The 72,089-nt window shown below is 46.0% G+C and overlaps 1 long non-coding RNA gene across 2 annotated transcripts; it reads left to right on the forward strand.

The window, feature by feature from the left end:
• Window positions 1-2,365: 2,365 nt before the first annotated feature.
• On the forward strand, window positions 2,366-35,790 carry LOC120398647. Of its 2 annotated transcripts, XR_005594600.1 has the most exons (4): window positions 2,405-2,492; window positions 21,363-21,646; window positions 23,848-24,106; window positions 35,269-35,790. It is a non-coding gene; the product is annotated as an uncharacterized LOC120398647 (long non-coding RNA). The 2 variants fall into 2 exon arrangements; XR_005594599.1 differs by lacking the exon at window positions 21,363-21,646 and having other exon boundaries at window positions 2,366-2,492.
• Window positions 35,791-72,089: the final 36,299 nt, after the last annotated feature.

Genomic DNA, 72,089 nt, shown 5'->3' on the forward strand with positions numbered 1-72,089 from the left:
ACAAGATTAAAATAAAGCACATGATTACATGCTTTGCTGAACTGAGACTGCAGAATATAAATTCTTCAAGGTAGATTTTGTCCCTCACTGTGTGCATGTACAGCACCTAACACACTGGAGCCTCTAGGAACCGCAGTAATATAATTAATAACTCACAGAACACAACTTTCATAGAGACGGAAAACATTAGTTAGGTCCGTCACATGCTGCTAACAAATTATTTTTCCCTATAGCATGTTCTCGGGTACTTCATCTTGGGCTAATTTTTAAGTTTCTCTGGACAATGGGGCAATTTCTCGCAAACTATGATATTAATACATACCTACATCGGATACAGTGTTCTTCAAATATGGATCTCAAAGCACTTTACCAAGGGGGCCAGTATCATTACTGTTATTTACAGATGGAGAATTTGGTGCACAGCGCAGGGAGGTGACTTCTGCAGGGTCACCCAACAGGCTACAGTAGCTGAGCTTAAAATCCAGATTTCCTGAGCTGCTGTCCTGCGTGCTATCTACTAGGCCATGCTGCCTCTCTTACAACTCTCACTCTAATAACTCAAACTATTTATTAAGTTATTAAAAATGAAACTTAAAATATTTTTTAAGTTTAATTTTTAAACTTAAAAATTAACCCAAGATGAAGTACCCGAGAACATGCTATAGGGAAAAATAATTTTAAGCTCAGCTACTAAAAGTCTTAATTTCCCCTTTGCCTAATTTCATCCTATTATTTATATCCCTTGATCCACTCTAAACAAATCTTCTCCCTCCATGGGGTTTTCAATACTCGTATTTGGGACACAGAGCCTAGATGCAGAGCAAATAATTTAGTCCAAGAACACTGATCATCCATAATGAAGGAACTTTACTGATAATTGATGGTCCGATAGCCATTGAAATTTGGGACTTGCTTAGCTCTGCTATTCTGCTGAACCTTTAATACAGTTATGAATGAGCAGACAGGTGTGGGGGTTTTCCTGGGTTTTGGCTTTCTTTTCCTGGAACCTTAGTAATGGTTTTTTGGAACCAAGTTTGATAAAAAACACCAGAGTCATTTTGGTTCATATCCCCTCCGGGAATACCCAGCTATCCGTGTTAGTTTCGCTTTGCTTACTCGTTCAGATCTTTGCACAGCGAGGGCTCCAGCTTTCATCTCAGCGGCTCCACTTCCTCATTAGAAAGGGATTAGTGGAGTCACAGCAGCACACGTACCTGCGTTGCTGCCCCTGAGCAGTGTGAAACCTTCCTGAGGAAGAATTTTAGGAGAAGACGGAAAGTCAGAAGACTTGCTTCTTCCTCAGCCATTAACTAGATCTGTGCGGAACTTGGCAAACTCAGCTCTCAGGGCATTTGTGTAATTTGTTTTTGGTTTTTTTTAATAACTATTTCTGATTCTGAAGCTTTATGCATTTGCACCAATTGAGTTTAGCTTTAAATAGCCAATGGACTTTTACAGGAGGGCTGGCCTCAGGACTACGGCACTGGACTCTGTCAGCTCTGCCACAGGAGGGGCTTAATCTCTGTGCCTCGATTCCCCTTCTGGAAAATGGGGATAATAATTCCCTCTTGCCATGTGAGACTGCAAGCTCCTTGAGGCAGGGAGCGTTCCTTACTGTGTGTCCATACAGCACTAACCCGTCGGGCATATCTACACTGCGATCAGAGGAGCAATTGCGGCTCATGCTGACACACCAGAGCTAGCTTTAATCTAGCTAGCACAGCTACCAATAGCAGTGAAGCTTCAGCAGCAACACAGGCTGTACAAGGACCTAGGGTATTGTGATGAAGTGGGAATGTTCTTAATGTTTTCTCAGAATACTGTGTGGGTGCCTCAGTTTCCTCTATTTCTTAAGTATCTAGGTGGTGGGATAAGGGTGTGTGATTGTTGCGGAGCCTTAGAGGGCCATTGTGATGCTGTCTGCACAGAGAATGGCCAACGCCCTGTCTCCTGGCAACTGATGGCCTGAGCCCCTCCCCTGCAAGTGCCATCTGAAGGAGTTGGAGAACAAAGAGATCAGGTGGCCTCCTGGCCCGGGAAAGAGACAAAGGCCAGAGGAGAGGCTGGATAGTTTCAGTTTGGAGCTGGCTGGGGAAAGGGAGGGAGGCCCAGACCCGGAGTCTGGCCTCCCTGCCCCCAAGATGGACCTCACTTAGGGGTCCTGTTTCTATATCTACAACCTCTGTTTCAGACTGTGTTCCTATCGTCTAATAAACCTGTTTTACTGGCTGGCTGAGAGTCAAGTCTGACTGCAGAATTGGGGTGCGGGGCCCTCTGACTTCCCCAGGAGCCCTGCCTGTGCAGACTCACTGTGGGAAGCACACGGTGTGAGAAGGGGATGCTGAATGCTCCGAGGTCAGACCCAGGAAGGTGAAAGCTGTGCAAGCTTCTTGCCCTGGAGACAGTCTGCTCGCAGAGAGGAGGCTCCCCCAGAGTCCTGACTGGCTTCATATGGAGTAGTTCCAGAGCACTGCCCGGTGACTCCGTGACAGGTATGTATTCAAGAAGCTTGGTCATTAGCGGGCAGGATCGAACCAGGGATCTCTGGAGCTTAGTGCATGAGCCGAAAGCCAACGGCCTGTTAGCTAAGGCTGTAGAGCAGACTCATTTAACTCTCTCTAAGTGGTCTCGGTGCCACTAGCTGGGACAGAACACCCCACCCAGGAGGTGTGTGGATTACACTAGCCCAAGCTGAAGTCTGTGCTGCTACAGCTTCAGTGCTATTGGTACCCAAGTAGCTAGATTAAAGCTAGCTCAGATATGTCTGCACATGCCACAGTCACCCCTCCAGTTGCAGTGTAAACACGCCCAATGAAACCTTGACCTCAGATGGTGCCTCTAGGTGAGACAAATAATAATATTTAAAGGCCACTCAAAATTTGCCCCAAACTCGCTTGAAATTTGACCCAAATCCTCTTGAAACGCCACGCTGAGTTTTGAGATTTTGTAATGGAACATGACACCAGGTGGGTCCTTTCATGGCAAATTTGAATTGAAACTTTGTTGCTAACCCCTGCAATGCCGGGAATGATTTTACGGGGCTGAGATAATGGGAATTAGAAGTAGGCAAACCCTTTCATATAAAAAAGTTCTAGCTCAAATCTCGCACTAAGCTCTAAATCTGTGGTTGTGGGTATTTTGGGGGAGGTTTGTCGGAAAGTTGAAAAATGTAAACCATGTACAAACACAGAGATTTCATATCCATTCCTGGCTGCAACCGGAAGAAGCAACATCATGTGCTAGGACAGTTTTTATGGTATTTCCATCGGGTCTGAAAGCAGATAACACTGAATAAATCGCACAGGATAGCTTGATCGTTCAAGACGTCCCATCACCAAATAGGTTTGAATCAACATCTTCTGTGGACCGAGATTCTCAGGTGATGTAAATCAACACAGCTTCTACTGGGCTGGAAGAGCTCTCGGGGTCCCTTCCAGTCCTACAATTCTATGATTCTGTTGAAACCGATGATAACTTACGCGAGTTCAGGATCTGGGTCCAAACTTTGCTACACTGTGTGAACAAAACCACTGAACTTCAGAGTTTGACCTATTGCTGTCCACCCCTATCGGCAGTAAAAGACAGAGGAAAGAAAACCAGGGACCAGCAACAAGCTGTTTTATTACTTTCAGAAAGCCTCCTGAGGCTTCTCTTGCTTGGAGAGCATCCAAAGGCTTTTCTGTAGCTCTAAAGGAGCTACAGCAAACAGCTAGCTGGAAAGTAAGAAGATTGGCGGAGGGTGAAAGGCTCGGATTTTTCCCACCTATAGGCCTGAGATGAGGTAACTCACCCCACTGAAAAACAACATTGGCTTTTCTAGGTGGCCTCTGTCAAAGGCGAGGCTCTCTCCTGGACCTCAGGCAGCGTTTTATGTCCAAAGAATTAGGGAGCCTGACTCATTCTGCCGAGTTGGCATTCCACACCATGCCTGAGAAGGACAATATCCCATCAGTGTGAAGCCCCAGGTGCTCATGGCCAGGCGCTCCTGACTGTCACGGCCCTGCTTGTGAGACCTCGTCTGTTCTTCTCGGAGACGTTGGGTGGCTTGCTGTTTGTTTTTTTTTTCCTTTTTCCCCTTCCCAACTCTGTTTTTAAATGACTCCTTCTTTAATGGAGAGAGAAAGAGAGAGAGGCTCTTGTTTAATGTTCTGACAGGCCCTGTGGGCTCTGCTAAGGCATTCAAAAGTGTCCCCACCTGGGTGGTCTTGAATCAAGTACCTGGCAATGCCAGGCAAGTGACATTAGCCGGCTTCCAACTAGGTACACAACCCCCCACCTTTTTCTTCATCTCTCACTCCCAGCCCTCTCACTCCCAGCCCCCGCCCCTTTCTTGCTGGCCCTAGATCTCGTAAAATTAAAGTTTTCTGCAGACCACACCTCTCAATGCATTCATGCTCTCTCTCTCTCTCATTCCGTCAGCCTCTCTCTACTGGCCACAGTTATAACCCTCTGGGTGGCAGTAGCAGGGCCGGCTCCAGGCCCCAGCATGCCAAGGGAGCGCTCTGCCGGTCGCCGGGAGGGCAGCAGGCAGCTCTGGTGGACCTCCCGCAGGCGTGCCTGCAGATGCTCCACCGGAGCCGCGGGACCAGCGGACCCTCCGCAGGCACATCTGCAGGAGGTCCACCGGAGCCGCGGGGCCGGCGACCACCAGAGGGCCCCCCGCGGCGTGCCGCCGTGCTTGGGGCGGCAAAATTGCTAGAGCCGCCCCTGGGCAGTAGGAGAGTATGTGGCTTCAGATTCTTTGGCTTGTTTTGTCTACTTCACCCTAAAAGCTTCATGCTGGTGCATCTGTGGTCTGTCCCATGCTGTAATCACAGTCCTGAAGACTAAAGCCCTCTGAATTGTATTAGCACAGCCAGAAGCAGTGTAAAAAAAAAACAAAACCACCTATCCCACAAGTGGGAACTCATTATCCATGGCCCACTTAGTCCTTGAGTTTGCTAACAAAAATCCTGAAAGGTCATCAAGTCCAGCCCCCTGCCAAGTACTGATTTTGCCCCAGATCCCTAAGTGGCCCCTCAAGGATTGAACTCACAACTGTGGTTTCAGCAGACTAATACTCAAGCCACTCAGCTCTCCCTCCCCCTAATAAGGGGGATTTGATAGCTGTTTTCAACTACCTGAAAGAAGGTTCCAAAGAGGATGGTTCTAGGCTGTGTTCAGTGGTGGCAGATGACAGAACAAGGAGCAATGGTCTCAAGTTGCAGTGGGGGAGGTCTAGGTTGGATATTAGGAAACACTATTTCACTAGGAGGGTGGTGAAGCACTGAAATGGGTTACCTAGGGAGGTGGTGGAATCTCCATCCTTAGAGGTTTTTAAGGCCCGGCTTGACAAAGCCCTGGCTGGGATGATTTAGTTGATGTTGGTCCTGCTTTGAGCAGGGGGTTGGACTAGATGGCCTCCTGAGGTTCCTTCCAACCCTGATATTCTTTTATTCTAATGGGCTTTCTTGGGATGTGCACCTCCATTGACTAGGAACTGACCAAAACCCACTAACACGTTCTCAGTTGGGCTAGCAAACAGAGTATCTACAGTCAGACGACAGCATAGTGTGAAGGGAAATTCTGTGCCATTTCTGGTAGTTTGGCATGTGCACATACACACGGGTCAATTTTCACTGTCAGAATGAATTCAGAGACAGGAACTGTCTCTCATTAACTGCATGTACAGCACCTAGCACACTGGGGCTCCAATTCCAGTTGGCTCCTCTAAGCACAGCTGTAATAAAATTAACAACAGCCAGAGGTAGCTCTATGCCTTTTACTGATAGACAGGAGACTCGCTGAGGTTCACCCCTTCAAGAAGGAGTGGAAATAACTCCCTTTAAAAGAAATTTGATTGTGTGTGCACACACCCCAGAGAGAGAGAGAGAGAAAGAGTAGAAGATCCTGGAAATGGTTGTCTCAATCTACACTAGAAGAATGTACATTAACCAGGTTAGCGTTCAAGCAAATGGACCTCATAGTCTGATATAAATGGAACCAGCAGAATAGTTCAATTTTACCTGCCTGTCCTCTCATGGATCAGTAACCAGTTAAAGACAGGAAACAAAGGGTAGAAATAAATGGTCAGTTTTCAGAATGGAGCAAGGTAAGCAGTGATGTCGCCCAGGGGTCTGTACTGAGACCAGTAGTAGTGAACATATTCATAAATGATCTGGAAAAAGGGGTAAACGGTGAGGTGACAAAATTTGCAGATGCTATTAAATTACTCGAGATAGTTAAATCCAAAGCAGAATGCAAAGAGTTACAAAGGGATCTCACAAAACTGGGTGACTGGACAACAAAATGGTAGGTGACATTTAATGCCGATAAATGCAAAGTAATGCACATTGGAAAACATCATCCCAAATGTACATGTAAAATGATGGGGTCTAAATTAGCTGTTAACTCTTAGGAAAAAGATCTTGGAATCATTGTGGATACTTCTCTGAAAACATTTGCTCAATGTGCATTGGCAGTCAAAAAATGTTGGGACTCATTAGGAAAGAGATAGATAAAAAGACAGAAAATGTCATATTGCCTCTATATAAATTCATGGTATGTCCACATCTTGAATACTGCATGCAGATCTCATCGCCCCATCTCAAAAAGATATATTGGTGACAGAAGAGGGTGACAAAAATTATTAGGGGTATGGAATGGCTTCCATATGAGAAGAGATTAATAAGACTGGGACTTTTCAGCTTGAAAAAAAGATGACTAAGGGAGGATATGACAGAGGTCTATAAAATCATGACTGGTGTGGAGAAAGTAAATAAGGAAGTGTTATTTACTCCTCATAACACAAGAACTAGAGGTCACCAAATGAAATTAATAGGCAGCAGATTTAAAACAAACAAAAGGAAGTATTTCTTCACACAACGGAAGAACTCTTTGCCAGAGGATGTTGTGAAGGCCAAGACTATAGCAATTTTCAAAAAAAGAACAAGAGGATAGGTCCTTCAGTGGCTATTAACCAGGATGGGCAAAGATGCAAAACCATGCTCTAAATTGTCCTTAGCCTCTGTTTGCCAGAAGCTGGGAATGGGCGACAGGGGATGGATCACTTGATGATTCCCTGTTCTGTTCATTCCCTCTGAGGCACTTGCATTGGCCACAGTCAAAAGACAGGATACTGGGCTAGACAGACCTTTGGTCTGACCCAATGTGGCTCTTCTTATGTGCATTCTATCACTGGGTTGATCTCCCTCTTTCCCAGTGCAATGGACATAGGTCCAGTGTATTCAGACCCAGAACTCTGCTATCTCAAAGTGTCGACAGTTCATCACAAAGCCAGCCTTCACAACTGGAAATGCATTGTGCCTGTGCTTTCATTGTCAACATGGAGATCAAGAACAACAGGGAGTCCAGTGGGACCTTAAAGACTAACAGATTTATTTGGGCATAAGCTTTTGTGAGTAAAAAACCTCACTTCTTCCGATGCATGGAGAAAGTTACAGATGCAGGCATTATATAAGGACACATGAAGAGAAGAGAGTTACCTCACAAGTGGAGAACCAGTGTCAACAGGGCCAATTCAGTCAGGGTGGATGTGGTCCAGTCCCAATAATAGATGAGGAGGTGTCAATTCCAGGGGAGGCAAAGCTGCTTTTGTAATGAACCAGCCACTCCCAGTCCCTATTCAAGCCCAAATTAACGGTGTTAAATTTGAAATTAATTTTAGTTCTGCTGTTTCTCTTTGAAGTCTGTTTCTGAAGATTTTTTGTTCAAGAACAGTTACTTTTAAATCTGTTATAGAATGTCCAGGAAGATTGAAGTGTTCACCTACTGGCTTTTGTATGTTACCATTCCTGATGTCCGATTTGTGTCCATTTATTCTTTTACGTAGGGATTGTCAGGTTAAGAGATGAGCACAGAGGAGGCTGAAATCCCTTCTCAGAGAAAAGCAGTTCTCTCCATAGTTGACGTGTGGGGAACATTTGCAGTGATTTTGCTTGTGCTGTGCCTTTTCTGTTCAGCAGAAGTCTCCAGCCATTAATTTTAACCTGGAACTTATTCTGGTACCTGACATTGTATAAAATTAATTCATTAATTAATTAATTATTGAAAAATTGGGATGTTTTTAAGAATTCCTTGTCCTGTCACCGAGATGGGTTATTGTTCTCATCATGTCCAGACCCAGTCTCCAGGGTATAGTCTCCTCCATATCGCCACTCCCAATACTTCATGATTGCTTAGTACTGCCCCATAGCAGGTGCCAGAATACACAGAGTCATTTAAATACCTGTTCATCAGAGTCTTCCTAAGTCTATGACTTGAGAATCTTTAAAAATAAAATGTAACTAGCTCAAACACAATACCTGCATGGCACCCCCGTCAGCAACCGTGATTGTGTTCTTACTCCTTGTTGCCAGATGTCAAGAGGTGCTGAGTTTAGAAGATAGTAAAAAAAAAACTTTTATAGCCAACCCCCAGGGTCAAATTCCCCCCTCATTGTTTTCATCTAGGAGGAGACTAGTATTCAAAGCTAATGCACAGAATTATTGAGAAGCATATGTTAACAGGCAATGGTTAGGTGGGTCCCAACCAACTACTAGCATGGGAAACGTAAAGGCACAGAACAATACAAACAAGAACAGAAGAATGGAGAAATCAGCACGTTCCGTGTGCGGGTGTTAAGAGAAAGTGGAGATCCATCCAGACCTTTGGATTTAAAGCACAAGAAGAGATGAATCAGGATAGAGTCACCTGTTCCAGTGGGCAATGGCACAATTGCACATGGAATACCTTACATTATTTTCATTATAGTTGTGTCTGGAAGGGCCACTAAGATCAGGGTCCTGTTGTGCTGATCAGAGACAGAGGTACCCTCAGGATCTAATCACCTAAATAGACAAGACAGGAAGTGGGAGAAAGGACGCATTATCCCCATTTCACAGATGGGGTGCTAAGGCAAAGAGACATTAAATTACTTGGCCATGGTCTATTCTATTCAATATATGTTCTCAGACAAGTCTTTAGCAGAGCTGATAATTGAATCCAGGTCTCCCATGCCCAGGCCAGTGTTTTAACCACAATACTATCTTTGCTCCCCCCTTTAAATCTGTATTGCATGAGTTCCATAACAGCCACTCCATTACCTTGCCCAGGATCAGTGTCAGATGACAGGCATATGATTAGACATGTCATCCTATTTATCCTTTCTAAATATTGGCAGAACATTAGCTTTCTTCCAGTCCTCTGGAACTTCCCCAGCATTCCAAGACTTATTGAAAAAAAAAATCAACATTAATGGTCATGCAAGCTCCTCAGCCAGCTCTTTTAAAACTTGTATCCACAAGTTATCTGGACCCGCTCATTTTAAAATGTCTAACTTTAGTAGCTGCTGTTTAATATCCTCTGGAGATACTAATAGAATGGAAAGAAAGTTGTCATATGATGTGACTACTGTGACGTTCCCCTGGTGTTATCTGGACCGGTGATCTGCTAGGTCACTCCAATTCTCGACTCTGGGAGCCAGCCTTACCCTGCTCTGCTGGGTTGTTCCTGCACAGCCTCCGGCATGTAAGCTGCTCCCAGCTACGTAAATGAGCACTTTTGGCCAGTCGCTGTTTGGATTGTGCAACCGAATGACACTAGCCAATATCTCCGGTCCCAGACACAACCCTAGGAACCTCTGTCTTGCAGTGTCCAGTTATGCCCACTGGATGCTGCAAGCTTATATGAGTTCGTCAATTTAACAAAGAAATTGACATGTACCAGGCTTGCTATCCCAAGGGGAGTCTCTGACACGCTTCAAACTGAACGCACTGCTTCAGGTAGAATAAGCAAAAGATAGATTTTAAGTCAAAGCACAGCAAGTCAGATTTGGTCAAATGAAATAAAAGCAAAACGCATTCTAAGTTGATCTTAACACTTTCAGTGGCCTTGCAAACTTAGATGCTTCTCACCACAGGCTGGCTGGTTGCCCTTCAGCCAGGCTCTCCCCTTTAATCTGAGCTTCAGTCGCTTGGTGGTGGTGTCTGTAGAGAGCGCATGGCAAACGTCTTTCCCTTTTATCATGTTCTTTCTCCCCTCTTGGCTTTGCCCCCCTTCGGTGTCAGGTGAGCATTACCTCATCAAAGTCCCAACTGACCAAGGGAAGGGGGGTGACTCACTCAAGAGTCCAACCGATCCTTTGTTGCTGCCTAGGCCAGTGTCCTTTGTTCCTGTGAGGCTGGGCTGGCTTTGTCCCATACATGCCCTGATGAGGTGTGAACTGCCCCTCTGCTCCTGGAGAGTTTTGCCTGGGCTTGTTTTAAGCCATGAGGACACATTTTCAGCCTCATAACTATATACATGAAATTACAACCTATCACATTACTATAACAACAATGCTAAGTGCATCATGAGCCTTCCGAAGACACCCGACTTGACAAGCTTCACATTGGATACCACACAATCATATTATAAGGATGAACATGGGGGTGCAGGGTATTCCCCCGACGTACAGAGCATCACAACTACATCAATTGTTTTCCCCACAACACAGAACAGAACTATTTATTGAACACTTCTGCTTTTTCTGCAGTATTATTGATAGTTCTACCATTTCCATCTAGTAATGGACCAATACTATTGTTAGGATTGTTTTTGTTCCTAATCTACTGAAAAAATGCCTTCTTATTGTCCATAATTCTGCTGGCCATAAATTTCTCTTTGTGTCCCTTTCTTTCCCTTATCAGTTTTCTATAATTCCTAGCTTCTGATTTATTTGTTATCATCAACTTCCCCTTTCTTCCATTTGTTGGACATTATTTTTTTATAGCTGCCTTCACTTCTCCTCTGAACCAGGTCAGTTTTTTAAACCGATATTACCGTCTTCCTCAATTTTGGGACTGTGTTCTTAAACAATTCCTAATTATCATTCATATTTTTCTGATAAAATTCTGCCTCACCTAAGGAATACTTGCTGTCAAGAGGTTGATAATAGCCTACCAGTGATCTGTATAAAGAAATCTTGGGCCCTGATCCTTTCATCTCAGAGCTGCTTAAGCTTTGTCAGGGGAAGTTTGAGTTGCAAGCCTGAAGTCTCCCATTCAATTCTGGATCATCCTGATATTGGATATTTGAAGATTAAACTATAACCTGTTGAACTGATTCGAGAAAAGACTTTCTTTAATTCAAAAGCTCACCATTTCTACTATGAAACGGACCAAAGAACTCTATTCCTACCTGTATGTATAAAGAATCTTTTAACCAATACTCTTTTCTTTTTTAGTAATTTTTAGTTTAGTTATTAAGAAATGGCTGTAAGTGTATATTTGGGTAATATCTGAAATATTCATTAACCTGGGTAATGTATCTAATTCTTTGGGATTGGTAGAACTTTTTATAGATGAAGATTTTCAGTAATCCTCATCATACTTCATTTGGCTGTCTGGGGGTGGGATCTCAAGGCTGGGTTGCTTTAAGGGAACTGTATTTTTGGCTTCTGGGTAACCAGTAACGTAGTGTGGAAGCTGTTTTGTTGCTGGCTTGGTGAATCCAAGTGTTAGAATAACCAGCCGTTTGGGGAATTGTCTGCCCTCATTGAGCAATCTCAAGGTGGACCCCCAGGACTCTGGTCACAACATCTCTTGGAGTCTGAGGAGGTTCTGAGAGTATTGCTGTGGAGGGATGATTCCAATCAATGCCAAATGGTCTGAAGCAAGTGGAGGTAAATTTTAAAGGGATTATAAGCATGACTGGTAGCACCACCTACCATTAAGGTTGCCTGACACTTCCCTGTTTTCGGTTTCTTAAAACTTTGCCAGACTTTAACCCTTTGGGGCAAAGTTTTCCATGCTAGATGTCTGCCTCACCCTGATGATTGTTATCATTATTATTCTGAAAATTTCATCCAAAACCATTCAGACATTTTTGCGGATGAGGCCAGGGAAACATGTGGTTTTCCTCATTGTTATCAAATGCTTGAGACCTTTTCTTTGACTAGCTCTCTCATCCCCATGGATTGGAAATTTGGCAGGGAGGTGGCTGTTGTTTCAGGGATGTGCCTTGTGTCATCTCGGTCAGAATCTGCTCAATTTTGGCCAAGTTATGTCTTGAGGGAGTGAGGGGGAGCACAGTTTGCACATGCTCTGTAGAGACTTTGTCTATTTTAGCAACTAAAATCTCCAAGGATTCTAGCCTCACAGAGCATGCTCCATCCCCTCGCCACGCCTAGTGCTGACCAGATGGTGCATGTGCCATCCCCACAGAGTGACCGAACATTCTCCAGCACAGAGCTACAAGGGTGGAGCTGGATTTTCCCTGTCATGGCTGCTCCAGACCAGGACGCTGTAGGACGCTGGAACTGAGATCAGGGAGTCCCTCTCTTGCTTGTGCTTTTAGGGAACTCCCTCCACACACTTGTTGGCACCAAGGTAACATGGAGGAGGAAACCATCTAATTCAAAAGCAATAGGGGCAAAATATAGAGCAGGGGTGAGGCATAGATTGGAAGAAGGAGCAAGTTGAGATTTATACTGGGTGGGGGGAGGGAAACTGTGACTTGGAAGAGGAGAAACTGGGACTAGTTGAGCAAGAAGACTGGGAGCCAGTGAGGAAAACCGGGGGCTGGGACTGCAAGCCAGTGGGCTGGGAGGGAACACTGAGATCAGATGAAGAGATGAGGGGAGAGAGGGGCCTGGGAATAACTGGACAAGGAGACTGGGAGGAGGAACCAGTGGGGGGAAGGGAAACATGTCTGAGAAGGAGCTGGGGTGCGAGGGTAGACTGGGAACTGGCTGGGCAAAGAGGCTGGGACAAGGATCCAGGTAGCAGGGAGAGTGGGGCAAAGAACTAGGGGATGCGGTAGAGGAGACTGAGCTTGGATGAGGAGTCTGAGGACAGAGACTAGGCCTGGGAGACAGTGGGGGAGGTATCAGAGGGGTAGCCGTGTCGGGGAGGGATAGAGGAGAAACAGATCAGAAGGGTACCTGGGAGTGGGGAACGGAGACTGGCTGGGCAAGGAGACTGGGCGGAAGCCTGAGGAGTGGGTCAGAAGGAGAATGGGACAGGGACTAGGAGCCAGGCAGCGATGGGGAAAGATACAGGACAGGAAGAGGTTAGAGGGGACAGGCTAGAAGGGATCAAACTTGGGGGTAAAGGCAGAAGAGTTTGAGCCACTAGAGCACACACTCCTCGAGAGCCTGAAATGGAAACCAAGAGTTTGGAGTCTCATCCTTCTTCTGGAGAAAGCAAACATCTGTGCAACCCCCTATATTGCTGGTCCATAGAAGATAGCAACCTACTACTGCTATCAGTTATTCTTTTAGCTCAGGTGGGAGAGGAGCTAAATGTACCAACCTTGCTGATTAGAGCTGCGCAGGAGACGTTTTTCCCATCCCGTGAGATTTGCCAAAGTATTTCCTGTCCTGAAACAGGGCAAAAAGTCAAAATTCTTGAAAATGTTTCCACACTGAAAAATTTTTTGGGACTGGGTCACTTGAAACATTTCAATACCCCCACCCCACACACACACATTATAAATTAGCTTCAATATCAAATTAAAAAATTGTTTCAAATCCCCAAAATGGCCTATGCAATCTAAATTCGGCCCTCTTGTGCATATGCATTATGCTGCAGCCTTTAGTTCCATGATCATATACTACACTTCCCACAGGCACCCTGCCTCATTCAATGCATAGAATGGACGTGGTCTGAGGATGAATTGGGCTGTCTATAGGACTCCTGATTCATCTGCAGAAGTTGAAAGATGTGCAGTGTATGAGGCTCGGGATTGCAAGAAGAAAAAGGACCATCTTGTGGTTAAGGTAGTTGAATATTGGCTTGGAGAATTGGATTCTATCCCTGCCTCTGCCACAGAGTTCCCATGTGATGCTGGGCAAGTCGCTTAAACCAACTTTTCACAGGTGGTCACGTGTGTAAACATGTTAGCTATATAATGCTACGTACTCTGAAAAATCAAATCCTAGAGGTCTCAAATTGGGGACCCAAAATTTAGTGCCTACTTTTGACCTTAATTTCTCTGTGCCTAAGTTCCCCATCTATAAAATGGAGATAATACTACCTCTATATCTCAGTGTTGTTGTAAAGATAAATTCATTAACGTTTGTGAAACATTCGGATACTATTCATAGATTCATAGATTCCAAGGCCAAACGGGACCATTGTGATCATCTTGTCTGACCTCATGCATAATACAGACCAGAGAACTTTTCCCAAATAATCCCTATGGAGATGAGCACCATAGAAAATGCCCATGAGGAAATTAATAATTCTGTATTCAGAGCAGGGTTTGAATAGTATGCAGTAAATAAGGCCTGGGGATACAGACTGAAACAACGAGGAGAAAACAAAATATTGAATAGCTGCTCACTAAGTGAGCACTCTCCATCCTGTGCACCGAATGAGGCAGGGATCCAGTGAGGAAAAACAATAGCGTGTGGTCACGTAATTAAAGACTGCCATGATGTAAATGCACAAGCGGGCTGAATTAAGGTTGCACAGGCAACCTTAACTCTGGCATTTTCTCGTTTCTGAGTGTTTGACTTTGAAGCTTAATAATACTTTATAATCACAGATCTGTATATCTACATTAAAACGGAGAATCTACACGATTTGCAGAACTGACCAGTGATTTTGACCCTCCATTTTTGGGGATCCTACTTGACGCACATTAAAAGTGCCCTATTTTCCAAAAGTACTGAGCTTTAACACCCGAATCTCTGAAATTCAGGTCCCTTTAATGTGTTTCAAGTTGGAAACACACACACACACCACCCCCACCAAAAAAAAAGGTTGAGTCTTCCAAAGTTCGTAATCACTTCTTTTGGGGGGAAAATATTATATAATTCATAATTTCAGATTTCGTATACATATGTGAAACATGGATTCTTAATTATGTTTGGATACTCCCAGTATCAGAAATAAAGCATAGTAATAAACTTGAGAATTAATAGCAAGTGCACTTATTACCATGGAAACATAGCCAAAACAAATATTAGGAGTTTCTGATTCTCAGAATTCACACATGCCAATATAATTACCCTGCACAGTTACCCATATATCTAATGCTCCTAAACATACGGTGTGTATATACATCAATAGATATATTTCCTCACTGTATGTGCTAGATGCCTTGTGAACTATCCTCTGCTTTACAATCATTTCTGAGGTAATACAGAAATTGTCAGAGTTAGGGGCTGAAGGAAGGGGGTCGAGGCAATTTCAGTTTGTTTTGTCCTGTTTCTAGGCTCATATGCATACTTGTCTCGGACTGCCTGGGTGTTGCCATGGTGAACTTTGATAAATCCACATTATGGGTGCTGTGAAATATAAAGCTATGCCACATTGCAGGGAGTGAAGTTCATGGAATATAGCAGGGGGCCAGAAACTTTTGAGGTAACTCAGTCAGATTCAGCGCTCGACTGTTCTAAGGAGAAAAGCTTAATTAAAAAAAAATGTATATACACTGACTAGAAATCCATGGCTCAGGGAGTTTCTATGAACAAAGGAGAAGTTGCACTATCTTCTGCGATGGTTTCTGCCTTGACCAGTCTATATTCATTGCAATTAGTTTTAATCAGTCTGGTTAAAAATAAAATCCATCTCCCCACCTCCTTACTGTGCTGAGCACCAGGAACATTCCTTACTTCATAGGGGAAGAGGGAACAGAGCCCAGGCCCTCCTGCTTCAAATGCACTAGCTTCTACCAGTTAAGCTGAAGGAGACTTCACCAGCAATATAGGACATCAGACTACAAAATTGAGCAGCACCGATCCCATCCAATAGAGGGCAACCAGGCACATCTATCTAGGTGCTTATATCATATTGAGCACTTCAATTTTTAATGTATTTCTCTCCATCACACCCCTGTAAAGTGAGAAAGTACAATTGACCCATTTTACACAAGGAGAACTGAGGTACAAAGAGACTGAGTGACTTGCCCAGGGTCACACAAAAAGTCTGTGGTAGAGCTAGGAAGTGAAGCCAGGTCTTCCATTGCCGAGGTGAGCACCCTAATCACTTCACCACCCTTCCTCACCTACACAGTGGTTGTGTGCTTAGGAACAAGCATATCACATGAGAAGATTATTCAACAAGGAAAGAGGTGATCGGCTACTCAATAGTGAAATAGGTTACTCCACATTAGTCTTTGTTAATTATTAGTAGCAGTATTTCAGTTCTTTGCAACAGGGACCATATTATGTGTTTGTACACACTTTAGGATCAACTTAGGAAAGGAGGAAACAATGTTTCTGTTTGAGTGCCTTTTTTCTTTTGGTTTAGCTCAAGTTGACTAGCAACCAGTTTAAACTCAATCAAAATAAGCCACTTTTAAACCACCATAAGAGTGTCCACACCCCAGTTAAAACTGGTTTAACCAAATTAGTTTAAAAACCTACTTAAGTTCAACAGATGCAGCTTTCCCAAGTAAACAAAGGCCTAATCCTCAGTTTCTCACCTGTAAAATGGGGATAATGCCACATCTTTTCGGCAATCCTTTGTCTCTCTTGTCTGTTTAGACTGGAAGCTTTCCAGGGAAGGGACTGTTGCTCATTGTGCGTACAGCACCTAGCACAATAGAGCCTGATCTTGGTTGGGCCTCTAGGGACTACAATAACAATAATAAATAATAATGTAACCCTTCTGCCTGGTGTCAACAACAAAAAATGAGTTAGGTTCAATGTCTAAGGGTCCTTCAAAAAAATTAAATATTACTCACTTGTGCCCCCCCACAGAAACATGGGAAACTAAATTACCTCCCCTAGATGCCCTGAATAAGCAGCATTTTCACAAGCACTGAGTCTCGGGGTTTAAAACAAAGAGAACTTTACTGGAGATGGGGGAAAAGGTGACCCAATAAACTTGGAAACAGCCACAATTAATAAATCTCTTCAGTAAGACTCCCAGCCCCCAGGCTGTCTTGGCAGTAATCTTCACCTCAGTCCTCCTCTTATGACTGAGAGTGTCAGATGCATTGTAACCCCTTCCCTGCTCCCCAGTCACAGTTTCCTTGTCCAGAGTTGGCAGAATCCAAGAACTCAGGCAGGCCTGTCTCCAGCACCGAAGGGAAGTGTGTTGTCTGGGCAGTAGAAGTGATTTCAGCTTTGATTGCTGGGAAGAAGGATTGTAATAGGGTGAAACCCCATCACGGCCTGGAAAAGGTATGGGGGAGGGTTAATAGTCTATTAATGATACCACAGGTGCAATAGATGCACCTAATTCATTGTTTCTCAGTCAGAGGGGTGGGACTGGGAAGCTACAGGTGATAACTGACATCTGGGCCTCATGAAAGGGGAGAAAGTTCACTCTGAAAAGAGGAACCAAAGGTCCACAGGAGAGCAGATGCTTCTGGCAGGCAGCCTGAGGGACTAACAGGGAAAAAAGACTCTAGAGTAGGAGGTTGAAGACAGAGCCCTGAGGAAGGGCTGACTGTTGAGAGGCTTTGGGATGTTAATTTGAGCTTTTGTTCCCCCAGAAGGGCTCTGAGGTAGATCCTTCTCAGCCAGAGGGCTGAATTACACCCAGAGGCAGCCGGCCTGCATGAGGCCCTGGTGACAAAGACACCTGAAGCATTGGGCTCTGATGTAAAGGGGTGCTCTTCGGGGGCAGGGGTCCACACCTCAGTCCTTCAGCTAAGTTGCTGCTCTCTGGGGCTTCAGCACAACTTGTCTCCGCTCAGCTGACTACCTCAAACGAGGCTCATGGCCATGCTAAGCATTCGGAAAGATCAGTGGCATATGGAGCCTCTCACAGGTCTTCGCACGAGCAGGGCACTCCTAGCAAAAGACAGAAACTGCTCTTCCTCTCCATTAAGCCCTGTCCAGGCTCCCGTTTCCAACTGTGCCTGCCTCTGCTGTTTGTCCAGGTGACCTCTCACCTCAGGCGTGTTTAATGCAGTTCTCTTGGTCCTTCATTTCCCAGCAAGGCTAACAGCATTGTAAAGCCCCCAAACTCAAAACTCCTTTAGCATACAGCTGGGCCAAAGCTGTGTGCTAAGTGGGCCGCATGCAGCCCATGGGCTGCGGGTTGAGAACCACTGCCATAGAGTTAACAGTATTATAACATTAATGCCCAGTGAAGGGATGCATGGTTCCAAGGTACTATTCTGATCAGCACCCAAAAAAAGTGGATTCATATATAGCAGGTGATATTAAGAACTCAGCATTCGCTGCCCCTGATGCTATCTATAACTGTGATGCCTTCCTGTATTAGAAGCGGCCACATCACTGTGCCATGGCAAATGCTGAGTGTATGGTGGCGGTCGCAGTACTTAGATTATCCACATTTCCAAAGGGCGGCTAAACATCTCATGAAAACGGGGCCTTCTCGTGACATCTCGGGAATGTTTTCATTCTGGGGGAGGGGAGGAGGGGCTGAAAATATCCACATGAGCAACCTTTTGCCTGCTGCAATATGTATAGATGCATGAATAAGAACAACGAGGGGACCAAAAGCTGAACAAACTTGCTCCATTAAGGCTGACTTCCATGCTCAGAACAGATCTTATTTGACATGAACTAGTTCACCCTCCCGTAAACTGGATGTGCCATGGCTGATGCACTGGGGCCATGATGCTGGCTATTCTGAGTGATTACCAGCCTCCACTACCTTCACAGCTCCACCTCGCCGTGTGTTCCCCATTGAGTGGTCCCTGCTGTTCCCCAGCTAAAGCTACTTTCTGGAGCCTGGCCCATTTCTTACAGGAGTTGGCCTTCATCATGACTAAATCCATTAATAAAATCAATCTCCACATTGCTCTTTGGAGATCTTTTCCCAGACATATTTGATTCCTGTCAGTGTTTTGCCACTGTGACTTTAACAACCCAGAGGCATGTGAATGGGACAAAACAGGACGATAATAAACAGGAAAGGGTTCAAAAAAGAGCTACACGAATCATCTGAGGTCCATAAAATCTCCCTGAGAGAGACTAAAGGAACTCTATCTAATTCGCTTAACAAAGGGATGGGTTAACAGGTGACCCGATCATGGTCTATAAGCACCTACATGGGATGAAGATTTCTGATAGGAGAGTGCTCTTTAATCTAGCAGACAGAAGCATAGCAAGACCCTGATGTCTGGAAACTGACACATTCCGGCTAGAAATAAGCCTCAACATTTTAATTGTAGGGTATTAACCATTGGGACAACTTATCTAGGGATGTGGAGGATTCTCCATCACTTGAAATCTTTACATTGAGACTGGTTGTCTTTCATATAGAGATACTCCAGCTCAGGGGTGGGCAAACTTTTTGGCCCGAGGGCCACATCTGGGTATAGAAATTGTATGGCAGGTCATGAATGCTCACAGTATTGGGGGTTGGGATGTGGTGTGGAGTGAGGGCTCCGACTGGGGATAGCGATGATGCGTTGGGGGACAGGAGGGTGCTCTGGGCTGGGACCGAGGAGTTCGGAGGGAGGGAGGGATGGAGGGGGATCAGGGCTGGGGCAGAGGGTTGGGGTGTAGGAGTGGGTCAGGGGTGCAGGGTCTGGGTAGTGCTTACCTCAAGCAGCTCCAGGAAGCAGTGGCATGTCCCCCCCTCCAGCTTCTGCGGGGAGGTGCAGTCAGGCAGCTCTGCATGCCGCCCTGTCTTCAGGCTCCGCCCCTGAAGCTCCCATGGGCCACGGTTCCTGGCCAATAGGAGCTATGGGGGCAGTGTGCAGAGCCCCTTAGCTGCCCCTACATGTAGGAGCTGAAGGGGGGACATGCCACTGCTTCTAGGAGCCATGTGGAGTGGGGCAAGCCCCTGACCCCACTCCCCAGCTGGAGCTCAAGGGCTGGATTAAAACATCTGGAGGGCCGGATGTGGTCCCCGGGCTGCAGTTTGCCCACCCCTGCTCTAGCTCAACCAGAAGTTACGGGCCTGATGCAGAAACCTCTTGGTGAAATTCTCTGGCCTGTGTTATAGCAGATTTCAGACTAGATTATCATAACAGTCCCTTCTGGCCTTAAAAAAAAATCTCTGAATGAAAAACAGACCGTGTGAGGCAGATATCAGAACACTAGGTGGCCCAAAAAGTGCCACCTCCAACCAAACACATTGGGTTGTTCTGTGTCCTGGCTCTAAACCTTAGAGAACACATCTGTCAGGGCTCTGCATGGTACTGCCAGGGATATTGCCCATTACATGATTTGTCCGTATTTAGGCTTAGCCAACCTAAGCTGATTGCAGGTCCTTAAAATTGCTTTTGTGCCATGAACACTTAATGCTAAACCTCTTTTAATTTGCACCGTGCTACTCAGAGAGATCATATCATTCTTCTGTGCAACGTAAATTCCCAATCTGGCAGCATTAGCCTTTTTTTTTTTAATAATAATAATAATTAAAAAAAAAAGAATTTAGTAAGGATTTGAGTTTCTTTATTGAGCTTTTATTGTCCAGCCTTGTAATTGAATCACTCTGCTGTGACAGCATGACCAAGGGCTCTTATTAGCAAACTTTATAAACAATGGGCTTGATCCCTTTATGAAAAAGCATTGTGGAGGGAATAGTTAAGCCTAGCTAAAAATGAAGCCCAAGCAAAAATAATTACAGATTCCAAAATATTTAAAACTTCTGGATGCCCCCCGCCATGCCCCCCTACTGCCATTCAACTACTCAAATCCTTTCTTGTTTGCTGTGTCGTGACAACGTATCATATGCAGTGTGATCTCCAGGCAGGAACCATTCTGAGAATAACAGCCCTGTCTTTCAAAGCAGCAGAGGGGTTTTGGACCACTGCTGTCACTTCCCCCTGACATGTGATTTTGTATTTACTTGTTACCACAAGTGACCTCAACATGAAACTTTACAGCCTGATCTGAACACTATTAAAGTCTTTCTATTAACTTTGGATCAGGTCCTTAACTGGTCACTTACATTAGTTTGGTTTTCTGCATATGTTATGCCTTGAGATGAGCATATTATTAATTATGTGTACTGCAGTAGCAGCCAACGGCTCCAATCAGGATCAAGGCCTCATGACACTGGACACTGCACAAACACACAGGAAGGAAGACATGGTCCTTGTCCCAAAGAATGCATATGTCCTACTTTGGAGGGTATCTCTGAGTCTTTGTGGGTCTTCTCTATTTAGTATGGGGCAAGGACCATCTCTCGTTATGTGTTTCTACGGCACCTAGCACACAACAGGACCCTGATTACTACCAATAATTAATAGTGGTAAATAAAGGAGTATGAGAGTAATGATCGTAAGTTCCAGTAATGACATTGGTTAATAAGTTGTCTGCATGCACAACCTGATGGCTCTAAACTACAGGTCTGATCCAAAGCTCACTGAAATCAATGGAAATCCTGGGAGTCTTGAGTGGACTTTGGATCAGGGCCTTTGGGCCTTGATTTATTTTTGTAACCGCTCAGTAACTCAGTGAATCATCTCTCCACCCGTCCCATGGCATTGCCAATGCTTAGGTCATTCATTTCTTGCAGGCATCACGGACGGAGTGGATCTTGAGGAATAACTTGAAGTGGAAGAGAACAGAGGCCTGACAGATTAGTTCAGTTCCGTGCTCATGGCCAGCATGGAAGGAAGCAGGGAGATCTTTGTGGAAGGAATTTGTGGAGAAAATGGAGGAGCAAAGCAGATATGCAGGAAGAGGAAGAGTTTGGAAGAGCCTTAAAGACTGTGATAAGAAACTTGAAACTTGATGGAGCAGAAAATAAGGAGCCAGCCCCTCAGAGCCTGATTGAAACAAAGCTCACAGCAGTCAATGGTAACAATCCCATTGGCATCAGTGGATGTTGTATCAGGCCCTCAAAGCGGGTAGTGACATATTCAGAGTGATGGGTAAGGAAGGTGATCTTGGCAGCTATGTTGTGTATGGACTAAAGAGGGGAAGGGGAATAGGATATTGTGGATGTTGGAAAAGTCAGGGAGCAGAAGCTTTCAGTAATCAAGCTATGAGACAACAAGGCTTGGATGAGAGATGAGATGTTAGACAAGAACTGACCAGATGAGATGATAGAGGTTTAGACAAGAATTCATATGTAGAGACAGAAATTAAAGGTAAGAAAGGTAATGGAGGAAGAAGCAACAGGGTTTGGACACTGCCTGGACATGTGGAATGCGGGGAGTCAAAGATGACACTCAGTTTGAAGGCATGAATGACGAGGAGCTTTGCGCTGCCAGCAACAGTGACGGACAATAGGGGAGTGGGGAGGAAAGATCAAGAGTTCGCTTTCGGCCATGTTAAGTTTAAACTGGGGGCAAGACATCCAGGAGGAGATGCCTGAGGGTCATGCTGAGATGTGGGAGTGGATAGAGTATGGAAACAGGCTGGGACTGGTGAGGTAGACCTGAGAGGTGTTGCAGCTGGGTGACTGGATGATATCCACCCAAGGAAAGGGGTGTACAGGGGGAATGGTTAGAACCTGTAGGGACCGCAACTGAGAATAGAAAAGGCCTGGAGATAGATTATGAAAGCAGATCCAGAACCATAGGAGGGTAGAGGAGCTCAGTGCCTCTGAGGATCAGGCCTCTAAGGAATAATGAACTCCAGGTCCCATTGACATGAATGACAAAACTCCCAGTGACTTCAGTGGACCCAGAATTTCACTCCAGGTTAGGCTTTTAGTGGGCAGTTAATGTCTGGATGGAGACAAAACCAAACCCAACTAGTCCTTCACTGGCAAGAAATGCCTGACCTGTAGATCATCATTACTCTTGTGAGCTGTGGAAATTAGTTTTTTAAAATGTATAGAAAAAAAGCCAATTATTTTACTGCGATTAAATTGAAAAGTTAATCTGTATGTTTCTATGGACACAGAGCTCTGTTTACAAGCTTGGTCTTTCCCTTGCGCATAAAGACTGGTATGGTGACCAATGGGAAAGCAAGACCTCATTCTCCACATTCCATTAGCGTCATAATTCCACATTAAATGATGGTTTTAGTGCCATATGGTGCAGTCTGATACGAAGAAGAAAGTACAAAATGTATATCACACATGACTCACCAGTCTGGTTTCTGGCAGGAAATGGCACATATTGATGAAGTGAGGGTGACATTTTTAGACCTTCACTACGATCCTCCAGGCTATAAGGTTTGCTGGGGACTGGTTTAGGTTTTTCTGAGCGGATGGCCCAGCCATAATTCTGACTCTCTGAAGTCAGTCAGAAAACCACAAAGGAGAATAGTTTCCAGGTGCTGGGACGTCCAAGACATAACTTAAATAACAACATCATCCTTACCTAATGGTCTAACCATCTTACGCATTAAGCAGAGGATGAATGCAAAATGAGGTTGAGAATTAAGGACTCTTCCATAAAAGAATACCAAGAATGTGGGTGGAAGAGACAGCAGTAATATGATTGCCATCCATCCATTCCCTTTGCCTCGGCTAACTTCCCCTGGTTTTACACTGTTATGACTTAATGTTTATCTCAAACCACAGCAAGAAAGGGATGGAAATTCACGGAGGCAGTTTTCCCCTGATTCCTTTAACTTTCCACATGATGCAGATGTAATTCCCCCATGCAGAAAAAGATTCTATATGAAGGCATATCCTGACAAAATCCCCACTTTACTATTGGATCATCCTAACGCTTAGAGGCCCCAACCAAGTTCAGGGCCTCATTATATTAGGCAGTGTACACATCCTAATAACACTTACCTGTTGTACAGTACTTTTCCTGCGTAGATCTCAAAGCACTTTACAATGGAGGTCAGTGTCCTTAACCCCATTTCACAAATGGGGACACTGAGGCACAGGGAGGGGAAGTGACTTGCCCGACGTCACCCAGAAAAGTCACAAAAGTTCTGAGAATTGAACCCAGCTCTCCACAGGCCTAGGCAACAGCCCTAGACGCTAGGCAACATTACGTGCCTGAAGGGACAGTCCCCAAAAGCTTATGGTCTAAACAGACAAGACAGAGGAAGGGTGGTAGGAAAAAAAGTTGTCTTGTCCCCTTTTACAGCTGGAGCACCAAGGCACAAAGAGAAAGCGACCTGCCCAAGGTGACGCTGGAGTCTGTAGACCTGGTCTCCGAATTTCTGAGTCCCAGCTCAGTGCGAATCTGAAGTTTAGCAGATTAACATCAGTAGCAACAAGATGTGGGGTACGCGGCCCCGGCTCGGCAGCATCTCTGTTCTTATTCCACGGTTCCTCCCAGAGATGAATTTTAGCTTTCGCACAGCTTTGCTAATGCTCCCGCTGTAAGACTGCCAAGCTTCAAGGTAAGATAGCCAAGATAGCTGCAGGCCCATGAATACATCAAGCATAGCTCATAGGCACGTCTGAGACGATTTCTGAGAATGTGCTTTATGGGGGATATGTTGCACGTGTCACACAGTAATTACAAGAAGATCTCCCTTCCCCTCCCCCCATTTGTTATTAATTTTAGGTGAACTTGGGTGCATTTCAGTATTGATGAGGAATTTGATGTTCTCTCTACCAGCAGGCAATGTGGCCCAGTGGGAGGGTGCTACACAGTGACTTAAATGACCTGGCTTTTACTCCCAGCTCTGCCACTGACCTGCTGTGTGAACTTGGGCAAATCACTTCACCTCTCTGTCTGTTTTCCCTTCTTCCTTTTGCCTGTCTGGTCTGTGTAGCTTCTAAGCTCTCTGGGGTAGCGACTGTCTGCAGCATCCATGACAATAGGGCCCTAGGTGCTTCTGTAATATAAATAATGATAATAATGCTACTTTGCACTGTGATCTTGTTAAATCTCATCAGGTAAAACAGGGACTGGCTGAGTCAACACTTGGCTGGGAGATACACCCTCCCCCTGAGAAGCACAACCCCTGATCTTCCAGGAAGTGGTGATGGTGGTAATTCAATAGATATCACTTTTTCCTATAGCTATGTCAGCACTGAGCTTTTTCCTATAGTTTCCAGCTGTTGCTGTACCACGGCAACAGTGTGGGGGTCTACCATAGAGCAGACACTTCCTTACCTCCATGGAGGCCCTGGCTTCCAACCCTTCCCGGCTGAATCGATCATTTCCAAAAAGGTGAAGGGGCCACACTCAATGCTTTAACTGGTCCTCTAGGATCAGTTGAGTTTCCATCCGGCTCTCACTGGAACTCCCGCAGCCCAGCAGGGAAGCAGGCTGCTACTCGCCTCCTTCCCCTACGATGCAGCAGGCAGCCAGCAGGGAAGCTGCAGAAGATGGACGTGATGTACCAGCCTGCACCAGGAAAGCCTTGCGTAGACCCTGCTATCACAGTGAATGGCCGAGCCCTCCAGGCAGTGGACAAGTTCACCAACCTTTGCAATACACTGTCACGTGCAGTTCGCATCGATGATAAAACCAAAGCAAGCGTGGCCTTTGGCAGACTGTGTGCAAATGCATGGGAGCGCAGAGGCATTAGTCAACAAACAAAATGGCAGGTCTACAAAGCCAGTGTGTTGCCAACTGTTATGTATGCATGCAAAACCTGGACAGTGTACAGACACCATGTTACGAAGCTGAATCACTTTCCCATAGTCTGTCTGAGGAAACTGATGAGGAAAAGATGGTGAAACAAGGTTCCAGATACTGAGGTTCTCATTCGGACAGGCATTCCAAGTATCCATATTCCATTGATGAAATCACAGGTGAGATGTGCAGGCCATGTCACCAGAATGGCAGATGAGTGACTGGCAAAGAAGATCTGATGTGGTGAGCTAAAGTGCTCTCAGGGAGGCCAGAAGAAATGTTTCAAAGGCTCCCTCAAGTTATCCTTGAGGTGTTTCAACATTGACCCAGAGTTTTGGGAAGATCTTGCTCATTATTGTTCTACCTTGTCAAGTTTCATCCATACTGGAGCTACCATCTGTGAGTGGAGGAGAACTGTTGAGGCAGAGCAGAAGCACCAGCAGCATAAATCCAGTATCAGCAGCATGGCCGCTGTTAATCCAGTAACCTAGAGCAACAGCTCTTGTTCAGTGTGCCACAGACAGTTCAAAGGTCAAATTGACCTGATCAGCCACTCATGCGTTTACAGAAACCAAACCAACTCGCGACATCATGGTCATCTTCGAACTCGAGGGATGAACTACAGCAACAACCAGCCTGAGTCTTTGGAAGAGACAGCAGCTGTTTAGAGAGCTCCTGGCTCACCCTTCAAGGCTGCAGGGATGGCAGAGAAAAGCACCTGGGGAGGCCATGCCTGTAGCACCTGATTCAAACACTTCACCTTAAAGAACGAGGACATTTTCAAGTCATAATCAAATATACATTTTCCTCTGAACACAGTCACACTCAAGCAACTCAAGAGCCATAAGGCTGGATCTAACCCTGCTCAGAGCAAGCCCTCGGAGGTAGAAACAACCAAGAAGAGCTGGTGCATTGTCCACACTACAGTCCTCACTAATAGAGGAGCCTCGGTGCTGGTGCAATGGGGAAAGGTGGTTGAAAGACGGGAGCACTATTGTGCAAAGAACACTGAAATCATTTCCACTTCGCAGGGCTCAAAATGGATCCATTTTCTATCTTTTGACAATTCTCCCTCACTCCTTTTTAACCAACTTTTGAATTGTGTTTTCAAAAAGTTTTGTTGACTGAAAGCCAGGTTTTTTGAGACATGAAACCTATCTTTTATGATGTCAATTCTCAATGATTAAAAATGCCCTGGAACATTTTCCTCAACGAGACCATTTCTATCGTGTTGAGAATTTTTCACAAAACACTATTTTTCAAAGAAAAAAAAATGGTATAAAACTATTGAATCGGCTCCATCAGGAAGTATTAAGACAAACCTGGGTGGAGAGAAGGCCAAGGAGTCAGTGTTCAAGCAGTGTCACAGTGTGGCGCTATGGAGCTGTGGTGAAGGAGATGCAGTTTTTCAATTGAGATCTGAAGGGGAGGCCCTGGGCACTTGTGAAACTATCCCAGGGCACTTTTTGCAAGAATAAAGGGCATTATCTCCGTATCCTGGCTAAATGCCTATTTGGGTAATTCCATTCTGTCTGCCTAAAATTGCTCCTGCAGTTTCATTTGGATCCAGTGGAGAAATTCTTTGGGTAAGGAAACAAGGAGTGAAAAAATGAAGAAACAAGTGAAAGCATCTGCTACAACCTGCAAGGACAGGAGGAGAGAGAGGATGGAAAATACTTGGACTAATTCTCAAGGTAAACGAAGCTACAAGAGGGTTTTAATTCACCAATTGTCTTTTGGATAGTAAAGGCAGCTAGATATATGTCATCATCATCAGTGAACGAACCTGAGACCTCCTGATCCAAAACCACAAGCCTCTAGTGCCTCAGCTAAAAGCCTCAGAGTCACATTGTGTAGCTCAAGCTTAAATGTGCATCAAGATGTTTCCAAACGTACCTAGAATATGACTGTAATAGAAAGACATAGGCATCCAGCCACACCTCCAGTCAGGGGGAAAGCCATCTTGGATTGATTTCCTAACCGAGCATATGAAAATAAACAGAAACTTAGAACCTGTGACCATGAACTACTTGAATTCAGCGCCATAAGGCAAGTGCTCACTGAGTGCAGAGAAACCAGAGTGTTAGTTTTCAAGAATGCCATGTTTTGTGACTACCAGCTGAGGAAGACGTGCAGTAAGAGATCCCAAGGTCTCTCTCCTGTTGATGACAAACAACCCATAGGTGTCAACGGGAGCAGCACTGGACTCCTAGTGGGAGCAGGACTGGACTCCTAGTAAGTCGGGTACCATGCAAGGAAGTCTTACGATAGTGAGGAAGTAGACTGAGGAATCCCTGAAGATGCTATCATTATCATCCCATGCTGCCCGTCGAAACTCCCCATAAACACCCACAAAACTAACTTATTGTCCTCCTTCAAATCCCTCCTTAAAACTCTCCTTTGCCATGTTCCATACAAAAAATTCCACAGGGGTTAGTCTGCTGGTGTGCTGAGACCACCGCTGATCTATGCTGACCTACACTGTCACTGTTTCCTTGTGCAGCCCTGGCGGTCTGTCCGTATCCATCTGTTTTCTCTTGTTGTATACTTAGACTGTAAGCTCTTGGGGGCAAAAACTGTCTTTTTGTTCTGTGTTAGCACAGCACCTAGGCCAATGGGGTCTCGATCCATGGTTGGGCCTCCTACGAACTACAATATAAATAAACAACAACAACTGGTAAGTGCCTTCTGAATAAGATCAGGTTTGCAGGGGGAAAAGTTAGATTCTCTTTCTCAAAGAGATCCTGTATCTCAGCCAGAAGTTATTGAGCTTGATTCATACATTCCAAGGCCAGAAGGGATCATTGTGATCATCTAGTCTGACCTCCTGGATAACACAGGCCAGAGAACTTCCCTGAAAAAAATTCTAAAGCAGCTCTTTTGGGAAAACATCCAATCTTGATTTACAAGTTGTCAGTGATGGAGACGCCACCACAACCCTTGGTAAATTGTTCCACTGGTTAATTGTTCTCACAGTTAAAAATGTACATCTTATTTCCAGTCTGAATTTGTCTAGCTTCAGCTTCCAGACACTGGATCATGCTAGACCTTTCTCTGCTAGACTGAACAGCCCATTCTTAAATATTTGTTCCCCATATAGTTACTTATAGACTGTGATCAAGTCACCCCTCAACCCTGGTGGGGAATCACTTGGTGGAATACTCTGGGCTGTGTTATGCAGGAGGCCAAGCTAGATTATCACAATGGTCTCTTCTGATCTTAAATTCTATGAATCTATGAAAAGATACTGGCAATAAAAATATCAAAGTAAGTCACAGATTCATAATTCCAAAAGGGACTATTGTGAACCAGCCTCGAGCCCAGTAACTTCTGGCTGAGCTAGAACTCAGGCTTAGTGTTGAATGATGCGAGAGGCTTTTAGATGGCACTAAGGGATAGTTAAGTGTGGCTCAAGCAATGCAACTACAATAAAAGCTGTGTTATCCACCACTTTACCAGCTGGAAAGCTCTATAAACCCGCATTTCTGATCTTCATTGAAAGTGTGGTTTATAGTCCAGTTGGCACGGGGCAGGCAGGCTCCTTACCTGGCTCCGCACGGCTCCCCAGATGCGGCGACATGTCCCTGCTGCTCCTAGGTGGAGGAATGGCCACAGAGGCTCCATGCGCTGTGCTCGCTCCAAGCGCTGGCTCTGCAGCTCCCATTGGCTGGGAACCACGGCCAATGGGAGCTGCAGGGGTGGCGCCTGCGGACAGAGGCATTGCGCAGAGCCGGCTAGCTGCACCTCCACCTAGGAGCAGCAGGGACAAATCACCACTTAAGGAAGCCACCCAAGGTGAGCACTGCCTGGATCCGGCACCCCGAAACCCCTCCTGTGCCCCATCCCCCAGCCCTGAGCTCCCTCCCACACTCAAACTCCCTTCCTCTTAGTTTACTGGAATTTTTGACTTACTGCCACCCCCCATTTCCCCAACATGCCAGAGAACAAAGCTTTTACTGTATTTAGAATACAATCCTTATTCGTTATAAAATGTCAGGAATAGAGTAGACTTAATCTGTATTGCACTGTGGAACTGTTCTAATTATAGGATATAACACTGAGGTCTACCCCACCTAATGCAGAATTCACTGAATCTATATTGTGAAGTGGAGTGCCATTTAAAGTGCAGCCCTACACTGGAAAATGACTTTGCAGATGGCATTCCATGGTGCCAAGCATACTCAGTGACTCCAGCAAATGAACTTGAACTTTCATGTGAATAGATTTTTTTCTAACTGTTGGCCGAGCGAGCTCAACGAGACTTGAGAATCCAGCTGAGCTATTTCCCTCCTGTGCGTCATCACCAGTAATAAAGATTCTACAAACCATAGAATGTTCTCACTGATATCTCCAAAGGCCTTTAAATTATATCCTCACCTGACCCTCCTGGCCTTCAGTGGGATAGCACAAGTGTAAATATTACAGTATTGTCAACCCTAAATGTTCAAAAATCATGAGTCGGGCCCCAAAAATCCTGAGATTAGTTTAAAAACTATGAGATTTTTAAAATAATAATAATAAATATTGGGGTCTTTTTATTTGCCTCTTGTTCGTGAGCCATAAGAATCATAGAATCATAGAACTGGAAGGGACTTCAAGAGGTCATCTAGTCCAGTCCCCTGCACTCATGGAAAGACTGAGTATTATCTAGACCATCCCTGACCTGACAGGTGTTTGTCTAACCTGCTCTTAAAAATATTCAGTGATGGAGATTCCACAGCCTCCCTAGGCAATTTATTCCAGTGTTTAACCACCCTGACCATTAGGAAGTTTTTCCTAATGTCCAACCTAAACTGCCCTTGCTGCAATTTAACCCCATGGCTTCTTGTCCTATCATCAGAGGTTAAGGAGAACAATTTTTCACCCTCCTCCTTGTAAAAACTTTTTATGGACTTGAAAACTGTTATGTTGCCTCTTAGTCTTCTCTTCTGTAGACCCATTTTTTTTTAATTTGCCCTTATAGGTCATTTTAGTAGACCTTTAATCATTTTTTGTTCTCTTAACTTTCTCCAATTTGTCCACAACGTTCCCGAAATGTGGCAGCCAGAAATGGACACAATACTCCAGTTGAGGCCTAATCAACATGGAGTAGAGCGGAAGAATTACTTCCGTGTGTCTTGCTTACAACAATCCTACTAATACATCCCAGAATCGTTTGGTTTTTTTGCAACAATGTTACACTGTTGACTCATATTTAGCGTCTGATCCACTATGACCCCCAGATCTCTTTCCGCAGTACTCCTTCCTAAGCATTTACCATTTTGTATGTGTGCAACTGATTGTTCCTTCCTAAATGAAGTACTTCGCATTTATCCTTACTGAATTTCATCCTATTTATTTCAAACCATTTCTCCAATTTGTCCAGATGATTTTGAATTTTAAATCTATCCTCCAAATCACTTGCAACCCCTCCCATCTTGATATCGTCCACAAACTTTATAAGTGTACTCTCTATGCCATTATCTAAATCATTGATGAAGATATTGAATCCAGATGAAGAATCCAGAACTGATCCCTGTGTGACCCAAGTCGATGTGCCCTTCCAGCTTGACTGTGAACCACTGATAACTACTCTCTAGGAACTGTTTTCCAACCAGTTATGCACCCACCTTTTAGTAGCTCCATCAAGGTTGTATTTTCCTAGGTGGTTTATGTGAAAGTCATGTGAGACAGTAGCAAAAGCCTTACTAAAGTCAAGATATATCACATATCAGAGGGGTAGCCGTGTTAGTCTGGATCTGTAAAAGCAGCAAAGAGTCCTGTGGCACCTTATAGACTAACAGACGTTTTGGAGCATGAGCTTTCGTGGGTGAATACCCACTTCGTCGGATGCATGTAGTGGAAATTTCCAGGGGCAGGTATATATATGCAAGCAAGAAGCAGGCTAGAGATAACAAGGTTAATTCAATCAGGGAGGATGAGGCCCTCTTCTAGCAGTTGAGGTGTGAAAACCAAGGGAGGAGAAACTGGTTTTGTAGTTGGCTACCCATTCACAGTCTTTGTTTAATCCTGAGCTGATGGTGTCAAATTTGCAGATGAACTCTTTGAAGTCTGGTCCTGAAGTTTTTTTGCTGCAGGATGGCCACCTTAAGATCTGCTATTGTGTGGCCAGGGAGGTTGAAGTGTTCTCCTACAGGTTTTTGTATATTGCCATTCCTAATATCTGATTTGTGTCCATTTGTCCTTTTCCGTAGAGACTGTCCAGTTTGGCCGATGTACATAGCAGAGGGGCATTGCTGGCATATGATGGCATATATTACATTGGTGGACATGCAGGTGAATGAACCAGTGATGGTGTGGCTGATCTGGTTAGGTCCTGTGATGGTGTCACTGGTGTAGACATGTGGGCAGAGTTGGCATCGAGGTTTGTTGCAGGGATTGGTTCCTGAGTTAGAGTTACTATGGTGCAGTGTGCAGTTACTGGTGAGGATATGCTTCAGGTTGGCAGGTTGTCTGTGGGCGAGGACTGGCCTGCCACCCAAGGCCTGTGAAAGTGTGGGATCATTGTCCAGGATGGGTTGTAGATCCCTGATGATGCGTTGGAGGGGTTTGAGCTGGGGACTGTATGTGATGGCCAGTGGAGTCCTGTTGGTTTCTTTCCTGGGCTTGTCTTGCAGTAGGAGGCTTCTGGGTACACATTTGGCTCTGTTGATCTGTTTCCTTATTTCCTCGTGCAGGTATTGTAGTTTTGAGAATGCTTGGTGGAGATTTTCTAGGTGTTGGTCTCTGTCTGAGGGATTAGAGCAGATGCGGTTGTACTCAGTGCTTGGCTGTAGACAATGGATCGTGTGGTGTGCCCGGGATGGAAGCTGGAGGCATGAAGGTAGGCATAGCGGTCGGTAGGTTTTCGGTATAGGGTGGTGTTAATGTGGCCATCACTTATTTGCACCGTGGTGTCTAGGAAGTGGACCTCCCGTGTAGATTAGTCCAGGCTGAGGTTGATAGTGGGGTGGAAGCTGTTGAAATCATGGTGGAATTTTTCCAGAGTCTCCTTCCCATGGGTCCAGATGATGAAGATGTCATCAATGTAGCGTAGGTAGAGAAGGGACGTGAGTGGACGAGAGCTGAGGAAGCGTTGTTCCAGGTCAGCCATAAAAATGTTGACATATTGTGGGGCCATGCGGGTGCCCATAGCGGTGCCACTGATCTGGAGATATATATTATCATCAAATTTGAAATAGTTGTGTGCGAGGATAAAGGCACAGAGCTCAGCAACCAGTTGTGCTGTGGCATCATCAGGGATACTGTTCCTGACAGCTTGTATTCCATCTGTGTGTGGGATGTTTGTGTAGAGAGCCTCTACATCCATGGTGGCTAGGAGAGTGTTTTCTGGAAGGTCACCAATGCATTGTAGTTTCCTCAGGAAATCAGTGGTGTCACGGAGATAGCTGGGAGTGCTGGTGGCATAGGGTCTGAGTAGAGAGTCCACATATCCAGACAGTCCTTCAGTGAGAGTGCCAGTGCCCGAGATGATGGGGCATCCAGGATTTCCGGGTTTGTGGATCTTGGGTAGTAGATAGAATAACCCTGGTCGGGGCTCTAAGGGTTTGTTGATTTGTTCCGGTGTTAGTGTAGGGAGTGTCCTGAGTAGATGGTGCAGTTTCTTAGTGTATTCCTCAGTGGGATCTGAGGGAAGTGGCCTGTAGAATTTGGTATTGGAGAGTTGTCTGGCGGCCTCCTTTTGGTAGTCAGACCTGTTCATGATGACAACAGCACCTCCTTTATCAGCCTCTTTGATTATAATGTCAGGGTGGTTTTTGAGGCTGTGGATGGCACTGCGTTCTGCACAACTTAGGTTATGAGGCAAGCGATGTTGTTTTTCCACAATTTCTGCCTGTGCAGATATACAACGTCTACCCTTCCCCCCTATCCACGAGGCTTGTTACCCTATCAAAGAAAGCTATCAGGTTGGTTTGACAAGATTTGTTCTTGACAAATCCATGCTGACTGTTACTTATCACCTTATTATCTTCTAGGTGTTTGCAAATTGATTGCTTAATTATTTGCTCCATTATCTTTCTGGGTACTGAAGTTAAGTACCAGGGGGAAAGACAGCTCAGTGGTTTGAGCATTGGCCTGCTAAATCCAGCATTGTGAATTCAATATTTGAGGGGGCCACTTAGAGATCTGGGCAAAATCAGTACTTGCTTCTCCTAGTTAAGGCAGGGGGCTGGACTCCATGACCTTTTAAGGTCCCTTCCAGTTCTATGAGATAGGTATATATCTCCATAAGCTCTAGTTGCAAGCCGTCTGCTCTGTAATTCCACAGGTTGTCCTTATTCCCCTTTTTTTATAGATGGGCACAATATTTGCCCTTTTCCAGTCCTCCAGAATCTCTCGCCTCTTCCATGACTTTTTGAAGATAATTGCTAATGGCTCAGATATCTCCTCAGTCAGCTCCTTGAGTATTCTAGGGTGTATTTCATCAGGCCCCGGTGACATCTAACTTGTCTAAGTAATTTTTAACTTGTTCTTTCCCTATTTTAGCCTCTGATCCTACCTCATTTTTTTCTGGCATTCACTATGTTAGACGTCCAATTACTACTAACCTTTTAGGTGAAAACTGAAACAAAAAAGTCATTTAGCACTTCTGATATTTCCACATTTTCTGTTACTGTCACCCCACCCCGCATTGAGTAACATTCTGTTCTTGTTCTTCCTCTTGCTTCTAATACATTTGTAGAATGTTATCCTTTATGTCTCTAGCTAGTTTGCTTTTGTTTTGTGCCTTGGTCTTTCAAATTTTGTCCCTACCTACTTGTGCTATTTGTTTATATTCATCCTTTGTAATTTGACCTAGTTTCCACTTTTTTAGGACTCTTTTTTTGAGACTCAGATCATTGAAGATCTTCTGGGCAAGCCAAGGTGGTCTCTTGCCATACTTCCTATCTTTCCTATGCAGTAGGCTAGTTTGCTCTTGTGCCCTTAACAATGTCTCTTTGAAAAATTGCCAACTGTCTTGAACTGTTTTTCCTCTTTGACTTGCTTCCCATGGGATCTTACCTACCAGCTCCCTGAGTATGCTAAAAACTGCCTTCTTGAAATCCATTATCTTTAGTGTGCTGTTTTTCCTCCTACTATGCCTTAGAATCATGAACTCGACCATTTCATGATCACTTTCACCAAAGCTGCCTTCTACTTTCAAAACTCTCAACTAGTTCCTCCCTAATTGTCAAAATCAGATCTAGAATAGCTTTCTCCCCCTTCTGAAATAAAAAAAGTCTCCAATACATTCCAAGAACTTGCTGGATAATCTGTGCCCTGCTGTGTTATTTTCCCAACAGATGTCTGGGTAGTTGAATATCAGAGGGGTAGCTGTGTTAGTCTGGATCTGTAAAAGCTGTAGTTGAAGTCCCCTATCACCACCAAGTCCTGTGCTTTGGATGATTTTGTCAGTTGTTTAAAAAGTCTCATCCACATCTTCTTCCTGGTTTGGTGGTCCGTAGTAGACCCCTACCATGACATCACCCTTTTCTCTTTACCCAAAAACTTTCAATAAGTCTGCCTCCTATTTCCATCTCAACCTTAGTTCAACTATATACATTTTTAATATATAAGGCAACTCCTCCTCCCTTTTTTCCCTGCCTGTCCTTCCTGAGCAAGCTGTATCCTTCTATGCCAATATTCCAGTCATACATATTATCCCACCAAGTCTTCGTGATGCCAACTATGTCATAGTTGTGTTTATTTATTAGCATTTCAATTTCTTCCTGCTTAATCCCCATACTTCTCACATTAGTATAGAGACATATAAGATACTGATTTAATCCCCTCCTCCAGTTCTGTCTTGTGTCTCCTTTATCCCTGCTATAACAGCCCATGCTCCTGCCCAGATTCCGACCCTTCTCCCAGGTCTCCATGTTTTTGACCTACCTGTGGGCTTTTGTCACTTGCCCCCATTGAACCTAGCTAAAAGCCCTCCTCACTAGGTTAGCCAATCTGTATCCCAATATGCTCTTCTCCGTTCCTCCATAGGTGGACCCCGTTTCTGCTCAGCAGTCCTTCTTCCCAGAACAGCATCCCATGGCCAAGGAAGCTGAAACCTCTTGGTGATACCATCCTCACAGCCAGGTATTCACCTCTAGGATACATCTGTCTCTGCCAAGACCCCTACCCTTGACTGGAAGGACTGAAGAGAACACCACTTACACCCCCAACTCCTTCACTCTTACTTCCAGAGCCCTGTAGTCACTTCTGATCTGCTGAGGGTCAGACCTCGCAGTATCATTAAGGCCCACATGGATGAATGTACTTGGGTCACATTTTCAGGTTTTTCTCTGCAACCACAAGGGCTGGGGAAATGTTTTTCTTAAAATAAAGAAAGTTGAGATTCTCCGGTAATCATAAAATCACGAGAGTCGGTAACACTGGTGATTGGTGCCTACTAAACCAGTCTCTCGATCTACAAAGGAAGGATTGGACTCTGGGTCACTCCTCTCTCAATTCACTGCTGGCACTTCAGGGCTAACAGCAATGAAAACCAGCTCGGAATTCAAGTCAGCAACTGAAAACAATTGGGTTTTGGTCACTGAATGCTGATATCGGTTTTCAGTTTTTTGAGGAAAACCCCAATTTTTGGCAAAAGATGGACATCTTGTCAAAAAAAGACATTTGCTCTTAAAAATAAAACCATGTTTTGCTCAAATGTTCACTCCTGTGTTCAGGGAACTGACTCACAATCTCAGTTCAGCATATGTCATTGAGCAGGCTTCAGAAGGTAAAGGCTTCCAGTGTCTACCAAGCTGCTTTGAACTGGAATCAGTGACTTAGAGGTGAGAGGCTCTGGGAACCACCAAAGTCATTTCAAGTGTGTCCTCTTTGCAGTTGAGCCAAATGCTCCAGAAGCGATGGGTTAATGTGTTCACCAACTTGCTAATTACTCTCTCACTTCATTCTCACCCACGGGTTCTCCCACTGGAGCTCCTGGGCAAGTATCAAGGGGTCATTGTCCTTCCCATATATCAGAGGTGGGCAAACTACGGCCCGGGGGCCACTTCCGGCCCATGGGACCCTTCTGCCCGACCCCTGAGCTCCTGGCCCCTGAGCCTCGACCCCCCGTCCCTCCGCCGCTGTTCCCCCTCCCCCACAGCCTCCGCTCGCCCCATCGCCAGCGCAAGGCTCTGGGTGGCGGGGCTGCGAGTTCCTGGGTAGCACAACTGCAGAGCCAGGCCTGACCTGGTGCTCTGTGCTGCGCGGTGGCGTGGATGGCTCCACCCGGGCACCTGTCCTGGTGCTCTGGGCAGCGCAGCTCTAGCGCCGCCAGCCGCCGGTGCTCCAGGCAGCACGGTAAGGGGGGGGAGTGGGAGAGGGGTTGGATAGAGGGCAGGGGAGTTCGGGGTCGTGGTCAGGGGGTGGGCGTGTGGATAGGGGTCGGGACGGTCCGAGGGCGGGGAACAGGGGGGGTTGAATGGGGGCATGGGTCCTGGGGGCAGTCAGGAAGTAGAGGAGGGTTGGATGGGCTGGCGGGGGCAGTCAGGGGCGGGGTTCCAGAGGTGGTCAGGGGAAAAGGAGCGGGGGGGTGGATGGGGCAGGGGTCCCGTGGGGGGCTGTTAGGGACCAGGGGGGTTGAATGTGGCAGTAGTCCTGGGGAGGGGGCCGTCAGGGGGCGAGAAGCAGGGGGGTAGGGGGTGGGGGCCAGACCACACCTGGCTGTTTGGGGAGGCATAGCCTCCCCTAACCGGCCCTCCATATAATTTCCAAAACCCGATATGGCCCTCAGGACAAAAAGTTTGCCCGCCCCCGTCATATACAGATAATATGGGAGAGGATCCCATTAGGTCCATGTTTGAAAAAGGAGGTCACAGTATGGAAAATATTGAGACCCAATGCTCTTATCTACTATCCCAACCTACACAAAACTACTTCTGTCTACAAAAAGTGTCTGCTATACTATTGGCAGCAGAGTTGGTCAAGAATTTTCCGATGGAATGTTTTTTCTATCAGAAAATGCCAATTTGTTGAACTCAAAACTTTCTGCCAGGAAGTGTCAGTTTTGAAAGAATTTTGTTTAAAAAAAAGAAAGAAATGATTTGCTAAGGTCAAAGTGTTTTCTGCATGGTTCTATGTACTCTCTGCCTCTATGTGTGTTTGTGTGTAAATGTGTTTGCACTTTAAACAACATGATCACTCCATATCTGACCTCTGAATCCACATCCTCAAAGGAAACCTGAACACCACCTTCAAAAGTCTTGCATCTGACGAAGTGGGTATTCACCCACGAAAGCTCATGCTGCAAAACGTCTGTTAGTCTATAAGGTGCCACAGGATTCTTTGCTGCACCTTCAAAAAATGAGCCTAGGAGCTTAAATTCGTAATTCTGTTAGACACCAAACATCATGGACACAATAAAGACACTGGTTTTATGTCTCATTAGTATTACAACAAACTTAACCCACTAATTCTTTGTCCTGTGACTGCAGAGGTGTTAATTGCCCAGTTAATTTTGAATGGCTTCTTGCAACGTGTGTTAACTCCTTACGCTTAACAATCAGTTCCACCTTAAATTTAGTTGTGATGCTCTGAGGACCTTTCCCAAAGCTGAAGAAGAGCCCTGTGGAGCTTGAAAGCTTGTCTCTTTCACCAATGAAAGTTGATCCAATAAAAGATATTACCTCACCCACCTTATGTCTGTGTATATATAACAGTTATAGTCACCTCCCTTCCTTGGACAATGATCCTTTGCCATTGTACAGCACCTTCCACCCAACGATCTCAACAAGCCATAAAATCATGAGTTTAGTTTGCACCCCAGTACCCCACAGAGCAAATTATTGTTACCCGCATTTTACTAAGGCACAGAGACATCAAGTGACTTGCTCAGCATCATATTGGAAACTTGCAGCCCAGCTTGGAATAAAGACCACACCAGCTCCCGCAGCTGTGCCTTCACCACAAGACCATGTTTTCATCTTACAGAATAAGGCTGGTTTGGAGCCCTTCTGGCTGGGGCTTTCAAACAAACCCAAAGCCATCAGGTACCCAATTCCCACTGAATTTCAGTGAAATCCGGACACCTAACTCTCTCATTTGAAAACCACAGCCCGCATTCCGCGTAGGAGAGTACACCCTGACCAGACCTATCGACTGGCACTTTGTTTTTCACTGCCTAGGCCCGTTCCAATGCAGCACCGGAGTCAGGGAGGGCAAATGCGTAGGAATGGAGTGATGCCTACAAGAAAATTGGCAACGGTTGGGCCATTGGTATATCAAGACCACTGGCTATTTTGTTGTCTCATTGTTTCCTTGTACCCCTCTCTGTCTATATCCACCTATTCTCTTTTTTGGTATATATTTACGTTATAAGCTCTTTGGAACAGGAACCATCTTTTTTGCTCTATGTTCGTACAGCTCCAAGCACAATGCGATCCCGTTCTACGACTCCGACTCCTAGGCAAATAATAAATACTAATAAGAGAGTCTCCAGAGTAAATGGACAGCACTTGAGAGCATCGTTTAACCCCAGTCTGAAAGCATGTCCTCCCCTTGGAGTTCAATTTACAGATCAGGATTCCCGTGTTCAGATCCTTTCAGCAAAGGTACCTCTCCCCCCCTACCAGCCCCCAGAGTGGCACTCACTTCACTGGCTACTTTCTCTCCCTTCCAATCCAGTGATGGGGATTTCCTCATAGCTGCTAGACTTCAATCCTACACTGCAGGGCAACATATTTTTCCCCTTCCAATCACCCATTTTTAGAATTGTTTCCTAATTGTATGCAGATTTGCCCCCCTCCTCGCCTCTTCCTCCTATCGTAATTGATCAGGGGCCAGAACAGCTGTTGGCTATTTTCTCTTCCCGAGAAGCATGCAGTAATTGCATGTATGGACTCCAAATCCCTAAACATTTAGTAAGGCGAAGGATTTGAACGGGGGCCAGTTCTTTTTACAGGGCTGGTACCAGCAGCAATGGCAGGCATTTAAATCATTGGGCGGGGGGGCCGGGGGAGGGGAATTAACTGATATGCACTTTTTTGGAGTGGGGGGAGGGAACCCAGCTAACCCAAGCAGCTCAAACAGTTGGAATCCATCCCGCTCTTGAGCATGCAAATTATGCCCTCACTAAATTGAGTGGCAGGGTTCCTGCTTGCACTTGCCCTTATCTCCCATCGAGCAGCTTGTGGTATGGCCCGTAGTGATGCAAGCATCTCCATGAAGATCTTGATCCTGCTCCCATTCCAGTCAACAGAAAAGCTTCCGTTAGCTTTACTGGCGCAGCCGCCGAGCCGTAAGAGCTAACTTGTTTCTAGCCATAACGTGGCGCATAGGGGAGTCAAAGGGAGTAAGTCCTCCCCGACGGCTATGCAGACAGTATTAGATCTCATCTGTAGCTCTCCCTCCACCCAGTAGCAAGTGGGAGGGGCCAGGAGTGGGCGGAGCTACATTTGTCTCCACCTCCCCTAGAGACCAGCCACTGAAGCCGGCTGGCCATGCAGAAGAGAAGGATAAAAGAGTGTTGCAAATTGCTCCCACCCATCCCAGTGCAACAGGGGAGCCCTGGGAGTCTTTGTGACTCTTGGCAGCACAGTGTTCCTCACTGGGCAGTATGTCGCTACACCGTGACTGCCCCTTTTACTAGCATAGGCTAACCCCAAGTGAGGTGTCAGCGCTGCTTGGACAGGGAAGCTAGAAAACGTACGGTTTCTTCACACAAAAGGGAAACTCTGCTCCTCAGATCGGATATGCTTTTAGGAACGGATGCTGCTGCACCAGCAGTGACCGATGGGGGCCTGACACGTTCAGTAAGACTGTAATGCACGAAGAGAGGGGTGCAGGCAAATCTCTGAAGTGCATTTGTGAAAGATGCCACGTTGGCCACCACTGGGGATTGAACCTGGGAGCCCAAAGCTAAAAACATGAGTTTGTACAACTTGAGCTAAAGGATCATCATCTGTAGCCAGGCACTTGTTACACCGTGTGGCTGCCCATAGAGCCCCCCGCCGCCCCTCCTCTGTGGTTGAGCATGGTGCTGCGGTTGTTCTGTGCCTCCATTTCCTCCTGTAAGGTGGGTTCCCTCAGTGTTCCCCACAAAGGCAGGAGCTGGTGATGTGGCTTAGCATTCCAGCCAAGTCACAAAGTAAAACTTAACCCCTTCATGGGTAAAAAAAATCCAAACAAACAACAGGTTCCTCCAACCTACTTGGGTTGTGTCCATGACCATCTTGGCTAATAGCCATTGATGGGCTATCCTCCATGAACTGATCTAATTCTTCTTTGAACCCATTTATACTTTTGGCCTTCACGACATGCCCCAGGATGGAGTTCCACAGGTTGACTGTGCGGAGTGTGAAGAAGTACATCTTCATGTTTGTTTTAAACCCTGCTACCCATTAATTTCATTATGTGACCCCTGGTTCTTGTGTTATGTGAAGGGGTAAACAGCTCTTCCCTATTCACTTTCCCCACACCACTCATGATTGTAAAGACTTCTGTCATATCCCGTTGGTGGGTGATTGAGGCTGATTCATTGGCAAACCAAAGGCAGGAGCTGACGGCGCCATAGATTAGTGTATCCAACAGACAGGGCAAGACTAAATGGTGCTGGGCCTTAAAGGCAAAGACAAGGAGCTTGTGTTTAACGTGATGGAGGAAGGGGAACTGGTGGAGGGTTGCAAAGAGCGTGCTGATGTGGTTGCAGTACTGCCACGCCCAACTGATCCAAAATCATCAGATTTTTTTTTTAAATAACAGATTTGAGGTTCTTTTTATTTTCCTTCTATTTTCTGTGCCTCCAGGGGCCTCCCACTTCACATTTTCCATTTTTCTCCACGGCCGTGAGAGCAAGAAACGTACTGATTATTTAACTGAAAGCTGAGATTCTTGCATCTGGAGTTTTAAAAAAAACACCAGATAGCACGAGACTCCCAATACAATCGTGAGGGTTGGCAATGCTGTGGTTGTAATGACGAGCCAAGCAGCAGAATGGTCTGGAGGGGTGCAGTGTAGCTGGCGGAGATGAGCTGATGACATGCCTTGATTTACAAAATGATGAGGGTCTGAACAAGAGCTGGACAGATAGGAAAAGCTTAAACTTACAAATGTCCTGTAAGTAGAGTAGAAGTATCAAGACTTGGACGGGGCCTGGAGGTCTAGAGAGAGGGAGAAGTCGAAGATGATGCCCTGATTATCAGCTGGATTCGTTGGGAAGCTGGAAGTGATATCTGTGCTGGTAGAGAAATTGGGGAAGAGGAGAGCTTTGTTAGCTGTGTTGAAATGAACTCCATTGATAGCTTTTTACATTCTGCTGAGACACCAGGCTAGAGTCTGGTATCAGTTACACTGGAATCACAGCTGAGGAGTGTCTCTGGATTGGAGGATTGGCCTCAGGGAAAATGGTGCCCTGGGCAAACTCGTTTTTCGGTGCCCCTGAGCCCTGTGGTGCCCCCCTCCCATTGCCCCTAGCCCTATGAGCTCCCCACTCCCCCATTGCCATTAACCCCTGCACTGCCCCCTTCACCCCAACTCCTACACTCCCCTTTCACTCCCCTCCTGCACCCACAACCCCTGCCACTCTTCTGAGCCCCCTTCACCCCAACCCGTGGCCCTCAACCCTGCCCCCATAACCCATGCCCCCGTTCAGCACCCATAACCCCTGCACTCCCCTCCTGCACCCCTAAACCTGCCTTCCCTCACAGCCTGCTAGGGGGCCTGGAGGAACATCGGGGGAGGGTGAGCAGTATCTGTGTGTGACCCTCCTCCCCATGTTTCTCTTCTGGGAGGAAGCAGGGAGAAATCTGGGCACTCCCCTACACAGTGCTCCCCAGGGAGCAGTTTCTGACACGCCAGACAGAGTGACAGACCTACAAATTACACAGCCACTGCAATAGGAGCCGTCACAATAATTATTGCAAATCCCTTCACTCTCCTCCTAATCCAGGGTTCTTCAGGCACAGAATCCACACCTCGCGATAAGCAAGAATCTACTAAGAATCTCCTGCAATCTTCATACTGTTTCCACAGAAACATATTTTTAATACTTTGGCCAAAGTTTTCAAACGTATGTGCCGAGTGTTAGGCACCTAAATCCATAAGTAGTCATTCAGATAAAGACAGCCTGAGTAGTAGAGGTGAAAAGCACCCACTGAAGTCAATGGGAATGGCTGGGCGAGCAGCACTTTGAAAGCCAGCCCACTTTTTAGGTGGATCCAGCTCTTCAAGAACAGGTTCTTTAGAAACGCCACCGGGAAAGAGGGTCAAGATTCCTAAGAAGTGATTCAAATTCCTTGCACCCATGTATAATATCATAAAAGTAGAAATGTAACTTTAGTCAACTGATTAGTGTAGATAATATAGCCAAGTTTACCATTCCCAACAGTCAGGATTCAACTCTGCTTAGTTACCCGCATGATCTTGACTTGAACCTGTCTGAGGGCATGCAATATTAATGCTCAGCACTTTCCAGTTCAATGTGCTTTAGAAAGGTGGATATATATAGAGAGAGAAATATACACCTATCTCATAGAAGTGGAAGGGACCACAAAGGGTCATTGAGTCCAGTCCCCTGCCTTCACTAGCAGGACCAAGTACTGATTTTTGCCCAGACCCCTGAGTGGCCTCCTCAAGAATTGAACTTACAACCCTGGGTTTCACAGGCCAGTGCTTAAAGCATCTATCCCTATTTTGCTGCTGGGAAACTGAGGTAGAGAAGTTAGGGGTCTGATTTTTCAGTGGCACTGAGTGCCATTGACTTCAGCTCATGTGGCGTGTCGAGCTATCCTGAAAAATCAGACACGCTGTGACTTGCTCTAAATCACATGATGAGTCAATGGTAACAGAGTCATGAATAGAACCTAGGTCTCCTGACTTCTGGACCAATTTAAGGACCTGGATCGTGCCACTGTGATTATTAAGGAGAACTTCCCATTGATTGCAATGGCATAATATAGACCTACGTTATTAGTATTGGGATTATTAGAAAGAGTGTGGAACAGTTCTGCGTGAAATCTCAGTTACCCATAGAAAGAAAAATTTACTGAAGGCAGCATAAAATGTCCAGTGTGTAAAACGTCCCATTGCATGGGCTGGTGCAATGGCATGCTGAACAGAACTGTAAATGTGCAGTTCCATGTCGTGGAGTCATTGCTGGCTGGAAGTGCAGCAACAGCAGAAATCTAACCCGTTGGTGGTGGCCGTGCTGCGGAGAAGGGTGTATCTTGGGTTGCTCAACAGTAGAGATAGTAAGATCCCAGAATTTGCATTTTGTGTGAAATTCTGACCTTTCAAATTTTTCTTTTCATAGAATATCAGGGTTGGAAGGGACCTCAGGAGGTCATCTAGTCCAGCCCTCTGCTCAAAGCAGGACCAACATCAACTAAATCATTCCAAATCGAAACGAAAAACTGAAATTCTGAAATTTTCCATGAAACGAAAATTCTGATTTGGAACTTTTAAAACATTTTGTTTCTATGAGGTCAAAAGGTTTCATTTTGATAAGCTCAAAAGGTTTTATTTCAATGATGTCAAAACTATATAATATAAAATATTAATATACAGAATATTGAAATTAATGTTGAACATGATAGAGGTGTAAAGGACGTGAAGTCAAAATTATGGTTTTACCTTTTTGAAATGAGAATGTTTAAATTATTCATTTTGACTTTGTCCCATGGAAAATTTCAGAAACATAAACCTCAGTGAAATCTGAAAACTTATAAGAAGCTCAAGACAAACCCTGAATACAAAAATTGACACTTGAGAGCTGCTATCACATCAGCTTAAAAACAAAGACGACGTGTTCCAGGAATGGAAAGCTGCAAACCTGGTAAGATTCTGTGTGGACCAAATAACATTACATTGGACATTTGTGGCCACTTCAAAGGGAAACCAGAAAAAGGAAAGAAAATTCTTCTGCAACCAATAATTTACATTATACCAGGACTGGCAGCATTCTGGTTAGGAAACTCACTGCGAGCCACACAAAGTCCCTTATGTCATGAAGACAAGGTCAAGAGCAAATCCAGCCAGCCCGGAGAGAACACTGCTACAGACCGGGACTTGCCAGAAACACACTGTCAGTCTTGCCAAAGAGGGTGGAATTGAAGGAATAAGTCCTTCTCTATTCATCAGAAAAGGAATTAAGCACATGCCTCAATTTAAATATATGCCTAAGTGCCTTTCCTGAATCATAGGACTGGAAGGGATCTCAAGAGGTCATCTAGTCCAGTCCCCTATACTCATGGCAGGACTAACTTTATCTAGACCATTCCTGACAGTATTTGTCTAACCTGCTCTTAAAAATCTCCAATGATAGAGATTCTACAACCTCCCTCGTCAATTTATTCCAGTGCTTAACCACCCTGATAGTTAGGAAGTTTTTCCTAATGCCCAACCTAAACCTCCCTTGCTGCAATTTAAGCCATTTCCCTCTTGTCCTATCCTCAGAGGTTAAGAAGAACAGTTCTTCTCCCTCCTCCTAATAACAACCTTTTATGTACTTGAAAATGGTTACCATGTCCCCTCTCAGTCTTCTCTTTTCCAGACTAAACAAATCCAGTTTTTTCAATCTTCCCTCATAGGTCATGTTTTCTAGACTTTTGATAATTTTTGTTGCTCTTCTTTGGACTTTCTCCAATTTGTCCACATCTTTCCTGAAATGTGGTGCACAGAACTTACCATGCATCCCAAAATGATGTTTGTTTGTTTTTGCCACAGTGTTACACTGTTGACTTATATTTAGCTTGCAATCCGCTACAACCCCTGCAGTACTCCTTCCTAGGCAGTCATTTTGTATGTGTGCAACTGATTGTTCCTTCCTAAATGGAGTACTTTGCATTTGTCCTTATTGAATTTTGTGTTGAATCATAGAATACCAAGGTTGGAAGGGACCTCAGAAGGTCATCTAGTCCCACCCCCAGACAGATTTTTGCCCTCAATGGCCCCCTCAAGGATAGAGCTCACAATGCTGGCTGTAGCAGGACAATGCTCAAACCACTGAGCTATCCCTCCTGCCTGAAGGAAAATAGGGATGTCTTCTTGAACTGGGACCTCCATATCTCTCCCTTAGGAGATACCAGTCAGACCATTGGCCTCTTTCCAGCTCCCTATATATACAGCCCTGTTCTAACTGGTAGTCTAGCTGCTGAATTAGAGAATTTAAATGTATGAACTGAAATGAAGGGTTTTAAACCTGTGATGGTAAAGGCTGGAGCTAAAAGCCCATCAATAAAAGAGGAGCAAATAAGAAAACAAACCATGCTATGTTATCATGCCACTAAATAAATCAATATCCCAATCATGCCGGGGGAAGCACCTCTAATTCCCCTGTTCCAAGCGACATCTGTCATACATGGAAGCAACATGAAGGCTGTAACTATATACCCAACTGAGCCGAAGAGAGTTAAAACACACACACACACACACACCATAGGGGGAAGATTTATAGTTCTTCCAAAGGATGGAACTAAAATATGTAAAACAGGGCAGTGCTAGCTGCCAAAATGCTGGAGGTTTCCTGTTCCCTCCATCTCACTGCATTGTGAGTGGAGGGATGGGTGGGGGCAGGGAGGAAAGCTGTGGAATCTCAGGGTTTTTGTTTCACCATGAAACTTTAGCACAAGAAATTTTAATTGTGGATCGTTGTGGACAAGACGTTGAAATCCTACCCGGCGTGAGCGCTGGTCCAAGAGTTTTTTTGGACCTGGTTGTGACTCCCAATCTCGGCATCTTATCCAAGTTGCTCTTCACAAGCCGGAACGGCTCGCGTGTTAACTCTTTGTTAGCAACGGGAGACGGAGTCAAGTCAGTGCTTGTTCCTGAGGGCATGAGGTATTTATACATACTGTCGAAGACATCACTATTTTTTTCCTTCGTTAGAAATGTGATAGTTCTCTGCAGTAGTTGGCACTTGATCAAGAAGCCTTGAGAAAGGAACGTAAGTGCTGAGACTCAGATTGACTGAGCCTAGTTGGAGATTGCATTAGCGCTTGCAATAGTGTGAAATACAATATGTCAGAGTGTCTTGCAATAATGTACTATTTAAGCATTTATCAGGCATTTCTCCTATGTATCAATATGTATTAGGAGAAGGGGGTCACTCAGACAACACATTAAGATAATGTAAAGAAATAGAACTTAGAACTCAAATGTCTTCCTCTTAGATTTCAAAGTACATGGCAGCTCAGTGGGAAAGAATAATAGCCAGTGACGCCCCATACGTGAATATTCTGGAGAGATAAACATCCCAAGTTTGATCCTTGGGCCTCAGATGGTTTAATTCAGAGATGCTCTATTTAAGTTGACTTATACCAGTGGAGGATCTGGCCCACCTTCCGTGAAGCTTATCCACATGCACCTGGACCATGGATGTTCTGTAATCTAGCTCAGAGATCTATATGGGATCAGGTCCTTGTGAGATTTCTGTTGTGTTCTGATTTGATCTGGTCCGCATATACCCATGAAGATAGCCATTCTCACAGGATTGTCTGCTTCCAGTCCCAAACATAATTAGGAAATGCAAAAGGTCTAAAGATGTTTTGAGCCAAAAGTCTATTTCACTGAACTTTTAGCAAAGTTATGGGTTGGGTTGATTTGTAGAGATGTTTGAAAACTATAAGAAAAAAATGTTTCTTGGAAATCTTTTGAAATTTCAAGATTGTTTCTAGTTCACAGGCTTTGGAATGGATCCATTTTCCATTTATTCTCAATTTTTTGTGAAACTTTGTCATCAAAATGAAAATTGTTTTGTTTGCCAAGAGCTGAATAAATGAAACCCAGTTTTCAACAAACTAAAAATCCCAATGATCGCTTTGAGCACATTTTAAATCGAAAATGCCACCAAAAAGTTGGAAAATATCAACAGTTTTTTTCCACAGAAAATGTTGATACTGATCAATAATTTGCTGCTGTTACCCTAGCGAGCTGACATTCTCTCATCAGCTCTCAGACCAAGAGTCCTTCCTTATGCACAGCCCGTGTTTATCAGTTTATTTGGTGTTCACCATGAAGCAATTTGAAAACTGGAAAATGAAACCTCACTACAAGCTACTATCATCTAAGAAGCGACAAAAGCAGACGGCATAGTGCACAAATGTGTGCAAAGTACTAGCAATGTAATTCTCTAGTCCACACATACTTTGGATGTGTAGAGTTCTATTCACCACCCCAGGTGAAGAGCACAGAGTCAGTTTGGTTTTACTTATTTAATTGAGCACAAGATCTAACCCTCAGGGGGAAATTTACTTTTACCCTGTGCAGCCAGTAAGTATGGGTACGTCGACACAGCCAAGAAAAACCCATGGCTGGCTCAGGCCAGCTGACTCAGACTTGCAGGGCTGTTTCATTGCTATGGAGACTTCTGGGCTTTGGTTGGAGCCTGAGCTCTGGGTCCCTCTCAACCTGCAGGGTCCTAGAGGCTGGGCTCCAGGCCAAACCCAGAAGTCTACACACCAATGAAACAGCCCTGTAGCCTGAACAGTGCAAATCCAAAATGGCTGGCATGGGCCAGCTATGGGTGTCTAGTTGCTGTGGAGACAAACCCCATACGGCCTGAATTGGCCCTGGGCACAGGGGTGAATTTCACCCGCTGAGTAAAGCTGTATAGACTAATGTTAAATCCTAGTTAATAATGATATTTACATTAACATAAATTAGATGGAACAAGGAGAAAAGCAAAGGGGAATGAGCCATACTTGGAAGCCAGGAACACCTTGGTTTTTGTCCAAGCTCGGCCCTGCCTATGTGTGAGCTTGGATAAGTCCTGTCATTGCTCTGTGCTTCAGTTTTCCCATCTGCAAAATGGGGATGCTGATACCTTCAGGCATAGTATGAGGATTGCCGAGTGATTGTGGAGCCCTTTGAAGATGTAAAGAGCTATTTTGGTGCTGAATAGGGCTGGTCAAAAGTTAGAATTGCCACCTCCAGGTAAATTCTGATATTTAGAAATATGTTTTCAAACAGGACAAAACGATTAGATAATGACAATTTTTTGTGGGACAGAAAGTTCCAAACAAATTTTTGTTTGGGAACACTCACGTATATCATTCCAATGCCTGTGATCAAGGCAAAACGTTTTGAATGGAGATGTTTCATTTCTGTTGCAATGAACCAAAACCTTTCCTTTCGGTCTGTGAAATTGACATTTTCCCCATAGATAATTTTGATCTTTGTGGAAACCATATTTGCTGTCAAAAAACATTTTGACAGAAAATTCTCAACTAGCCTTAGTGTTAAATATCTTTGGGCCAGATCCTCAGCTGGTACAAATTGAAAAAGCCTGATGAAAGGAGACTTGAGAGCTTTGTTTTTTTTTCCTTAAAAAAAAGGATAAGAGAGATATGATTGCATCTTTAAATATATCAGAGGATAAATACCAGGGAAGGAGAGGAATTAGATTTCAGCTCAGTGCTATGTGGGACACGGACAACACACGATATATATAAATGTCAGTCAGAAAATTTAGTTGAAATTAGACGAAGGTTTCTAACCATCAGAGGAGTGCAATTGACAGCCTACCGAAAACAAAACAGGGGAGGAAGGACCTCCCTGACTTACTTTATTAAGCTAGATAAGTTTATGGGAGGAGATATGATGAGATAACGGGGCTTTAGTCAATAGGTCAATTAAGTGCCACACTGTGATGATATTGTTAGCCTTTTTCCAGAGGTTTTGGCTGGAGAGTTGCCCCCGCATGCTGGTTGGGCAGCTCGCCATATATTTTGGAATTCGGGGATTTTTTTTCCAGGTAGGTTGGTTGTGGCCCTGGAGGTTTTTCGCCTTCCTCCGAAGCATGGGGGGGGGGGGGCTGCTTAGGAGTGGGTGGATCGGCTTATGTGGCTGATCATGGTGGTCCCTTCTGATCTCGAATTCTATGATTCTATGATTCTATGAAATAGTTCCAATGGCTACGGTAATAACTTTGTTGAAAGTTTAAGAGGTGAAAAACTTAACCTTCAGTTTAGCGGCTGTGTGTTGTTAACCTGCTGAATATATCAAACAAAATGAAACTGATGCTTGACTGAGCAGGGTAGGCTATGGCCGTCCCCCCCGCCCCCATCAGCTACACCATTGCAGGATCACTTTTCCTTTAAAAAATGCTTTCTTTCTCTTCCTCGAGTCTTCGTCAGGCTGCTCAAGGCTCTGACACTGGAATCGAAGCAAACAGACTTTTTTCACTGCATGAGCATAAGCTAGCAATTTACACCAATTCAAAGTATGCACTGGGGTGAAATCTTGTCCCCGCCGAGATCAATGGGGAAACACCCACTGACCAGGGTCAGGATTTCACCCAGTGTGCTATTAGGGCAGGACCAGCTTATCTGGTCCAGGTTCAGGCTAGCTGCTGCCTCACTTTCCCCTCACTCACGTTGGCTCTCCCAGCCTTCCTAGGAAGGACTCATGGCCATGCCCAAGTCTCTTCTAGGCACAGTTTTATTTTTCAAACATAAAACATAGGCAACATCAAAACAAACGCAGTTCCTCTGCCCACCCTGAGCAACAGCTCCCAGAAGCTTTTCCCCAGCCGCTCTCAGTGCAGAAAGGAGGACCCATCTTTTCCTTCAGTCCTCCTGCTTCAGGGCCTATACCCTCCAGCAGTTCCTCTCAAGTGAGCTCTCCCCACCTTTTATAAGGATCTCCTGACCCCTTCCCAGATGGGTCTGATAACTGAGCAGGGCTGGCTGGCCCCAGGTCTCCCGGCCCTTAAAGAGGCCGGCCATCTCGTTAGAAGGCTACATTGTGCCACATTGCTCTGACTGGGGACACTTACCCCCATCAGCTACCCCACTGGATTCCCTGTGCAAGTCAGCGCTTGTCAAAGTGAGCAAAGGTTGCACAATTGTGCCTTGCTTCAGTAAACACAGACTAACTATAACGGGCCAGATCCTCAGTGTCGCTCTGTTTCACTCAATGGATCTGCCCCAATTTAAAACAGTAGAGAATCTGGCCTATAATTGCAGAGCCCAGATACCACAATGATGGGCCTGGCATAAACACCTAGACAGACAGGTACTCCCCAAATCCCTCCAGCACAACCAAGGAACGCTGCTTCGTGGTGCACAGAAAAAAGCAGAGCCCCCTTCTGTCCTCCCATCCTTTTTCTGCTTCCCCCCACGCACACGGCTTCTCCATGGTTTAGACTCTGCTCTCTGACGGGAGCTCAGGATTTCTAAACTAGCCAGGCCCACCTGCTGTGCAGCTGAGCATGCGGCGGAAGGGGCTGGTGGCTGCAGAGTTTCAACCTTGTCATTTTGTGCCCTGGGCTCCATAAAGGGAAAGGTCCATGGAATGTTTCATCTTCTGCTTTTTCCACGGCGTTCCCCGGGGCTGGGTTTGTTATTTGTTTGTTTCTCTTAATGAAATGGTAAGACGGGGGTGATGAGACGAAAAGACAAGGAAAGCAGAGAAAGAAAGGAGGGGAAAATGCGGATGATAAAATTGCTGTATTGGCAACAGGGGAATAGAGTGCAGGGGAATAGTTCCTTTAACAGGTCTGTGTTCGAATCCTAACATAGGTTGCAAGTCGAAAGCAGTTTGGCTGACTTGCTTTGGCTCCCTGTGGAAGTTCACAGGTTAAAGCCAGGAGGGCCCACTATGATCATCTGGTCTGGCCTCCAGCATAACACAGGTCCAGAGAAATTCACCCCGTGACTCCTGCAATGGAGGGCATTATTTTCCCGCCTCCTACATGACTGACCACTAGTGAACCCGATGACTTGTGGGTTGAGCTAAAGCACCTCTGCCTCCTTCATGAAACCGCTACTGGTTCTGGCATCACATCTCAGGATAGGGTGAGCTGGGGGTACAATCCTGTTGGAGGTCAGGATCAAGGGGCAGTGCCAGGGCTGCGTGGGTGAGGGTTGCCCAGGACCTTCTGTATTGCCCAGATCTAGCAAGATTGATTAGTCTATGGTCTGAATTAAGCCTTCTGCAGTGGGAGTAGGAAGAGTTGCTACATGACGCGGGAGACCATGCTTATGGAAGCCCCAAAAAGACATAATGCCTCTCACTAGGATGGGTGAGAGAGGGTATTCTCACTGTCAGCCCCTCCTTCACACATTAAAAGGGTGCAGCATGCTCTCCTCATCATACAGAGGCATGGCCACTGCTACTTCACCCAGGCATGCCCCCCTCGGTCAGGGCTGGAAAGCAAGTGCCCGACCTCTCCAGCCATTCATGCTCTGGGAGAATGGACAGCCACCTTCTATCTGTCTCCTGCACAGACGGGTTCAGGTGGGCGAAGGGACTCCCTGTGCCCAGGCTATCCAACCCCATGCCTCCATGCCACAGCAGCCGGCATGTCCCTTGGATTATAGCAACTTGAGGAGTGTTGAATTCAACTCCCCAAAGTTTGCCAGGCAACAGTATGGTTAGTAAAGAAGATGGGGTATCCCCCACTCTGAGCCAATGCCCTTCACATAGGTCCTTCACCACTTGGACTGCATGTCACCACGATGAACACTGAATTACGTCACAGAATTACATGACCTCACATGCCCGTATCTCCAAATTGGAGTGGACCTAAGCATTATCAATTGCAGCTAGAACCTGATGCTTGAACAACATCTCCTGGGCTTGCTGTTAGACATTTTAATTAGTACATATCCAGCTAGTCAACAGTGCACCTCAAGTGAATGCAGCAACAAATGACCCTGAGGGTATGTATGGTTCATGTGTAAAGCACTCGTGAGTTCAGATACTCAAACAGACCTCCTGGTTTTGCACAACTGGACAAGGAGTTTCATGAGAATAGGTTCTTCTGAAAGATATCCAGGGAAACTGACAGAGTGGTGATAGACACCAAGAGCCTAGCTGGATAGATTTCCTATTCCCAGGTGCCTGGAAACTCTTTGAGAAGAGCCTGTCTCAATGTATTTTGCTGCTCCCACTTCCCTTATCAATCTGTAACAAGTCCACATACTACAAACACCAGTTACAATTGTACAGAAATCACACCCTTAGATTACGAGCTGGGGCTCGAACCCTGGTCTCTTGGCTCAAAAAATGTAAGTACCTATACTTGAAGGAAAGGAAATCTGCTACCACCACTAGGAGTTGAATGTCCCTTGTATTCTGTAATGACTCAGTTCCTGGAGACCAACAGTGCAGCCTCCAGACCCAGGAAACACCAAAACAGCAGGAGAACAAAGGGGTTGGACAAAGTTAGCATGAGCTGGATGCAAAATGGTTTCCCATCCCATTTTTCAAGAGTTCCCATCCTGAATCAGGACAGAAAGTCAAAGCCTAGAAAATTTGATGGACCAAAAGTCGGGGGGAAATTGCTGCGGGTCAATTGAAACATTTTGTTTCATTTCCAGCATTTAGTTATAGATTTATTTTTACTGTAATTAGCTTAAATTTCACAATGAAAAATCATTCTGAACCAGGAAAAAAAGAAGGTATTTTGTTTTCTTTGAAAAATGGTGAAATGAAACATTTTTGCCACTTTTGAAACTGCTTTTTCAAAACTTTTTTCAAGTGGAAAACTTCATCAGAACCAGCTCTTTCCCATAAGACGCTTCCATTTTGAGGAATCGGCATCTTTTGACCAAAAAACCCCACTTTTGTTAAATAATTCCCAATCAGATTAATCCCCTTTAACCAGATCAGTTTGAGCGGAAGGTGCTGGCTAGTCCTCAACTTAGCTAAGCTATCTCCAGTTGTCCTGTATCTTTTTAACTTTCAAATGAAAAATTAAAGCCAAGGCGAGGAGGGGAAAAACTAGTAAAAACTCAAGTAGGGCAATCATTTGGAAGGAGCATCTATTCTTTAGGCAGATGCCAAAATAATTCCCACGCCCTCCACAAACACCACTTGCTCCTAAGTCCCAACTGTCTTAATTCTATATGGCCTGCCATAAAAAGGGCTGCTTAGTGAGTCTCTTGCTCACCATTACAGATTTTTCCCATGGTCCTTGGTGTTTAAATTTAATTAAAAATGCACTTGTGGTCCAAGACCACCCAGCAGTAAGTGCCCTGTTTTGCAAGTGTGAATGTGAGCCCACAGAGGAGGGTTTTACCATACCTTTAAGAACAGCATGTAATACATGCCATCCAGATGTCCTTGCAGTGTGGCTAAGGACAGATCTGCACAGGGCAGGCAACATGCAGGACAAGTATGCGTCATGCTCACAAGGGTCACGCTTCGGGCCACCGGGACCCTGCTTTCTTCTGCAGAGTTGCTTCTGTCCAGCAGATATCAGCTCAGGGATGTGGAGGCCAGATTCTGACCTCTGAAATCACCAAATCCACTAAGAAGTGAACCAAGGTTTTGCCAAAACTCAATACACAGATTCAATCCTGTGTCGAGACTTGTTCAGTGCCGGAGGGCCGGGGCACCATTGCTGACCATGCTCAGACAACATCTGCCGCAGCCCCAATCCTTTCCGTAGCCCTGGCATTAGTTAAAGCAGACACAAAGCTTCTCCTGCTCACGCAGACTAAGGACCATGCACCAGCTGAGGATTTGGGGGGTACACCTGTGATCTGACCTACTCTGTCTTTCCCACAGCACCCCCATATGGTAGGGAATTGCAAATCACATCTGGGAAGAGCTCTGGATGTGGACAGATCAAGACTGGAATGGCAGAAGAATCTGCAGGGCAGAGGTGAGGTGCATTAGCAGAGCTGCACGGGAGGGCTTGGGAAATGCTTGTCCACACCTTGCCTACATGTAACCTTTGCCATTGACCCCTTATTTTCCTAAGTACCACAGAACTGGAAGGGACCTCCTGGGTCATCAAGTCCAGTCCCCTGCTATGTATCATAGAAATGCCAGGTTGGAAGAGACCTTGAGAGGTCACCTAGTGCTTCCCACCCATGCTGAGGTAGGACCAAGTATGTCTAGACCATGCCTGGCAGGTGTTTGTCCAACCTGTTCTGAAAAACCTCCAATGACGTGGATTCCACGAACTCCCCCGGGTGACCTGTTCCGGTGCTTAACCACCCTTTGGTAGGAACATAGTACTTCCTAATATCTAACCTGAATCCCCTTTGCTGCAAACTAAGTCAATTACTCCTTGTCCTACCCTCGGTGGGTATGGAGAACAACCAGTTACCATCCCATCATATAATTCCATTCATAAACTGATCCAGTTCTGTCTTGAAACTAGTTAGGCTGTTTGCCCCCTACATCTATTGTAATTCTGTTCCAGATTCTCCCAGGTTTAAGGCCTAGGGAAAGCTCACTGCCTTGTTGCGGTTAATGGAAGTCACTTAGACCTCGAGTCAGCAAACATCAGAACGGCCACATTGGGTCAGACCAAAGGTCCATCCCGCCCAGTATCCTGTCTTCCGACAGTGGCCAATGCCAGGTGCCCCAGAGGAAATGAACAGAAAATCATCACGTGATCCATCCCCTGTCACCCATTCCCAGATTCCGGCAAAGAACTACAGTGTGTGCTTAATTTTAGACATTGGCCATATATTGAGTTGAACCTCTGCCCTTTTGGAGGGTCACATGACCCAGCTCCACTTCTGTTGACAATACACCTGGAGGTGTGGCATGAAGGTTTTCTCAGCAAGAGCTTCAGACGGGCAGTATCAAGTATCAGAGGGGGAGCCGTGTTAGTCTGTATCCACAAAAACAGCGAGGAGTCCGGTGGCACCTTAAAGATTAACAGATTTATTTGGGCATAAGCTTTCGTGGGTAAAAAAAAACACTTCTTCAGATATCCTTTGGTGGTATCCTTCGGCAGGGCATTTCCAGTGAATGCCGGTGACATTATCACACTACTCTGCACCCTTGGATAATTTGTATACACTGTGTAAGTTATAAAGAAATGACTGTAAGAAGGTTTATGAGCAATTTAAAAAATTTAACTGGGACTATGTTTGTATCCTTCCACCTGTAAAACAAAGTACCTTTGTACCATGAGTCCAACAATACAGGCTAGGAGGGAATTACAACCACTAAATTTTAATGAACTAAAATAACTTTGGAGCATAAAAATGCCAGTATTATAAAGTCCAGTGTCTTTCCAGCACTAGCAGCAAGTGCTGTGTCTCCCACTGGGGGGATCTCCAGTGCTTAATTTGTAATGAAAGAGGAACTGGGGCTCAAGCAATTTTTTTACTTTCATAACGGATACAGCAAGCCCGGAGATGCCGGAGCAATGGACTGCCAAGCCTAGAGGTGCTGGGGCTCAGCCCTGGCATGAATGAAGCACTGGGAATCTCCCTTTTCTAAGCCTAGAAAGGTTCTGGAGCCAGATCCTCAGCTGATATAAATCAACAAAGAGACATTGATTTCAGTGGAGTTCTGCCAGTTTACACTGGCTGGGGATCCAACCTCCTGTTTCTAGCCCTGTTGGGTCACAAGTAGGACTGTACACAATGATTTTTCAGTTCGGTGGCAGTTCCAACAAAAAAAAAATAATATATCAGTTAAGGTTGATCTGAAACTGAAATTTGTCAGAGCATCAAAGAAGCCCATTGTGGGTCTGGAGACAAGATTTGAATCTGGATCTCTAATCATTCTACCAGAGTACCCAACCCACTGGGCTCAGAAGAGCAGTGGCAGTAGTGCTCCTCCTCTGGAAGTTTTGTGAATGGCTTAAACTATTTTTCACCAAAAAACTGTCTGAAAGTACTCTAGTCAGAAAGTATGGGTCCTTCAACTGGCTGCTCCTCCCGGATTGAGTCTATCCCATCCCGTTCATCAGGCCAGGATAATTCTGTGGGGAAAGTCCAAATTTGTGAAGGGGGTGAGTGGGAAGAGAGGTTAATTTAAATAATACACTAGCTGGTTGAACCCCCCCTCAAGGTATGTCTACACTGCAGCTGAGAGCAAGCCTCCCAGCCTGGAGAGACAGACATGCACGAGCTCCGCTTGATCTCACAAACTAAAAATAACCGTGTGGACAGTGTGACATGAGTGGTGGATTGGACTAGCCAGCTGAGCGCAGACCCAGGGGGTTAAGCAGGCCTGGACTTGGGTGGCAAGCCCAAGACATGCTCCCAGCTGCGGTGAGCACATACCTCTCAGAGGCTTGGAATGTCAGAGGTGCTGCAGTTCTAGGGAAGACAGATTAGTGGTTCCATGCAAGTAAAGTTGTCCAAGTTGCATGATAAATGCAATTTCCCCTATGGCTCTGCAGTTTACCACGGGGTCTTCACCTCCATGTATGCCTGTTGCTCTGTCTGTGCATTAATGCATGCAAATAAACACTGCACAGAATGTGTTTAGGTGTCAGGGGGTTGCAGTCGATAAATCACTATTTTGGCCATTCTGGCTCTTCCCCTTAGGGGGCAATGCTACGGGTTTTATTCTTTCCAGTAATCATTTCTTTCTTTCAAAGAACAAGCTTTCTTTGTTTGCGACTCCCTCGTGCAGTGAGCAGCCTTATTTAGCGGGGATTTTCTTACTAAAAATATAAAGCGAGAACCATTGTAGAGGTCAGATTTCATCGGCCTGTACCCTAGTGCCATGAAGACACTGCAAATGGAGCAGCACGGACTTCTTGGCTGATCTAAGCAGCTCAAGTGCTTTGCAGATGTGCCATGGACTAAATCAGTCCCTGTTGCTACTGGAGTTGACCTGCGCTTGGAGCCAAGAATCTGGGTTTTCCGATGTGCCAAAACTGCCAGTGCCATAGGTGTTATATTTTGTACAAGGTATAAAATGCCAAGCACCTACTTTGCAAAACCACATGGGAAGCAAACCAGAATTGCCTTAAAAAACCCACAACCTATAGGATTAAAGAAAGTTCCAGAAGCACAGCAGAAAACTCCACCTCGTTAGACATTTAAGATACTTAACCAGGTCATCCGCCTATTGGCATCTTCTAAGCACACTGAACACACGCTGAACCTCCTCGTTGTAGGATCCTATCTGATTTCACTAAGTAGGGTCAAGCCAAGACAGAGCTTGAATGGGAATCCTCTAAGCAAAGCCCCTGGGTGCTTCAAGAAATGATGTTGGGGCATCAGTAGGTGTCACTCTTCCATCTGAGACCACGGCCAAATGTAGTGATAGGCACAGAGTTGTGTTCGAGGTGTCCCCTGCTGTCTGAGAGATCAAACCAACATTCCCCTGGCTACTTGTCATTAAAGATGTTACGGCCCTGTTTGTAAGCACGGGGATGTTAGCCACAGTGCCCCCAGCCAAACGCAAACTCACTTTCATTCCGCCTCCCTAAACTCCCCGGGAAATTCCTTCTGGACAATATTTTACACACACGTGTCATCTCAAAGGGCTGCATAAACAGGCGGAGCAATAGAGGGAATGCCAACAGAGCCCCTTATTCAGCAAAACACTTACGCATGTGTTTAACTTTAAGCTTGCGAGTGAGCCCATACAAGTGAATGGAGGTCTCTGGATCAGGCCCCGAGTCTGCGGGGGGATGTTGCTACTATGCACTGCTAAAGTGAGATGAGCTTAGGTTTAAAGACTCGTATTCAGACAACACCCCCCCTCCAAACATCGGGATCCATTTTTTAGTATGAGCATTTCATATTTATATTGCAGCAGCACCTAGGATTAGAACCCCTTTAGCGCTGTACGAGCACAGAGGTGGACATGGTCCTTGCCCCAAAAAGCTGACAAGTCAAGGGGGGGGACAAAAAAATCTCCTAACTTTGGGACATGTTAAACAGCTGCTACCTTCCACCCCAGAGGTGAATGCATTTTAGTGGTGGGTAAAGTAACTGGTTCTTGCATCTCCACTAGTTTATAGCCTAGTTTAAGTTTGTAGTTGGCATCGTAGCCAGTGCAACTTAGCACCCACAGCACCTATGGGCGTCAATGGGAGCTGAACACCCATAGAGATGAGGCCCAAAGCTCTTTGGGATTTAAATGCTGTGTATCAGCATTTTATTATGCTGCCCTTTGCATGCTAGGAGACTGGGCATCATGTTTCCTTTCAGGACACTCCCGGAAAACATCGAGTGCATGAAGGTGTACGAAGGCTTTTAGGAATGACATTGGAGCATCAGCAGGGAGCTGTGAGGTCACTCCGAAAAGTACCAGTTTCAATGCCAAGCACCCCGGTGCGCTCTCACGTCACAGAAGGGCGTGCACCAATTCTGAATCAGTGGTAGACAGGGTAAACTAAATATCATGGGCCAAATTCTCTCTCCAGTTACCCCAATGCATGGCCACTAACACCAAAGGGTTTACATGGGCAGAATGTGAAATTATAACATTCTTAAAATACAACCCATCACTGTGATATCCTACAAACACCAGATCTAGCTGCAGCTTGGCCCAGAGACAGAGAAATTACTACACTCCATGCCAGCATCTTATTCCTGCAACAGCAGCCAGTTAAACAAAGGTTGCTACAGCAATGCCATGTGTTATGCAACAGCCAACATCCTAATGGGGGGTGTGCAGGGGTGGGGGAAGAGGTGGGAAGCCAGATGAAAAGTTTTATTAGGTGATTATTAAACCATTGTGCAGTGCCAAGCACTGTGCGGGGCTGCCAGCTTGTCTAGCTGCTCAGCAAAAATTAAAATAATGAGAGAGAGGCCATAAATGTGAAGCGTATAATAGCTGATTTTTTATCTTCTCCATCTGAGAAGCTTTGGCGTCCTCACTCACAGGAAGGAGAGCAATCCCAGTGGCATGGAAATAATGCCATAGCATGTAGGTGCCAGCAGGACCCAGCGATGAAAAATATAGGGCAGTGAAGTTCCACCAGGAATGGAGAAACTTCCATGGGAAGATGGGATCAGACACTTCCCCATATCCGCTGGCTTCCGTCCCCAGAGGACAGTGAAATGTCAGCAGTCTGAGAATCGCAAATCTTCAATGGAGGAAGACTTTTCAACTCTAGGGCAGAACAGCAGCTATAGGTAGGGCAATTATAATGGGCCGAATAGCTTACATTGGTTCAGCAGCAGTTCTGAAATAAATAAATATATACACATCCAGTAAAAAATTTTTTATCTGGCATGTTGGGGGAATAAGGGGTGACGATAAGTGAAAAATTCAAGTTAACTAAGAGGGAGGGGTTTTGGGGTGCTGGATCCAGGGAGTGCTCACTTTGCACAGTTCCCCGCAAGCAAGTGTCCCTGCTGCTCCCAGGTGGAGGCACTGCAGGAGGCTCTGCACACTGCCCCAAACTCCTCCCAGATCCAACACAGATGATAAACCAGACTTTCTATGAAGATTAGAAATGCCAGTTTATAGTTCTTTCTGGTTGGTACATGGCCAGATAACACAGCTTTTACTGTATACATTTCAGGTAGAACCAAATCTGAAATTTTTCAGGATTTTGGGTCAATCGAAAGAGTTTGGGTAGGACTGTGCCCCAGCAAGGATTTGAACATGGGTCACCTTGCTCCCAGGTGAGAGCCCTAACTAGCCAGCTAAATGTTATAAGGTGGACAATGGTTTTTAGGGGAGCAGGAAGGGAGGTAACAGCAGCAGGACCACCTCCTCTTTATCCTCTGTCCTTTTTACAACCAACCAAAACTATTCGCATCAAATGGGCAAATACTTTTGGGTCGACCAAAACTGCATTTTTCAGTAGACTAAACTCTTAGCCCAGAAAATTTCACCCAGATGGAAGAGGCTTGGATGGCTGGAAAGTTTGGGTAAGAGACATGGTAACTTTATTCTTTAGGTCCCTGTTTCTAGCGGAGGGCAACAAAAATGGTTAGGGGGCTGGGGCACATGACTTATGAGGAGAGGCTGAGGGAACTGGGGTTATTTAGTCTGCAGAAGAGACAAGTGAAGGGGGATTTGATAGCAGCCTTCAACTACCTGACAGGGGGGTTCCAAAGAGGATGGAACTTGGCTTTTCTCAGTGATGGCAGATGACAGAACAAGGAGTAATGGTCTCAGGTTGCAGTGGGGGAGGTCTAGGTTGGATATTAGGAAACACTATTTCACTAGGAGGGTGGTGAAGCACTGGAATGGGTTACCTAGGGAGGTGGCGGAATCTCCATCCTTAGAGGTTTCTAAGGCCCGGCTTGACAAAGCCCTGGCTGGGATGATTTAGTTGGGTTTGGTCCTGCTTTGAGCAGGGGGTTGGACTAGATACCTCCTGAGGTCTCTTCCAACCCTAATCTTCTATGATTCAATGAAAACAAGTGCCTCTTTACGGCAGTTCCCAGCTGCTAGGCATTCCCTATTGCCATCAGTGCTCATGTGGTCTGAGCAAAGCAAACCAGGATGAAAGGGGCGAGGGGAGAGAAATATACCCTCTTTCCCCCTGAGATGATCTTGTAAGGTGGGGCAGCACAGGGAAGCCATGGCTAACGTTAACCCACAGCCATTCCCTAAAAGATCCATGACAGCAATGATGCCTGAAGGTCATTCCCACACATCCTGATGGAGAGTCGCTTTTGCTGTTGATACAGATATGGCGAATCCACTGGATTTTGTGAGAACCAGATCCTCAGCATGTGCAAGTGGGCGTGGTGCTATTGGTATCAATGGAGCTGAGGATCTGGCCTGTAGATTTCTATATAGCATCCTGAGTATCCCGTGCTACAACGTGACTCTTCGGTGAGCATCGGAGAGGAAGGGTGGTTGGAAGGAAGATTGAGGCCTTGATTCTGCAAAGCACGTTTCAGATCCCCCTGAAGTCTGTGGGATTTAAGCATGTGCTTAAGTGGTTTGCTAAATCAGAGCCCTCACAGAAGAAACAATGTGCTGGCTCCTAGGTGGTGTGACCCACCGAGGTGGGGGTGAGAGGGGAACAGCACTAGATGGGAACTTGGGCATCTGGCGTGCTAGCCCCAGCTCTATCACTGACTTTCTAGGTGGCCTTGGGCAAGTCACTTCACCACCTTCTGCCTCATTTTACCTTCCTAGCTGATGTATTTAGACTCTAAGCTTGCCAGGGCAGGGATGGTCTTTCACTGTAAGTCTGTGCTCAGTCTGGCACACCTGAGCCCCACTCGACCTCTGGATGACTCAGTCATATATATAATAATGGGAGGTGAGAGCTCCTCACATGTGGAGCAGCACATGGGAAAGAGCGAATCCCCCCGCAAAGGAAGAGGGTCAGAAAGCAAGGATGGAGAAAGCAGATGAGGTCAAGAACAAGGGGGTCGGACGGATCGGGAGGGCTATGAATCCCAGGTGGGCAATTGGGTCATGACTGCAGAGACAAAGAGGAACCTGGTAGTTAAGCTATGGGGGTCCGAGTGGGATTAGACAAGCTGTTTCTCTGGTTTTAAGCCAGCCTGGCTTGCTTTTGTCTGGCTTGTCTCCTGTCCAGTACTGCTATAAAACCGGACATGGTTTTGGCAGGTATCCTGCCCGGAGGATGCCGTTTTGCAAAGTGTGTCACTCCACCCCCACTGGCATGACCTTGTGTAACCCACACACCTTCTGGGTGTGGTGTTCTGTCCTATCTAGTGGCACCGAGAGAGTGAGAGAAAGACAGAGACATTGATTAATGAGCTTGGGCTCCTCCTTAGCTAACAAGCAGCTGGCTTTTAGCTCATGCAGTAGAGGCTCATGCACTAAGCTTCAGAGGTCCTAGATTCAATCCCGCCCGCCGAGGACCGGGGTCTGTTGGCGTTACACTTGCACACACTGGTAGGGTGACCAGATGTCCCGATTTTATAGGGACAGTCCCGATTTTGGGGTCTTTTTCTTTTATAGGCTCCTATTACCCCCCACCCCCATCCCGATTTTTCACATTTGCTATCTGGTCACCCTACACACTGGGCCAGTGGGGGCGGAGCAGCACGCTCTGCGAAATGGCTTCCTTCGTGCGGCGTGAGGTTACACGGGCAGGGACGGGGTCATGCATGCGAGGGAGACCCAGGTCCTGTATTCTAAACACGTGTCAGTGGCCACCCTAGGTAGGATCAGCAGCCCTGTGTTGTTTTGACTGGCCTGAAGTGCATGTCTTGGCTGCTTCCTCCTTAAGCGGAGGATTTGAGTCACCATGGAAACGTATCTGTCGCTTTCTCGATGGTGGTTGGAGAGTGAGATAGAATGCGGTTTCCTAGCTGGTGTCTTTCACACGTGAGATATCCCTAAACGCTTGACACGGCAAATGCTTCAGGCCCAGGAAAAAGGGGCGCTGTGTGCCGGGAAGGCAACGTGACAGCCGTGAGCTGGGAAATAGTTCTCACACAGCCAGGGCCTGGGATCTTAGAATCTGCTTCAGCAAGAGGCCCTATTCTTTGCAACCCAGTCACCTAAACAGCCACCCGGCCTGGGCAGGAGGGACCCGCAGCTAAACAGCTCCTTCGAACACTGCTCCCTCTGAACACTGCAGCACCAGCCCTGCGAGCGCCTCTTCAGACTGGGAGCCAGGGGTGGGTGGGTGCTAGCGTCCATGGGACGGCTGGAGAGGGGATTGCGTGACTGAGCGAGGAAAAGTACGCTGCAGCCAATTTGCACAGTTTGAGCTTGTTACCATGGTCTCCGGGCAGGAGTGGGAGTAGAGAGACGCTCGCTGTGGGATTCGCAAGTGCAAAAAAGCACTGGGCTCCCTCCTCTCCACGCCCCGCACACTTCTCCAGCTGTTAATTGCATGTAAGAAACTTACCAGACCTGCTAATGATGAGCCAATAGTTTACTGGGAAGGGCCCAAGACAGAGCATCAACGGTTTAATGGGAAGCACCAGACACGTTGATTAGATCTTTGCAGTTGGAAGCACATGGGCGCACACACACACCCGAGTTGGAAAACAGGACCCACATGATTGTAGCTCATAACTGCCCTTACATTTTATAACAACATGGCTTCCCTCAAACCTGTGACCCAAAGTCATACGTTCCTTGTGGGAATATTATATCACAGAACATTACCTCACCCCCCAAACAGTTCGCTAACAACAACACTGCCTGTCTGCTTAACACCATATTTTTCTCCCTTCCCTCCCTTGGAGAATTACCAGAACCGCTAGACCTATGTGTAGAAATGTGTCTCAATTGTGGAGCCTTGCAGAATATGTCTGTTCAGAAGGAGGGAGGATACCAGAGGTAAAGAAAGGCCAGGGTTGTCCATTCTGTACAGCATGGCATGGAGACAAGAATAAAACAGAGTAGATCTAGAAGCAGTGGGAAGCAATTCAATACAGGAAAGCTTAGGCTGGATAGTAGAGAAAATTTCCTTAACAGTGAGGGGGGTCTATTATAATATGGAGGAGTTTCCCAGGAAAAGTGTCGGCATCTCTGTCAATTGGGTCATTGAAAAGTAGAGTATCAAACCCCTCAGGAATGGGGGTCATGGCGCAATCTGACCTTGGCAGAAAGGGAGAGGAGGAAGCAACAACAGATGAGACAATAGGTCTTCGCCGGATTGGTGAAGCGGGTCCAAGGGCTATATACCCAGTGCCTCAGACGTGACCCACCTGGGCCCCAGTGAGAGATCAGGCAGCACTGGCAATGAAACCCAAGGCAAACCCTGTCTATGCTGCATCATCAAGGCAACTGAGGTGAGTTGGTATTTATGGAGCACTGCAGATGTACACAGCTCTTAGAAGACAGAGGAGCATATGGTGTAATTCAGAGAAAAGAAGACGCTCTGATCAGAACGCAGGCGTAGGATAGCAAGGAGGGGTGGTGCTAACAGGCTTAGCACAAACAGCAGGCTTTAAAGCATGATTAGAGGGAGGAAAGGAAGGGCAAGTGGGAGACCAGGAGTAGCTGTGCTGGGGCTCACCCCCCCTTGGAGCACCCCGTTGGGTCGGTGCAAGATGTTGCTGCTATCTTTGTATTCAGTGCCTCCTTCTGGCTGCCTGCCTCTGACTCCAGAACCCCTAGGGCTCAGCACTCCGGCCAAGCCACCAGATTCAAACCCCTTCTGGGGGGTCACGAACAAGCCCAGATGAATCTGGATACTTCTTCAGCCCTCTTGGGCTAGAGAAGTCCTCTCCTTGTACTTACACCAACCCTATCTCAGGGCTTCCCTTGCAGGACCCTGCACTGCCCCTGTTATCTCTGTCTTTTACCATAACCCAGTGCTTCCCTTTGCCAGAGAAACCCATCTCCGCTGCCATCTATCCCCTCACTGAGCTCCTTCAGTCTACTTATTATATCTTAGCTCTGCCCCCTCGGCCAGGAGCCAATTAGCTACTCACCTCTCCATGTGCAAATCCTGGCTAATCGGGTGCATTCACCAGCCTTGCAGGTGATGGGTGTTAAGCCCCATCACAATAGCCTGAAATAAGGTGCAAAGCTAAAGGGAACTGCAAGGCAACAAGAAAAAAGGGAGCAAGAGAGACAGTAGTCGAAAAGATAGCCCTGTAGGTGGAGATGCAGTTGTACAGGGACTCACAGCTGAGGGTCCATAGATTCTGAGACCATCCAGCATGATCTTCAGCACAATGCAAGCCATAGAATCTCACTCAGCGATTCCTGCAGAGGACGGGATCAGAGTGCCCTGAAATGTAAGCAAACACGGTTGGGCCCAGTAAGGATGAGGAGGAATTGGAATTCAGAGTGGGACAATGCATACAGAAAGTGGTTGGAGGGCTTGGGGAGAGGAATGGCAGGAAAGGAAGGTGGAGGTGGCAGGGGTAGTTTGGACAAACTGGAGACGGCCAGAGATTGCAGTAGTCAATGCCAGAAATTACCAAGAAGCGGGCAAGGCATAAAGGTATCAGCAAGGGAGAGAGGATGAAGCATTGGGTGGGCCATGATGGAACCGTGGACTGAACCGTCCCTGAGCTTTAGATGTACAGGTAACTTCAGGGCTGAGGCACATTGCCAGCACTGCAGGTAGCAGCTGACCATGCTCAGGAGGGGAAGCACAACTCAGTAAGCCCGGATGGCTGAGCAGGATGCAGAAATCAAACAGCTCCTCCAGGAGTATCCCAGTGCAGTGTCTAAGGCCTGGTCTACACTGGGGGGGGTCAAACTAAGGTACGCAACTTCAGCTACGCAAATAGCGTAGCTGAAGTCGAACTACCTTAGTTCGAACTACTTACCCGTCCTCACGGCGCGGGATCGAAGTCCGCGGCTCCCCCGTTGACTCCGCCACCGCCATTCGCAGTGGTGGAGTTCCGGAGTCGACGGGAGCGCGTTCGGAGTTCGATATATTGCGTCTAGATGAGACGCGATATATCAAACTCCGAGAAGTCGATTGCTACCTGCCGACCCGGCGGGTAGTATGGACGTACCCTAAGGAAGCAATGCATACAAACATGTGTACGGAGCCCCTGCGCTCAGCTAGGGTCCATCTGATGTCTGGCTGCTCACTTTAAAGATGATGTGGTGGTGAGGCAAGATGAGAATGAGCTCCCTGACATGGGACAGCTCGACATGTGACAGACGGCAACAGCCACAATCCACCTCTTCTCTGGGGAAAGGCCTCCTTCTGAAAGCAGAGAACTGGCTAACACCTTCTCCTGTTTCCATGAGTATGTCTTTCAGTTCCGCACTTCACAGTCCAGGCCTCCCAGGGCATCGTGGATGATTTTGAGAAGATGCCAACAGAAATTCAAAGATCATCATTGCACAGCCCAGATGGTAAAATGGCCTATATCCCATTAACAACCCCCTGACTCATCCAGAGCCCTCGAAGCCACCAGTTGTTTGCTAGTATATTGTATAACCTCCATGCTACATATCTGTATGCTCATATGGACTTTACATTTTCCAGGACCCAATGAGCCTCAATTTCAAAAGGTAGGATTGCTGGTGGTAGGACACCAGATGGCTCATTGGGCTGGTGGCGATTAACCACATTCCGTTGAAATCCAGCCCGGGTTTAATTGTTACCATCTGACGGCTGTCTAGTGGGCATATTTGAAAAGAGTGGTGCCCTCAATCCAGTTAAATGCCCACATTATCAAGCTACTGCTACTGCCATCACTGGTAGTCCCAAAGCAATACCAAGGCGCAAATGGACCATGGAGACTGTGGCTAAAGCACAGGAGTGGGATTCAGCAGATCAGTGTTCAATCATTGGCTCTGCCACAGATGGGCCGTGTAACCTTGGGCTATTCATTTACCCTCTGCCTACCCCTGGAAAATAATACTTCCTTTCTCTAACTTGTCTATGTAGACTGTAAGTGCTTTGGGGCAGGCACTGTCTCTTACTGTGTGTTTCTACAGCACCTAGCACAAAGAGGCTCTGATCTCAGTGGGGGCCTCACAGTCACTGTTATAACACAATAAGTAACAACACAGGGCATCAGTACTGTGCCACACGTAGCTCAAAACTGCTTTGCCTTTGTGTTCTGTTTTCAGCCTCTTTGCATGTCTAAGAACTCTGTCTATGTGCCAAGCTGGCAGCCATTTTGTTCTCAGAGTTACTGCAGCACATCTGAGCATCTCTCACCTAATCAACTCCCTGCCATTGCAGGGGCCTCAGGCATTGGTGGCACCTAGGCCTCTCCTGTTCCCTGCCTGTGGTGCACAAATAGTTTGCTCTCCCGGGGACTGAAATGCTGTAGTCTCACCCAAGTTATTGGGCTCCATATAGGGGTTGCTGGATAAAAGTTGATGGCCTGTGTGATACAGGATGTCAGACTAGATGATCTAATGCAGTGGTTCCCAAACTGTGGTCGATGGACTATGAGCAGTCTGTGAAGAGCTGGTTGGTCATAGGATGTTGCCTCTCCTCTTTGTTTCTACCTGTGGTGGTAAATTAAAAGAAGCTAACCATACATTAAATAGTTTCCTAATATCCCTTTTCCATGTAAGCAATTGCTGTAATCACCACAGGGATGTTAATCCATCTTTAATGGGAAAAGAGAGGTCTGTAAAAGACTCTCTGTGAAGATGTAGTCCACAGTATGAAAAAGTTTGAGAAACCCTGATCTATTGGTTTCTTCTGGCCTTAAACCATATAAAACTATGAAACATTACAAAGGAGTCCTACACACCATGCTCTCTCTCTCTGCTTTTCTTCTTTCTTGTTGATTCTTTTCAGACTGAAATTCTTACTTTACAGACCTGACTTCGTGGCATGGCCCATCTCTGATAAAAAACCAGAGGCCAGATCCTCATCTGGTGTAAACTGGGAGCTAGGCTTATTTCTACCTGGTGAGGATCTGGACTACGAACTAGACCCAGCCACCTCTCCCGGGCAAGAACGGTGCTTCTCATATAGACAAGGGAGAGTTAATTGGCCATCATGTTTCCCTTTTAACATTACTTTCAACAAAAGAAAAATACAAGAGACGCAAAAGAGGGTGAGAGATTTTCTGAGGGGGCATAAATCGCATTGCAGGCACAGGCCGATGTTTTCCATGGATTCCATGGTCGTTCACAAGCTTCAGACATCAATAAAGCAACCTTTAACTTGCCTCCTAGCTCTGGTATCCATCCCACACAGCACTTTAATTACTTGGTGCCTAAGAAACATTTTGGACATTGAAGTCTGTCACCCCTTAAGCTGTCTGTCCAACTCTTCATTTCATGAATAAGATACACACAACCCCAGTTAGCCAATGGCAGGCCGGTCACACAAGTATTATGTTTTTCCTCTTGCTGTCTACTGTTTCACCATCGTAGGAACTGCACTGTCAAGAGCACAGCAGGAATAATGGCTCTATTCATTTCCCCTTGGGACTAATTCTTACAGATGGCAAGCACCGCGGTGGGGCAAATTAGCTTCTTATTTCATCTTGAGGCTTAAAGTCCTAAGCTCGTTTTGCTGCTGTTTGCAAGACAACGCGCTGAAGGACCGGGCATGGCTGTACACCTCTGGCAGCAGAAAAAGGCAAATCCCACTGCGACGCCTGGGACAGGGAAGGGGACACAGGGAGAACCGTGTCTCTTGCTGTCAGTGAAAGCCCAATTGCCTCTGTCAGCTCAGATCTGCAGCCCTAGGGAACGTTCCATAAGCAGTAACTCGTGAGGGGTCACACACATCAGATGCTGAAAGGCACACGAAGGTAGCCGTGTTGCAATCCTGTGTTGAGGACAATATGGGGGTGATTCAGGATCAGGGTCCCAGCAGATGCCTCTTTAATAGGCTGCTAGAGAAATCAGGGAGGACCTTCATATACAGGGCTTGATAGGTTTTAAATTGCTGAGAGATGCAGACAGGTGAAAGACCCTGTATAAGTGTAAATGTATCATGAGATTCTTATTTCCTTTAAAAGGACCTAACACCCACACTTGGGACATGCAGCGGGGAATGTGACAATTTCAGTCCCATCACAAGAGCCTGCCAAAGGAATGCCAACTTCTTCTCATGAGTTACTCTTGTCTGCCTGCGACAAAAACATTATTTCCAGTTGAAATTTTGCCCTTTAGACCCGTGACATTCCCAAAGAACATGGGCCTTAATCTTGGCCACCATGGGCATAATTGTCCAAACAGAAAACCGGATGCTCATCTGGGGTAAATCAGGCTTGGCCTATTAACTTCAAGAGAGCCATTCTGATTGACGTCAGCCAAGGATCTGGCCAATAGGATGGCGTTTATACCAGACCCTTTCATACTCAGAGTCTCTCGATGTGTTCAGCACTGTACTACGCTGCACAATCAGTGACGTTTCATCGGTTTGTACCAGGTCTGAATTTGGCCATAGGGCAAAAACATTGCAAGCAAAAGGAGATGGCATCATTCTTTCAGAAGGAACATTATTAAGCTCCGTTTTATCACGAGTGCTGGTCAGGGTTAGGGATGTAAATATTGGTTTAAAAAGTTAACTGGTTAAACTATTACAATTATATCTTGTAACTGATTAACCGATGTAGCTCCGGCCGGCCTGGCATGGCAGGGACTGGGGTCGCTCCAGCTGGATGGTGCAGCCCGGCCTCGCAAGGGTTGGGGTATTGCCTGTGCAGCCGACAGGCAGGCTGTCTTCGGCAGCGCACCTGCGGGAGGTCCCCAGTCCCGTGGATTTGGCGGCCCGCCTGAGGGAGGTCCGCCGAAGCTGCGGGACCAGCGGATCCTCCACAGGCATGCCGCTGAAGGCAACCTGCCTGCCACCCTTGCGGCGACCGGCAGAGCGCCCCCCGTGGTTTGCCGCCCCAGGGGACTGGATAAATTCATGGTGGCTAAGTCCATAAATGGCTATTAGCCAGGATGGGTAAGAATGGTGTCCCTAGCCTCTGTTCGTCAGAGGATGGAGATGGATGGCAGGAGAGAGATCACTTGATCATTGCCTGTTAGGTTCACTCCCTCTGGGGCACCTGGCATTGGCCACTGTCGGTAGACAGATCCTGGGCTAGATGGACCTTTGGTCTGACCTGGTACGGCCGTTCTTATGTTCTTATGTTATGCTCCACTCCTTCAAGAAGTGCCACATTTTAACTTCCACCTGGGGAACTTTAAGGGAGCTGGGTTTAGCATCTCAGCAGAAAGGTGAGGCTTACTGGTGCAGTGCTCACCCAGTGACATGCATTAGGTGTCTGCCCAGACACCAGCCTGGGACATGAGCCCATAACCTTCTGCCACCTTTACTGGCTGCCACAGGGAGTTTTCTTAGGGTGACCAGAGAGCAAATGTGAAAAATCGGGACGGAAGTGGGGGGGGGTAATAGGAGCCTATATAAGAAAAAGATCCAAAAATTGGGACTGTCACCCTAAGTTTTGTATATTTTCAGTGCAACTCGCTCCCCACTGCTGGGACCCTTGCCCACACATTGGCTGTATCTTTCTATGGTCTCCCCATTCCTCACCTCCCAGCATATCCAAAAAGCCATCACTATTTCTGCCTTCCTCTGCTGCTGCTCTAACCATGTCACCCCTTCCTTACTTGGCTTCCTATCTTTTAGGTTATATCTACTCTGCAGCTGGAAGGTGGAACAGCCACAAAACCTCTCATTGAGCTAGCATGCTAAAAATAGACGTATAGCCAGTCGGCCATGAGGCACGGGTGGGGCTAGCTGCCTCAAGTACGATCCCATCTGAAATGAACAAAAGGCAGCACTTCTTCACACAACACACAGCCAACCTGTGGAACTCCTTGCCAGGGGATGTTGTGAAGGCCAAAACTATAACAGGGTTAAAAAAGAACTAGATAAGTTCATGGAGGATAGGCCCATCAATGGCTATTAGCAAGGATGGGCAGGAATGCAACCCCATGTTCTGAGTGTCTGTGGCCTTTGTTTGCCAGAAGCTGGGAATGGGCGACAGGGGATGGATCACTTGATGGTTACCTGTTCTGTTCATTCCCTCTGAAGCACCTGGCATTGTCCACTGTTGGAAGACAGGATACTGAGCTAGATGGACCTTTGGTCTGACCCAGTATGGCTGTTCTTATGTTCTTATGTAACCCTAGGTATGTATCTAACTGATCTGGAAATTACACCTCCAGCTCCATTGTAGACATACCCTTATTCTTTGTGCTCACCTGCAAGGCCCTAATTAATCTGGTCCCCAGCTACAGTTTCCTTCTACTCCCTCCGTTCCTCCCAGTCCTCTTTTCACTGCACCCTTCAACTCCCAGCACACATCCCCCTACCCTGAAACGAATCCCACTTCCTGTCCACCGCACACTCTCTCCCCTTTTTTTAATTCATTGCTTCCATGAACCCTTCCTGGTCTTGTTTCCAAACCAATCCTCTCCCCAATAACTTCCTTTCTATTAACTATTTGTAACAGCAACCACTGGAGCCACCGGATACTGACCCCTGCTCTGTGATATACCATGTGAATCCATGGCGTGTGACTGGAGCCAGGAAACTCAGGCCAGTCTTCAATCAGCACTCCTCTGCAGCACGTTTTCTTTTTACTGTTGGCCCTCGTATTCTCTCATCCAACCTGTATTTTCCCTTGTCTTTCTTGGGGCTTGTATACATGGCACGACAGTGTGGACTAGAGAGGGGTGAATTGTAGCGTGCTCTAACTGACCCATATAGACCCTGTTGATGTGAACTAAAAGGTACTTAGTTCATGTTGATATCACTCCATTTCAAAATAGTATATTTTATCTGAGGAATGATCTGGTTGGTGCATATATGTTCCACTGTCCTATGCTGGCGTGAGCCAGAATGGCCCAACATTGCATCATGGGTTTCATGCTGCTATCACCTACCTGAGATTGTTCTTTAGCTCAGGTAACAGGTGACTCTGCTTTTGGACCAGGAGGATGAGAGTTCAATCCCCATTGTTGCTCAGAATATGCAAGTGTCCCTTTTGAGGGAAATTCTGTGCTTTCAAAATTTGTGTTTGTCCCGGGGGGGGAAGGATTTTGAAATGTCTGGCAAAACAAAATTTTTGAAATATTTTTTGATTTCAGATCAATTGAAACCTTCCGTCCCCATGTTGACCTATTTTATAGTAGGTTATAATTTATACTAGGACATAAAATACATTTCAAAATGAAAAATCATTACAACTACAAAATCCAAACGTTCTGGCCCGATAAGGTTTAACGCTATTGAAATGCCTCATTTTGAATTTTTTTTTTCAAAAACAAAATGTTGCCTAAATCAAGTCATTCCCGTGGCAAGGTTCCGTTTCAACTAAACAGCATTTTCCAAAAGAAAAACGTGTCATTTCAAGCAGCCCTATACATTCTAATAGGAGAGAAGAAAGCTGATTTTCAACCCTGATATTCTATGATTTCTCGATGAAGCTGCTTCACCTCAAGACAAGTCCTTAATTTGTACCAGGGCTTGCTGGGCCTGAGACCCGGCATCTCTAGGTCTGGCAAGCCCCCGGATCTCTGGGCTTGCTGCATCAGCTCTGAATATAACAAAAACGCTTGTGCCCCGGCACTTCTTTCATTACAAATTAAGCGCTGCTCAAGACACCTGCTCTGTTAACATTATGGATGACTGCAAACAACCCTAGAAACTGGGGCTGCTGTGGGTTGTCAGGGAGTGTGGGGGGGAACCAAACCTTTTCTGTACTCTTCCAAAGCTTATTTCATCCCGGCTTTAGAGACAAACACCTATTTGTCTGTTAGGCTTCTGTGGGTTTAATAAGTGTTACTGTATTAGTGGATCCCAATCGGCTGCCTTTCTGACCAATACCCAGCAACTGCTACCTTCAGCATAGTGCTAAATATATTGCTGAGCCTCTACATATCCGGGATTGCCCACCCCC

The sequence above is a fragment of the Mauremys reevesii genome, linkage group 2, assembly GCF_016161935.1.
Source record: "Mauremys reevesii isolate NIE-2019 linkage group 2, ASM1616193v1, whole genome shotgun sequence".
NCBI lineage: Eukaryota > Metazoa > Chordata > Testudines > Geoemydidae > Mauremys > Mauremys reevesii.